Source organism: Aphis gossypii, chromosome 2, assembly GCF_020184175.1.
Source record: "Aphis gossypii isolate Hap1 chromosome 2, ASM2018417v2, whole genome shotgun sequence".
NCBI lineage: Eukaryota > Metazoa > Arthropoda > Insecta > Hemiptera > Aphididae > Aphis > Aphis gossypii.
The window spans coordinates 32,707,435-32,769,607 of NC_065531.1; the positions used below are offsets into that span (position 1 = coordinate 32,707,435).

The 62,173-nt window shown below is 24.9% G+C and overlaps 2 protein-coding genes across 2 annotated transcripts; both read right to left on the reverse strand.

Moving 5' to 3' along the window:
• Positions 1-34,175: 34,175 nt before the first annotated feature.
• Positions 34,176-45,962, reverse strand: LOC114127043 (uncharacterized). Its single transcript, XM_027991139.2, has 2 exons — positions 45,677-45,962; positions 34,176-35,933 (listed from the first exon to the last, which is right to left on the reverse strand). The coding sequence occupies exons 1-2, from the start codon at positions 45,725-45,727 to the stop codon at positions 34,335-34,337; spliced, it is 1,650 nt and encodes a 549-aa protein (XP_027846940.2). The 5' UTR covers positions 45,728-45,962; the 3' UTR covers positions 34,176-34,334.
• Positions 45,963-49,919: 3,957 nt separating this feature from the next.
• LOC114127045 (protein DVR-1 homolog) lies at positions 49,920-60,558 on the reverse strand. Its single transcript, XM_027991141.2, has 3 exons — positions 60,078-60,558; positions 53,401-53,888; positions 49,920-51,564 (listed from the first exon to the last, which is right to left on the reverse strand). The coding sequence occupies exons 1-3, from the start codon at positions 60,295-60,297 to the stop codon at positions 51,208-51,210; spliced, it is 1,065 nt and encodes a 354-aa protein (XP_027846942.1). The 5' UTR covers positions 60,298-60,558; the 3' UTR covers positions 49,920-51,207.
• Positions 60,559-62,173: the final 1,615 nt, after the last annotated feature.

Genomic DNA, 62,173 nt, shown 5'->3' on the forward strand with positions numbered 1-62,173 from the left:
AAGTCATATTATAATATATTAATAAACACAGAAGACGTCATAACATCACCTATAGGGATTCTCTACTGACCTTACATATTTTATTTTTATTGGTATAGCAGTACATAAAATAATAAACAATTATTTTACATTTTATTGTTACTATTTTTCAATCATTTTAACATTAGCTGTGTGAAGTGACACTAGTTTTTACCAAACACCAACTGCCAACACCTCGCTGTCTTCAATATTCGGTAGGTTGTGTTAAATAAAATAGTATCTATTGTTTGTATTATTATTTATTATACTACTTTATACTACTTTTTCAATTCTTAAAAAAAACATTTTTTTCATAAAATTTTACTATTTTTCCGAAAAATCCCGATTTTTTTCGTCAAAATCAATTTTTCCAAAAATTTTAAATGAAACCAAATTTTCCCAATCGTTCAAAAAAAAAAACTTGAAAAACACTGGGTTTTTTCAGAAAACAAATTTTTTTCCGAAATTTTTATCCCCACTCTCGATTATCAGCAGATTAGGGTGGCTTGGCATCCACGAATAAACGAATTCCGCGGATAATCCGCAAAATTAAAATTCAAACGAAAATGTTATAATTACCTACATATCATATGTATAATTGAAAAAAATCAAATCATGTAATTTTAAATAGTTTTTAAGGAAAATAAAATTACAGTATGTTTTATTTTTATTTTGACATACATAATATAATTATATAATATTACGAATATATTTTAAATTTTATTATTATTTTAATAATATTTTTATACATATATGTATGTAGATCATTCTGCAGAAAATACGGATAATCCACCCACGGACAATTTAGAACAGGTACACTGTATAATATTGATAAAATTATTAAATTAAAATAGTTTTATATAGAAGCTATAGATGGTCAAAGCTAACCTATAAATTTAATTTATAAGGTATGCAATCATGATGTTATGTTAATTTATCTATTGCAGAATTTTAGCTCTTTAGTATCAAACACTATTGTGTCTGTAGTATTTTCAACAAAACCCAAATCGAATATAATCGGATTTTGCGTTTTCTGTTAAATGAGTACATACATCTATTTACAAGTATGTTATTGTATATGATTTATGAAAAACTAAAATTTACGTTTAAATAATAATGAGTTTATTAAATCATAAACGTTAATAATTTAGAAACAAAATCCATAATAAAAAATAAAATAAAAAAGTGTATTATTCTTACTTAAAAATCATCGTGATTGACAGTTATAATACATTGTTAAATTATAATTACACTGGAAGTGTTAAAAACTGACGGTATAAAACTTAATGGATAAGTGGTAAATACTTTTGTGATAAGTGAAGGATGAGAAATTGTATTGCAACCCTTTTCAAAAACTATATAATTGAACGTTGTTGAAAAGTAATTGGAAAGACAGGTCCGACAATAGCAACATTGGCAATTTATATAGTAGCACCCTAACAAAACGTTTTGCTAATGACAACCTATTTGATTTACAATGAGTGAGTTCATCGCGGGGACGCTTATTAATAATAATTATATACTGACATTATTGTCATGTCCACTTATATAGTATGTATAAATAGGTAGGCAGTCACTGTTTACGATAGCACATTTACCCATGTTTAATAATTTATTATCAAATATTATTGTACATGCAAATTTATTGAAATATATTATAAAATATAGGTCAAAATCAAAAATTAGGTACAATAATAAATAACTAAAAATATAGGTACTGTGACAAATATTTCGATGTATAGTTATGGTGATAGATATTTTCACAGAATGAAAGTTACATATTTTTGGATTACCCAACTCTAACAAAATATTGAAAATACGAGGGAACTAAGTAAAAAAAAAAAAAATTATAATTTAAATAGTTTGGCAAAAATTCCATGTTTATAATTATCTTTTCTCATACATTTACCTATTATTGTTGTGGTTGGTAAGTATTATGAAAACATAGTAAACCTAATTATGTATCATAAAAAAAAATCGTGTGGATGGTTTTAGTTGTAAACTCTCCAGCTTTTAATCATAGTTTAATCGTTTATCATTTCAATATTTGTTTCTGTAAAATAAAAATAATAATTGATTGATAGAATAATAATTTATCAGTTTCATTATCAAGACGTGTGGGCTACTGTAGCAATGGTTAAATATTTTTTTTCTATTATAATATAACGTATACAATTTTGATAAGTATCATTAAGGAAATAAGTATATGCACTTAAATATAATTTTTTCTTTTTTATGTTTAAAAATGTAAGAAATTAAATTTAAGAATTTAAGGATACATACTCATCATTCAAGCGTTGAAGTAACAAAAAAAAAAAAAAAAAAAAATAACAAACAAACCATCATAAATCTTTAATTTGACAATTTAATCATGAATTATTAACTCAATGAAATTTTTGAAGTTTTTTGATACCAAGTGTAATGTTATATAGGTAAATGTCAGCATCTTAAGTTTTAAAAAATCGTTTACATTAATTGATACCAATAGGATTTTTGGGGAAATAATTCTTATGGTGTTTTTATTATTGTATTAGGTTAAAATCGATTTAAAAGAATGTCTCCCGTATAAATCGAGCAATTGAAAAACGAAAAATAGATTTTTGATTTTAAATCACTCACTGAGATTATTTTCAATATTTCTACAAATCAACTGGTAGGTATACTTTGTAGTACAGTAGACTTTCGATAATACAATTGAATCCATACTAAAGAAATCTAAATTAACAAAACAACAGATTATTTATTTTATTAAAATATATAAATAATATTAATTTATTTCTATTGAATTAAATTAATCCTCTGATGGAATAAGCCTAAAAAATTATCAATTTTTTTTTTTTTTTTTGATATTATGCGTTTGAAACTTTTTCTTATAGTCGTTTAAGGAAAAATAGATAGTAAAAATAAAAAAGGCTTGATTACGAGACGTACGGGATAATCACATAGCCGTTTTGGATTAGTTAAATAGTCATTTAAAATTTAACTATTTAGTATTATGAATAAATTGTAAAAATCGTCTGAAAGTAAACATTTTAAATTGAATAGATAATATAAATATGATATCTAATGTGCTAATGGAAGATTTTTTAAAAATGACTAACTTGATAAATTAAGTATTCAGTATTTATTATTTAAATTTAAATATTGTTCATTGAGCTATAACTTATTATGACTTATTTTTAGAGTTTGTAAGATCGTGCATTAAAAAAAAAAAACGATTGGATTTGTTTACAACTATGTTTCTAAAAATGTTAAAATATTCACTTAATATGCTGTAAAAAACAAGTTAACTATGCGATTAAAATTTATAAATATAAATATACTCATATATTGCTATATTTAAATTTATTAAAAAAACTTAATCTTTTTATAGCTATATTTAAATTTACTAAAAAAACTTAATCTTTTTCTGTAATTTTTAATTTTAGACGTACGAATAAATAAATAATAGTTTTTTTGTATCTATTCGCTTATAACCGTTTTAATTGTTGTTTTAGGTGAAGTATTATTTATAACGACAAATTAACCACTATAACAGGTACTTATTTATTATATATTTTTAAAATTAAAATAGATAGTATTTTTTACTTAGTATTTAATACAAATTTTCAATAATGATGTATTATAAATACATTAATAAAAATGACTAGCATTTTAATACAACCAAGCTTTCAAAAACTAAAATAAATTTAACTTATACGAGTCATCAGTACTAGTATAATATACGATTTTAATTTACAATTATAATACATTTAGTCTAGTCTTTAAAATAATATCATACCTAACAAAACATTAACGAAAAATAATAATTTTTTCTTCGTGTCTATTCTATACTTATGCTTTAACTTGAAAATTATAAATAAAAATAACAATTGTGTTAATTATAATTAAAAATTAAATAGTATACAGTATAATTTACCATTCACTATTGTCTATTAGGTAATAGAATTACTGGAATTCCTTTTTTTGTCAAATGGTTATTAATATTTAGAAGTCTCTCGTGAGTTTTAAAGTTATATACTCAATTCTTGAAATTCACTTTAAGAAAATTGTATAAATAAAATGTGTAATTCAAAATTTATGAGCTATAATAACTAAAGATAAAAAAAGAAGACTATTCTAGAATACAAGAAAAAACTTTTTATAATTTATGTTATTTTAAAAAACTAACCAATATTTTTATAATCCAATTCGATAAACTCTTGTGTAAAATATAATTTGAGGCCCTTCTATAACTGTTCTTTAAACAGCATACTTTACCGAATTTAGCAATATTGTAATAATAATGGCACTCTCAATACACATATTAACTATGATAGTTTTAGTACTATATTATAGATTAGTTTTTTAATGTATAAGTTATTACAATGTGAATAATTCATGAACTGCAAGCAATAACGCACTAATAAACAAAACTGATGACACAATAGGTACGAGTTTTTAGGCTTGCGTCATATATTATATATACATGCATTTAGGTGAAGGATGTTCATTAATATGTGTATATTTAAGATTAAGATTGAGAGTATTATCATATTAGAATTGTATATTATAATATGTATAAAGAATTGAACTATATTAGTTCGAAATTTGTTTTTAATTTATGATAATTTCAAATTATGTTTTACAATAAATATGCGCGGTTATAATTATTCTAGTACTACTTTATTGGGACAAATATAGTTGTATAGAACGCGGCAGTCACTTGTGAAAGATTTTTTAATTTGTGGTGGGGTTGGAACTGAAAAAAACGTATAAAATAGATACATTTATAGGTATAGTAAATAGTATTAATTCAATCGATAAGCGGCAAAAGTGACGAGAACACTATAGTCTGTAATAGCTGTATTCTATTACGTTATGCATTATTACAAATAAGATAACAAAATATTTAATAAAATCGATCAAAAATGAAAAACACGATGTATATAGTTTTGGTAATGGGGGAGTTAAGTCCCCCCCGCGGCCCTGGCATGGAGGCATATATTATATTATATATTTATTCTTCGTGCATTTTCATAGTTTCACTACTATGGTTTACCACTCATATCATTGACATACGTATATGAGTATTACATTACTGTGTAGACATGTGTATAATTTAACAATAAAATAAGTTACACTAAATTAGTTCGACAATTTATTTATTTGTATACATGTATGCATCTTACCACAGTAGATAACGTGTTTATAGATCACTGAATAACTAGGTGTAATTTCTATTACTAAATAATTATACGTCTTACATAATTGTTTTGAATAGTTACAGCATCTGCATATTTACGATAGATTGAATAAACCATTTAATTAAAGGCTACCTAACGAATTGGGTAACGAACGTGTAAAATATATGAACATCGATAATTCTAAGCTTTCAATATTATAATATTTTTAATTTATGAAAAAAAGGATAATTAAGATTTACATACATATGTAAAATACATAAACGTTGCAATACATTCCAATATTAACTGAAACGATTTAAATCTATTATCAACCCACAGAAACATTTCTTACTTTAAATTTTTAATTGATTAAAAATTCGTTCTATTTTAAACATTTTTAAAAGTAAATTTACATAGAAATTTGCGTTTGATGGTGGCTTTTATAAAAACTGTTTTCGGAAAATGTTTACTAAATTATTAATAAATATAAAATAAATACAATTATTGAATAACGTACTTATCAAAAATTGAATTGCATCTATTTAAATTGTTTAAACGTGTTTTTGATTTAAGTATATTTTATTGTTAACTTGTAAATAATTAAATCATGTTAAATACCATAAATAGGTACCTACCTACCTAAACAGTAGTGACGATAAACGGGACGTATGTACCTATTTATATTATTTATTGACATATTGTCATAATATTGAGTTTCATCGTATATTGCGATCCCTTATAGTAGGGTGAGATGTTACACGAATTTGAATTGCTGTACAAAAAATAACAACATAAATTGATCGATAATAATTTATGAAAACACCTATGCACATTTTTCAGATACGATGATTTCTGTCACCCTCATAAATATAATAATGCCTACCGATACATGTAGCAGATATTGAAGGAGATTCAATACACATTGCCAGAGGCAGGGCGAATTTATGTTATCGTAAGCGCGTGTTATTTTTATGTTAAGAAAACGAACAAAGGTGTTTTTAGGCAGTCACTTGAAATAATATATATCTACAAGGATGTGTGCGAGTGTGTTTTGTCATTCATGGGGGTTGTATAATAAATAAAATGAATTATTTTCGTTGTATGGCCCCCGTTCAAAGGACGATAGGATATCCCAAATCCCATGTATTCACACCGTGCACGACCTGTCAAAACAAACTAAAATACATCCACCGTGTCATTTTCTACGTTTATGAATACTTTTGGTACACAACAACATCCTCTGCCATGAGAATGAAACGAGAGTTTAGTGTTCTAAACAATTGGTAGTATGTATAACAAATCAACCTATGAAAATATAATAAATTTAAAGAAAACATTATCAAAATAAGAAAAAAAACCTGGGAAATTGTTTTGCTATACAGTACCTAGGTTTTGTTTCGAGTGTACCGCGTCATTGAATAGGGGAATGTGATAGTTGTGATGAATTTTAATTAAATGGTCAGCCGCTTCTATATCTAATTCTACATCTATTTTTCAATATAATATATTTAGGAAGGTATATTACCTACTATCACCATTGACTACAGGTATATTGTAAAACATATACTTAATGCTATTATTAAATCATTTTTATATTAGTAGCACGGTTTGTTAAACTAAATTTTATCAAAATTATTGCATATTTTATAGTAATAAATAAAAATTAATATAAAATAAATTAGTCAAATTGTTTACAACAAATACAAATTGTTATTTTTCGTTTGATTACCTATATAATTTTGTTAATAATTGAACTTTAAATTAAATCAAATTGTGCTTGTTAATTTTCGATATTTTTAAAATTCTGTAATACTTATTTATAAATAATCATATACTGATGTACTAAATTTAAAGTTTCAGCCATTAAAATTGAAAATTGCATTAAACTTTAACTACAGAAATAGTCATAAATTTTTAAATAAAACAAATACATTTATGGATTAATCTAATAAGATTAAGTTAAAAGAAATAGTGGATCAAATTTCCAAGTTTTTGACACAACTTAATACAAACATTTTCAGGTAAAACGTATGCATATTATCAAAAAAAAAAATAAAAATAACAATAAATAATACAATTGCGTATGGCTTATTCTATTATTAAATAGCTTAAAAATAGTAAAAAGTATCGTTTAATGTAGAAAATTATAATTTAAATTCAATTTAAGAGTTGAATGTTTCGAGTTTCTACGATTAAAATTTTTTTTAGTTGATATAAAATAACTAGAATTGTTTTATCACACATTTTTTAGGACAAGGTGATATTGTTATTTTGCGTAAATTAAGTAAAAATGTCAACTTAAAATACTAATAAGAAATGTAAGTGAGTTTAAGCTATTTTTTTTTAATTCTAGTAAGGATGGTTTATGAAGAACCTTGACTTAAATATTATATTAGGTATACCAATTTAAATTTTTTTAATTTTTAACTATAAATTACTTTAGTAGTTTTTGTGATTTTGATAAGAATTTTCAAAATTGCAATGCTTGTAAAAAAAAGAAAATTTGAATACATAATATATTACATATTTTTATGTTTGATAAAAAAAAAAACTTATAATGAACCTAGTATTAAATATTTAAATGTTCTGAATACAATTTTTTTAATATAAATTGAAAAAAAATGTTTATAAATGGCACAAGATATTTAAATATTATTTTTGGTTATTATAGAATGAACTGAATGAAGTCAGACACACAAAAGAAACATACTATTATTTAATTACTTAATACTTTTAGGATCTAAAAATTTATATAATTTTGGAAACAAATACAAAGAAAACGATATAATTTTAAATGTATTAAAGGCAACATATTTATATTTTATAGCTTATAGAAGTTATACAAGAATAATACTAATAAGTTTTTAATTTTTAAAATATATATTTCACGTTATTTTAATTAATTACTTAATTTATTCTAATTAAATAATTTGTACAAAAATATTGGCATATTTTATGGTTCATTTTATTTGGTCCCATTATTAAATTCTAAGAACTTTATGCTTTATTTCTTTACTATAAACACGTTGATATAAAATATGTGTATTGTATAATTAATACTATTTTAGCCAATGAATAATTTAATTCATCATATCCCTTGCTATAATAATCAAGATAATTTAATTTTAAAATATATTGATTATTTTGATTTGAAAATTTTGTATAATAGTAAATTGAGTTCTAATACATAATTTGTATTTTATAAACAACTTGTAATAGATCTAGTTTAAGTTTAATGAATAATATTATAACACATATCTATATTTCAGTATGCCTATAATAAATGTTTTTACTCCCTGTACTTAATTAAGCATTATTTTGTATTGACGATTACGTATACTTAATATTTTTAACTTCGTATATAATTCAATTTTCAAATATTACTTAAAAATTAAATTAAATTTGTAGTAGATATCTATATAATAATATAACTACTATTAAAAAATGAATTTTACTCATGTCCTAACTTCCTTACTTTAAAATCAAAAAATAATAAAATAATAAATATAAATTATTTATAATATAACTAAATCAGTTTTTAAACTTTTACAACATACATAAAAATCTAATTATTTTATTAAAATAGAAAATAAGAGTTTCGAATTAATGATTTAAAATATCGAGACAATCATGACGATAGCTAATTATTTGTTTAAAAATAAATTATTATACGTAGAATTTAATAAGAAAATATTCTGTTTTTGAATAGGATATTAAAACATTAAATAATATTTAATATTAAATTCGAAAAATGATAACAATAAAAAAATGTAGAAAATATATATTTTTAAACATTTTTGCTTCATTGTGACTCCAAATAATATTGTAAAAAATAAATATTTATAAAAGCATTAATATTTTTTGGGATGATAAAATGTTAACAGTTAAAATAATATTTTTCTGTATGTCAGGACTAGCTTGGTCACTGTTCCAGTAAAATAGTAAATTAGTGGATTTGATTATTTCACATGTAAATTAAAAATATATTCTTAATAAAAATACCATTACAAGTCTACAATCGAATATATAACATATATGAATATTGATGTATATGTATAATACTAAATTTTGTTAAATATTTTAGATAATACCTATCGGGAATTTTAACAAAAAATCTGCATAATAAATTTAAATTGAATTTTCGTACATAAAATAAATTATACGTAACTAACTTTGTATACTTTCAAAATAAATTATTATATAAGGAACACAGAAGATAGAAATAATTATTAGGTGTCTATTCTTACTATTATAGCAATGTAATATTATATATAATTAATTGTACAATATATTAAACTAAAAAATGTATGCATTTAATAAATTATTTGAAAATTTATTCTAGATAAGCATTAATTAAAAAAAAAGTTTTTTGCTTTCAATATTTTGTAAAAATATATGAAATAGCTGCTTTTTCATACGCAGTACAAAATAATACTTATTTTAATGGTTTATACGAGATTCTTTTTAATTATTTGATGTATTCTTTATTTATTAATGAAATACCCAGTATACTGGTTCTCATTTAATCCGAGGCAAATATGAAAGGACATATTTTCACATTTGCATAGCACAATCCATCCTGTGAAGGTAGAGTACAATAATCATCATTCGTCTGCTTTCCTTTTTTTTTAATGATTCTTCCGTGGCTCCGTTTATTTATTATTATATGTTTAGTATATAATTTTTTTTTTTTCATATAATTTCTAGACCGTCGGCTATGTACAAAAGCACTCGGAACAGTATATACTTTACATAAAAACCCGCAATACACTATTATAAAATATACGTAGGTATATATAATTATTTATTCCTGTACCGCCATTTGCCTAAGCATGCAAAAAAACAAAAAAAAAAAAAAAAAAAAAATGGAAAAACGCCTCCATTTCCTCCTCAGCTTGTTTATTATTATTTTACACAACAAAGCGGTTTCCCCACCCTATTTCTGGGCCGACAGAATAAAAAAAAAAAACCCTTTAAATACGAATAATGAATATATTATAATCGTTTTTGCTTCCTCTATAGTCTAACTGAAGCTGCATTGAAAAAAGGTAGAATACATAATGACGACGAGCTACCATTGGCGTAGGGCCCTCTTTTTATAATAATATCATAAGCGAATCTTGACGACGTTTTATATTCACAAAATGTGGGATGGGCAAAAAACTTAAACTTTAAGGTCTAAACATGCTGTAAAAATCCAGTAAGGGTATTTTATAATGTGGTCATAATTGGATTGTGTCGGTATTCATGGACCAAGTGGATGAGTAATTGTGCAGAAAATATGAGTCGCTACGGGATTCCGCCGTTTATGCATTAATTTATTGCTCAGTGTTCTTAACGAGTTCAGAACTTGGGAATTCAAAGTTTACTGAATTACATTAACTAGTGAAATTTTAATTAGACATTGTAAACTTATAGACGGCTTCTGCCTAGTAATTACAAACTGTCAGAAGTAAATAATATAATTTTCAATCATAAACTTAAATTTAATATTTCACATACACAATTATTTATGAAGTTTATTCCTTCATAAATATAAAAATTACATAGTACAATATTATAACAATAATATGCTAATGTTATAACTAATTTATTTGAACTAGAAGATCATATCATATCATGAATTTTAATTTAAACAATACCTATGAAATACTTTTTTTAAGTAATTGAAAATATAGAATTTTATTTATAAGAACTTTTATTTCATTGACTTAATATTCAAAACTGAAGTTTAAAACAAAACAGACATCTATAGGTTTATTTTAACATACAACTTATAATTAATAATACAACTAATATGATAGTTTGATACCTAATAGTATATATATATATAAGAAATACTAATCATCAATTAAATAACACATATATAATATTTGACTATTTTATAATAAGTAAAAACTATGACTAAATATTTACACTGTATCGTGTATTCTCATGTATTAAACCCGACGGTTGAGTAGTTAGTTTTTTAACAAAAGTGTCCAACTATTTTATAAATATAATTAAACATGTATTAAAGTAAATTAATTATAAAAGATTAATATATTAAATAAAAAATTTCTGTTTAAATTTTTTAATATTTGTATCATTTTGAGTAATCATAGTAAAAATTTTGTTGTAACAGATTACAGAATCTTTCTTATTGTTTTTAATTTTTAAATTACGTTTGAATACGCTACAAATACAAAACTAGGAATTAAATAAACATATTTTATTATATTAAATTTATTAGTTATATAAATTAATTTAATAAAGTACAAGTCGATATTTTCCATGAGTTATGTCCAAAAAGTTACTACATTTTAAATTTTTCTAATAAATTATTGATAAGTAGGTACTTGAAGTTATAAAAAAATGGAAACTTAAATATTTTTTAACAAAAATGTGTAAATAATTTATTTGAAAGTTTTGTAAAATAGTTATTTTAGATTTCAAGTGGAGAGAAAAATGTATTGATTTACGACGATTTTTTTTTGTGTATGAATGCATGATAAGTTGTCAAAAATTCTTCGATTTTCAACTATGAGATTGGTTTTGAAAAGAAAATTGGGTCTGGTGTGTACTATAAAAAAATCAAAATTAAAAATTCATAGTGATTATTTTTATAATTCAGAAAAATACTGTACTTGTTATATAAATTTTAAAATATTTTAACTTTTTTAAACTCTTAATAGATTATAAAATTTTTCAATTTCTCAATTTTTTTTTTTATAAATTTTAATAAAAAAAAAAATTGTGAATTGCTAAAATGTATTAATGAGTGGTTTATTTTTTTAATGAAAAAACATCAAAAATCTATTGTTTATATATTTTTTTATTAATATTTAAATCTAAATTTGACAAAAATCAAATGTATTTCGAAAACAGTAAATTATTTTATAGTTAGAAATTCATGAATATTTTTCTAGTTATATTTAAAATTTGAAAATTTAATAAAAAATTCTTCATATCTTTTTCAATCTTTATATATAAAAAAGAAATCTAACTATAAATAAAATTAATTTGTAGTGATGTTTGAATTTAAAATTTTTATAATAATGGATACTCACTCTAATAATAACTATTTCTTCCGAAATAATAATTTTTTTAATTCAAAAACAAATAACCGTAAATATTTAAACTAACCCTAGATATTTTAAATTTTCAAAAGTTGCTTATGTTATCACATATATAGTTTAACTTTTTTAAAAAAAATGATTAAAAGTTTAATACAAATTGAGCATTTTTATTTCAAATTTACTTATTTAAACGAAAAATAACATTAAACATTATTCGTGTAATTTACAACTTTTACATATATTATATTATTATATTTGAAATTTATTATACAAAATAACATTTCAAAATATTATTTATTTAGACTACGAATTTATCTTTACTATTCTACGCTCTTTAAAGATAGATTTTATTATATTTTGAGTTATGAATATAAATTAATATAATATTATGATATAGATATATATTATTATAACAATCAAATATTTATTATATTAATTAAGGAATTCCTATACACTTAATGAAATATTTATAATCAAAAAAGAAATATGGCAAATTAATTTTTACCTCCCTTGATATTCGAGTTATTAAGACTCGACTATATTATAATAAATTCAATATTTTTAGGAAAATTGTCAATCACATAAAAAGTTATCAATATATTATATTACCTTAATATTAAAAGTAAAATAAATTACTTTAATAGCTTATATATATAAAAATATATATATATATCTATGTATATATATATATCATAAAAATATAACTGTTTATATAGGCTGATAGACCGATCATGACACATCATTAAATTCAAATTTAACACTCCTATAATAGTATCCTATTCGACACCTAATACACAATTATTGATATTCACTTATTTAACTTTTTTAATATGATGTCCTGAAAGAACATTATGTAATATAAAAATTAGATATCTTATTTTAAAATTAAATATAAACGTAAGTTTTCTTTTTACGGTTAACTTTGATACAATAAATCTATTAAGACAATATTTATAAAAACTTTAATATTAATTCAAGTAAGCATTTCCAAAAACTCTGAAATATCATCAACGCTCATTACAACTGATTTTACTCCGCTAAAATTTTTGTTATTGGATATTGTTATCTAATATTTACTAAAATATTAAATTATTCCATTATTAAAAAAAAAAAAAAAAAAATTATATTTTGGAATGTCAACATTTCCATATCAAAATAGCGATCGCCCTATGAACGTAATTGAGTTGTTTATATGTCAAACCTTAAATGTATGATTTTTTATTTACTTTAGCAATTTACCTATTTATTAACATACTCTTTATGTTATGTCTCTAACTTATCGATACATTTTACACTATTACAATATAAGCATTAGAGCCCCAGGAAAATAAATACAGTTTTATGATATTTCTTAAAAATCCCAAGAATTCTTATAGGTTTTAAAAATGAATTAATTTTTTCGAGGAATAGAGGGTTTTATAAGATAGAGTTATACGTATGTTGTAGGCCAGTTTCCGAACACTGAACTATAGAGTATATGAAATATTGTGCTTTGAATAGCTTTTAACTTTAAATAACTTAATTTTCTATTATACATGATCAATAAAATAATAACAATGATTCAAATGTTATACAATAATTTATAAATAGGTAATTAATAACGTGATAAATTTATCTATCTCAATTTACTTATAATTTATATACCTATAGGTTATAATTATTATAGAACTAATATCCAATTATCATCACTTTAAATATATAACTTATTTTATGTAGGATTAAAATCGTAATAATATGATCACTTATTAGTCGTAGAATTCCAATCTAAAATGATACTTACTGAGGAAATAAATTTACAAGTATTATATACAAATATACCAAATGTAATGACATCATCATTTATAAATAAATATTTGACAAATAATTCAGAAATAAACTTCTACAAAACTGTATAACCAATGTAAAGATTACATTTTCAAATATCACTGGGAATAAACGGGTTCCGGGGTCCCTTAATTTGCATCTGAATATTAAAACGTGGTTTGTAGGGGAGATTTTTTTGCCAATCCAAATCCAAATTTCAAAACTCGTAACTGTGAGTTAGTTTTTTTTTTGTCCACAGGGTCCCGAGGGTGTTTAAAAGAGATTGGAAATCGAATTCTATTACGCCCTCTCGTATACATTAGAAAAAAAAAACATAAATTAATCTATGATTGGTATTTGAGCCATTTGCTTGTGACATATACATATAACTTAAAATTACATAATTATTTGTTTGTATTTTACTAAAGAATATAAATACATTGCATTCAATGTATTAAATACAGTTTTTTATGTATAGTATATAAGTATAATATATTTAAAATAACACTGTAATCATATTGTTTTTAAAATTAAAAAAAACACACACTAAATTTAATGTTAAATTCATGTTCGTTTTAATAATATGGTTCATTCATAATCATAGTAGTTTATCATTTTATAATGGTATTATTTCAATAATATATAAATAGTTATTTTAAAACTGAAATATTTTCCACTTTGCAAACATTATATGTAATTAACCATTTTAAAACAAGTTTTAAAAAAAAAAATTTTAATAGTTGTTTATTGTAATAAGTTATTATTGAAATTTAAAATATGCACATCGGTTTTTAATGATGGAAACTGATTTACCTATTCATTTTACTGTTTGAATGAAATTTACCAAAGTAGATCAAATCGATGATCCATTTACGTCTGTAGATTATCTATAGGTGGTTTATACTCGTATTATTAAAATATTTCATGCATTTTCACCCCAATATTAAACCCTCTGAAAGAGCACGGTTCTATAACAAAAATTATGACAAAAACTTTTGATTAATACTATGACTTCTACAAGATCCACAATTCACACATTTCAATTTTATGTGGTAATCGTAGAGTCGAAAAACTGATTTCATAATTTGCTCATAAAAAGTAACATATTATGTAATATGTATATTATATATATTAGGCAAGCCTGGGCATAAACGAGTTAAAAAGTTAAAGTTAAGTTAATTTTAACTTTTTAACTTAACTTTTTTGAGTTTAATTTTCATTAACTTAATTTTTAACTTAATTGATGTTTATTGATATTAACTTAATAAATAACGAGTTATTTTCAATAAAATCTAAGTTACGTTATTTTATAAATAATTAAACTATAAATAAACCTAACCTAACGCTAACATATAAAAAAATAACTTTTTCTTAACTTTTTAATAAGTTAAAAAAATATATGTATAAACTTTTAACTTAACTAAGTTAACCAAAAATGTTATTAACTTTTTCTTATTGATACATATTAACTTAACTTAACTAAATTAAAAAAAAATCATTAACTTGCCCAGCCTTGATATTAGGTATACCTACATAGTACACAAATGTCACAAAATGTATAGTACATTATATTGAATACAATATGTTCTGAACCAATAAGTAATATTGTTTAAAAACGAACGTTAGAACGTTAGCTATTATTTTTATTCCATTTATACAATATTTATGTTCGTTCGATTTCATTTCAAGTTTTATTGATGAGTACATTATCTTTTATAACTATACAGTATACACTATAAAACAGGAGTGACCAGCTAGAAGAGACTCGCAAGCCACCAAATATATTAATAAAATATATGGAAGAGCAAAAATGTAAAAAAAAGAAAGTCTTATTATTATAAAATATATAAATTCATATTAAAAATTTTTTTTGTAAAAATGTTACGATTAGATCCGAGCCGCAAAAGTCTATGTGACGAGTCACATGCGGTTCGCAAGACGTGGTTTGGTCACCCCTGCTATAAAATATAGATAAATAACTGAAACATTGTAGGTATATAGAGTTATAATAATTAATGTAATATTTAAATATTTTTTATATACGTTCATAACTAACATACTATCTACTAACAACTAGCTAACTATTTAAGTGTATATGCTTTGAATGCATATATTATAATAATATATTTCGAGTTATTAATAAGACGAAAATTCTATCAATATAATATAAAATTGGGAATTTCTAGCTTTTATTTTTAGAGGGCTTAGGAGTAAATTTCATCAATTTTCAAGAACAAATCTCACAGTATTATATAATTTTAATATTTAATATAATAAGTGAAATAGTTTGTATTTTAAGATATTTCTTTAAGGAAAACTTTTGAGAATCTTTTGTATTACACTTTTATGTATTAGGTATTGAAATTGCAAATTTATAACTTTTCTTAACTACACAATTTATAAATTTTCGTAATTTTGTCAAAATTTGATAATTATAATAAAATAGTTTGAAACTTTAACTTCAGCAGTAACTATAGTAACTTATTTAGGTAATTATATAACTCGCTCATAAAGTAAAACTATTCTATTTGATTTAAAAATGTTCGAAAATCGTTAACTATTTTAGAAACATATCAATTTTAATACAATTTTAGTACATTAAATATTATCATTCGATAAACCAAATGATTGTACTTGTGCAATTTTAACATTATATATTATATTAATACAAATAGCTATTAACTATAATATACGCTTCAGAAAAATGAACAACACACAATTGTTAGATCGTTATGGCTGTATTAAATTGTATAAACCTTAGAAAATATGTTCAGGGGGAGGAGTATATAATAGTATATTTTATTTATAGGTATTAAGTACGAATAGTATATTGTTCTTTATAAAAAGATAATGAACCTACCTAAAAATTAATAATTGATAAACCAGGAATTTATTCATATTGTTATTTAGATAAACTAAATTTTTCAAAATACGTATCATCAGTTTAATAACTTACAGTAAAAAAATTGATTCTTTTTAAAAAATATATATATATATCACCCGAAGCATACTGCTTAAAACAAATTATGTGAAAAATCTAAGTATTTTATAATAATACTATCCTTTTAAAGTAACTAGAATTACTAAGTATTCGGTAATCAAATAACACCAGGCAAAAATGATATTGGTTTAATATTAATAAATAGACATTTGTTTGTTTAAAATATCTTTTGGCATTTTTTATGTAAAAATAAATTAATAAATATTTGAAGTATGCCTACTTAAATAGTATAAATATAAAAATAATAATAATTACTGGCTGTATTGATTATATATTGAATGATTACCTATATATAATTATATAAACATTTATGATAATTTATTATAATAATTTGTTTACGTACTAATTATAAATTTAGATGATATTTTAATTAAATTATAATGATCCAAATATGATAGAAACCAAGTGTCTCTAAACTCAATCAAATTTGATGAGGACTTAATGAATATTTAGTCCTATACTAATGCCAAATACAAATATTCTATTATAAAACTATGTATTTCATATAAGCTATCAAAAATGATTCTATAATTGTATGCATGCAATTTTTATTATATAACGGTTGTATAATTGGTACTTATTGTAGATAGTATAAATTTTATTTTTATTTTTATTTTTATTGTGTTAAATAATTTAAATTAAGATTCTTAGCGTTATTATGAATGTACATTGATTTTAAAATGGTGTGTGTATGATTTTTTTTATATTTACGTCTATTATCGACTTTTAGGGTAGTAAAAATGTTTTGATTATTAACTTTAGAGGTGATTTTTATCTAATTGGTAATTTGAGTGAAGAAGGAGAGTCAAAAGTCAAAAGTTACCAGTACTTTTTATAATCATACAAATATGAAATAGATATTACACTGAACCTGATATTTATTTTATTTGGAACATTGTTATAAATTTTAAATATTTCCTAATAGATTAATAAATATTATGGTATCTATAATTGTCCTAATATACTTTTTTTGAATGTGAGATATAAGCGAATGTGTTTAGTTACCATCGAATATGTCTGATCATATTTTTCAACAAACATACCTAAATATATTCAGAAAAATTAAGTAATTTGCATTATTCAACATTTAAAAAAAAAAAAAATCCCAAAGTATTATATTTTTCTTATTAATACAACGTTATATTAGTTTCGTTAATTTGAATGAAAATTGTAAAACTTTGCCAAATTTTGTAAATTTGTTGATATTATACATACATACAATAATATGACTTTCATATTGGTTTATTATCAGTTAGGTAATGGTATAAATATGGATGAAATTATGAAAATAATGTCACAAAGAAATGCAAAAAAAAATATTTTTCATAAGAACTCTTAATACATAATAATTATTTTATACATTTATTATAATATTTTATTTATTTTTATTTTTACAGTGTAACTTTATTCATAGTTGTTTTATTTTATAAAGATATTCTGTAATAAAATTCAAATTAATGATGTATGTAAATAAATTATAATTTTCCATTTTTTTTCCTTTGATATGTAGAAACTTTAATGATTTGAAATTTGTTTGTATCTCACACATTTGAGATATTGAGATTGACTGTATAATACAATCATTATATTTATAATATGTTAAGGTATTGAATGTACTCAATTACTATTACAACACGCTCAGATTGAATTAGCTCATGAATTTATTGAGATGACGAGTTGTATGCTTACAAAATACAATATCTTTTATTTATGTTGCTTCTGAAATAAATACATTTTAATTAAATAAAAATACATTCTTTACTTTTAAAAATGTAAATATTCTTCATTATTAAATGATATATTTGTGTATAAGTATTTTACCACGTTAAATGTTTAAAATTTTCTTATATTTCTATTAAATAAAATGTAATTTATAATACATTTTTATTAAGTTATATTCAGTAATACGTTTAACTGTTTATTATATATATATATATATAATGTATATAATTGTGATTCTAATGTTAAGAGTTGTTAATGTTATATTGGAGATATTATATTGCTATAATAATGGTTACGATTGTAGCTTAATTAAATTTGCAATTTGATTGGTTTCTGATAGATAATCGATTTTATTGGTAGTTTAAGGAAGCCAAAATTAGGGAAATCTCGACGAGTAAAAATTAACATAAAAAAATCAAAAATTGTAATATTTACGCAAAACTAGTTTTTATCAAAATTAATTTTGATTTTTATATTATCAATTGCTAGACATAATACAATTTTTTTTTTTGTTCTCATAATACAATAAAATTTACAGAATTAAAATTAAACTTATTTTAAGCACTTTAAACTACGAATATAATCAACCATTGTTTGGTAAATCGGAATTGTCTTGGTTAATAACAAGATTATAATATTATTATTGTTATATTATATGTGATGTTTTTGAAAAAACATAGTTTAATCTGCAATTGTATAATGTTTTACCAGTATATAATAACTGTGATTCGATATTAAATCAAATGTTAGGTTCAGAAGTGTACCTATAATATAAACGACACATAATTTTTTTATTTTTAATTTAGTAAATTATTTAAATTCATTAATTAACTATAAACATTTATTATAATGTACTTATTTTATACAAACATTTTAAAATTTTAAATTATGTACGTATATATTAAAATTAATAATTAAAAAGTACAAAATACAATAAATATAAATATAAATTGTATATAATAATATATAGTAACATATTCTGAATCTGGTCGGTAACAAGTCACATTAGAAAAATGTATTGTTGGGAAAATATCTAATCAGAATGTATATAATTGCATATCGATCCCATAAAATCGTTTTTACTTAAATATCTTTTTTGAAAATAAAAAAATTACAATCTATGCCAAAATTTTTTAAAATTATTACAATTATTATAAATTAATTAAAAAAAAAAAAAAAAAATAGATTAAAAAAATTATAATGATTTTCTTGAGTTGAAGTTAAAGTCAAATATGGAAACTTAAAACGAATTATTTATACATTTCTTTCAGTCATTTTGTATTATTTGATTTAAATTTTAAAATGTAGTTAGTCATTATTTAATGTACCTATTCCCTTATATACCATGGGCATAAAATTAATGGTACTATGTGTTATATAATTGTGTTTTCACTAACTGTAAGTATTAAAATTGAATGACAGTACTTATGAAATATTACACATTTAACTGTCATATTATTGATGTTGAAGAAACTTTTACGCGTAAATAGGTTTTCGGCGTTTGAGCTTGAATAACGTAGTAAGGAAATAAATTAAGTCATAGTAGCTGAACTTTGAAAACATGACACGTTGCGTTTGTTTATGACGTACTGTCAAGAAATATTTAGGTGCAATATTTCACTTGTACAATGAACTAATCAGTACTTATTATTTACTTAATATAACTATATACTAATTTATGAAATATACAACGTTATGTTTGTTCATTTATATTGAGATAGAATGAAACGAATAAATTATTTGCACTAATCTGTGTCTATTAGCAGCTGCTTATACATCATTGCACGCAGATGGATTTATGTTTAGACCATGTCCACCAGAATAAAATATATATTTCGGTCACCGAATGGGAAGTACTAATATTTCCCTCCATTTCCTGGCCACCCGTCTTCCTGTCACTGGGCTTTTCAAAAATATAATTATCCGTTCATAAGTGACGGGGAGGTACGTCAGCCATTTGCATTTATAACCAACCCCTCAAATTCCGTTTAAGAATAATTCCCTTTGGCGATCCATTCATCCGGGCGAATAATACAAATATACACATAGGGGACAAAAGAAATTCACGCCAAGAGTAATATGGTTGCCAAGTTATGAACGCTGCGGGTGACAAAAAAGACGCCATTAAAATACTAAAAAAAAAAAAAAAATTATGTATATTACAATGAATGAATAGAAGGGACGCAATTTTTGGTTTCCCCCCATTCTATCGAGAGATCGCTCCCTAATGTCACACGATTCGCTGACAGGTAAGTTTGTTGACAGTCTGCTTACTATGTAGGGTAAACAAAACAGAAGGACTTCACTCTTTCGCCAATGGTTATTACTTATTATTATTATTATTATTATTTGTTCGTAAATATTCGCAACTATTGCAATATTTTAATGTTCTTAGCAAAAGCACAAATCACATTAAAATGTATAGTATAACAAAATTACTGTCAATTGACCAATTTTATTATAATTTATTTTAAATATTTTAAGCTACCCATCTATTACAACTTTTAAGTAATTAAAAATAATTATTATTTAGATTATAGACTCCACTTATTATAAGATATACATGCATACAATTAATTTCACAAATGAAAACACTAATCAATAAATAAATTGTAATTTAGTTAATGATAAGTGAAATCATTCTTATACAAAGAGAAAAAATTCAAAATGTTGAGAAAAATTTAAATGAATTTAAAACCAAGGTATAATATAAAAGATTTTTTACATTTTATTTTTAAGAATACAAGCAAATAAAAACCTCATTTAGTTAATTATTTAATAATTTATATCTTGTATGTAATATATAATTAATTAATATGAAATAGTGATTGCTAAAAACTACTATAAACATACAAATTATAATTTTTTACACAGCCATTCGAAATTAAAAGCCTAAATACTTATAAGTATCATTTAAACTATGACATTTTTAAATACTATGGAATACTCTCTAAAATCTAAAAATGTATACTTTTTTAGTTTTTCAAGAGAATGTTTAACTGTCCTATTTAATGATATGGCCGTGTTGCATTATTATATATTAATACACCCACAAACTATGATTGAAATACCATTAAACTCTAAATGCTGATTTTTTTTTTTTTTTGTATATAATGTAAAAATACCAAAAATGACTATAAAAGAGCGAAAATAGATGCAATTTCTATACAATATTTATAAGGAAAAAAATGTATAAATTACAATATAAATATCTATTGATAACATTCAAATAACGATTATTATAGCTAAAACTTAACATATTTATTAATTCAATATTGTAACAAATAAATACTTATACAATTATTTTTCTAACACATTTCATAAACTATCAGTTAATCACATTTAATAATTATTATATAATGTTTTCCATTATTCTAGGAATCTAAAATCATTTTATTTTGGAGCATACAAGAAAGGCCTAGGATCAACACATTAGAATTTAGAATACCTATCTCATTTAGTTAATTATTTAATTAGGTATATCTTGTGTATAATATATAACTAATTAATAATATGAAATAGCTAGTGCTTGCTAAAACTACTATTAATATCAAAATGTTTATGGTAGGACTAAACGTTGATTTTAAAATTCTAATGACTTAATTATTGTTTACATTTATGTAATATACCTGTAAAGTTCTTACGTTCCGCGTGATTAAAAATCGAATTTTAGTCAATACCAATAGACCTAAATTCTAACATTGATCATAAATAAATAAAAAATATAAATCTATAAAATATATAAAAATGAATGTTTGTCTGAGTGTCCATTATGCATTCCTAAACCGTTCATCTGATTGCAATGAAATTTAGTACAGAAATAGATTAGACTTCTGGCGAGAAGATAGGCTAATTTAAAAAGGGAGTAGTCCAACCAGAAAAGGTGCTCAACCAGGAATTTTGAAATTTACTACTGAAATTTTTATTTGTAAATATCTGTTATTGGTTTTAATTTTGTAGTTCTTAAAACGATGATAATTAGTTATTAAATAACTAAACAATAATTTCTCAAGATTTTTTCAATGGATATGTTTGGATTCGTCTTTTTTTTTAGCATAACTGCTGATTTGATAACATAAATTGTTGAATAAAAAAAATTAAAAAAAAATTATGTATCTAAATTGCACTTCAATATAGCATTCAATTGAATGCTAAATAGTAAATAGTAGTAAATTATTAGGTAGTTATTAACTAAACTAATGTATTGATTTGAAAATTGCGTGAATAATAATTAATTATTTAATTGTATTATTAACATTAAAATATATTAATTATATTTAAGTTCTATAATATTGAATACTACGTACTTGTAATTTTTTAGTATGTGAAATAACTAATTTCAGGTTTTGAGCAGAGTGAAAAATGCATTAGACATATGTATATATATGTGTGTGTGTGTGTGTGTTGTGTGTGTGTGTGTGTGTGTGTGTGTGTGTAAGGTATATAATGAAGTATATAATAACATTTAATACAAATTTACTCAACGATGAGTCTGTATAAAGTTATGAGTTATACATAATATATTTGAAAACATAAGTTTGACCTACTGAATCAAGAAAATACTCATACGATAAACTATTTTCTGAAACAGATACCGTTCTTATTGTCTTTTTTCTCAGGATCGTTTTTTTGCATAAACAACGATTTTTCAATAAATTTAAATTTAACGCATTTATTATTTTTACTTAATATTGAGCAATACTCAAAATCTTATATAAGTCAAATCTTTTTTTTTAAGTTTGTGAAAAAGAAATCAATAAGCATTTTTTTAGGTATCTCGATTCATAAATGTACAATTATTATTGTAAACGCAATAAATAATAATTAGGTATAATGGTATGTGCTTTTGGAAGTTAAGTCGACTATGACTTATGTGTACTATTTCGTAGTATCATAGTTTTGTTCTAAATAACAATTAGATACTGTTACTATCTCAATAAAAATCATCATGTACTACACATATTACATATATTTTAACATCTAAAGAATATCTTCTTCTTCTTTTTTTTTTTTTAATGTTATTGAACAACCAATAGAACTTATTTTTAAAACGTGTCAATATACTTTACATTAATATGACAAGCGGTTTTTCTTTCCATTCTTTGTCGTTTTCATACGGTCGCATCGATACGTTTATCTTGTTTCATCCATTAAATCGGTTACCTACCATTGAAACTCACGATAAAGAGATGATATACAGGCTATCAAAACAAGAACCCACCAGTGGCAGTAAATAAATATTAGTGTCAAACAATATGTCAACACCTGGTAATCGAATACATTTGACGGTGTTCGGTAGTATAAATATGATCATTTCTATTATATTATTACGATATATCTGTAGATACCTATACGATTTATTTATAAAATATGTAAATCTCGCAGAGATGACACGTCTGTACAAAAATGGGATGACAGCAGACGGCGTGTGACATCTTCAACGCGATTGTGTTACCCCCTCGTTGGCATAAACTCCCAAGACCTTTCGACAGATTTTTATTTTATTTGTTCGGGTCGCTATATGTAGCTATATATTATGTATAGTGTCTGACAACAATCGTTATCGTGTATTTTTTTCAAATTGTTATTATTATTATTTGATTATTGTAATATTATGGTTCAACAAGCGTACACACCAACACAAAAGTATTGGCAAACATCGACATTCGACAGACTTTACATCAATAATAAACGTTACAAAAATAAAAGAAAACGCAGTGAGTAATATAATATTTGTAAAATCTCGGGCGTATTAACGAGTGTACGTGTGAGTGTTCGTAAAAAATTTGTAACATGGGAGGAGCTCCACTCGGAACGAATACAGAAAAATAATGTATCGATCCAATGCCTATCTACGCGTAGTATAATCGAAAGCACACAACACTGAAAGGCGACAAGTATCATCGTCGTCGTCGTCGTATCTCATCGAATGGCAGCGCGCTTTTTAAAGTCATGGCGTAATAACTGTAAACACCATCATATATTATAATAATTTCATATTTATATAGCTCACATCATAAAGCTGCGTACGTACGCAATAGTCGTGCAAACATTATAATGTAAAATTATTATAATATATTATATCGAAAGACTTCTCTGCCTGTACGTGCGCGTCGTAATGTGAATATCGCGTAATGAATAATGCAGAATCCGATGATACACGTCATATTATCTCATCGGCAAATATAATATAATATATTATATATTATGATAATATATCCGTTCGCTTGTTCTCAAAACGACGCATTGATATTGCAGCCAAACACTCGAAACTCATCCAATATGAGTCTATACAGACAATTTATGGATTTTTAATTGTACTATTTTTTTTCTTTCATCAGTTACCTATAGATTTATTCCCACTCACCAGCCATCCGATTTCGTGATTCATCATTATACAACGATCCGTGTAAAAATTGCATTAAACACGTTTCAAAAACATTTTAATCGTACGCTTAATGGAATTTTCTATATGCTATGTTCGACCATACGATACATAATATATGTATTTTACAGATATTGTAATATACCTACACTCACTCCATCGTCATTCGTTAAAGAGTTTTAAACATAGGTTTGATTATATTAATATTAATACATATTAATTCAAAGAATACATTATACTGCTAGAAAAATGGTGGAAAAATATCTCGATATTTCTGATTCATAGTTCCTAACATTACAATGTTATAAGCAAGGAAATTTGTTATATAAAAATAATGTTTTCAATTTAATACTAATTTATTTTATTAAAAGTAAATAATAAAAAATATGTTTGATAAGAAAATCAGAAATTATTAATAGTTTATCCATTAAAATATCTGTAAAGTAGAGTTAAACACCGTGCCTAAGCATAACAAAAAAAAAATCTCTTTATAGAATCAGTGTTAAGTTATCCAATATGGAATTGATAATATGTATAATGTACTATAAATAATGTTACTTAATAAAGATTTTTATTTTTTACGTCTGGTAAAATATATTCTTTAGGATACATTTTATGTTGGATTTAATATTTACTATTCAATCTGATGATATTATTTGTAATTTATAATTTATAACAAATTTATTTTTTAAAAATATAAACTTCAACGACTTATTTTAATTATTTACATTTTTTTATTTGGAAGAAATCTGATTAATGGTGTTAAGATTAACAAAGTTCTTTAGATTAATAATACTTTGTAAATTAAGTATAAAAACCAATATTTTGTTATATATTATGTATATCGAATACAGAAATAATATTACAAAAATAAATTTATTATTTGTATGTTAAGTATATTGATGAGAGTCTTCAATGAGCAGTTATTTCACTCAAGATATCAGAAAAATTATTTAAAATTATTATTTAATACCTAAGCTTATTCGTGAATAACATTTGTATATTCTGTTAATCAAATAAAAATATATAAGTACGTTCAAATTATTTCATTAATTATAATTTTAAAAATATTTTATTATGCACATTATACATAAAAAAAATTATAATATATAAATAAAAAAAATATTATTAAATAATATAAATATAATATTTATCTATTATTAGTACAATATATTTATGACGTGTGTGTGTGTTTGTGTGGGTGGGTGCTTGTATAATTTATTATTTAAATGCAATTTTCTTCTTTTTGCGAAAAATATATCACATACTTTTATATTATGTTAATACTTTATAATCATCTTAAAAAAATATACCACTCTTGTAATAGATTTTCTATCAACTGTTTATAGTTGAGACTATATTTTTAAATTTTCTAAAATTACAAAATATTCACTTATCAAAATACAATTTATGTATTAATTCAATTTTATTAACAAATATTACTTTTAAATGATTTACGTTAAATTTATACAGAAATTACTAAGTCATAACTATTATATAGGTACCAAAATAAAATGTTGTCGTTGAAACATGTATTTATTGCAGTAATCTTTTAATTGTTACGATTGTGATATTTGCATATAGCTGCATACAGGTAGGTAATTTTTAACTGAAAAAATGTATAATATATTTGTACCTCAAGTGCTTACTAACATTTTCAATAACCAATAATATTGCAAGTTGCAACCAGTGGAGGATAAATAGACCAAGTTTAAAATTAAAAATATATCGTTAAATGGTATTCTTAGATCAAATAAATATTTTATGGGTTTTGATAAAAAAAATAACAATTCATTTCAAAAGATTTATTAGATTAATTTTTTTTTTGTTTTATCTTACATTATTTATTAGCTATAAATTACCATAACCATTAAAAAAGTATTACAGAATCCACGTCATAATTTCCTTTTTCATATTTGACCGTTACTGTCGTGCAGTAATGAATAAACTGACGAGTGTACCAGGTTTTAATGACTTGTTGGGTTGAGACATGTCTAATTAGTTATTATCTTGTCTGATAAGTTTCAATCTTTTACTGATATTATACATTTTAATTTTGAGTTTTGACATTTTATTTAAATTGACCACGGCGAGGAACTTTTTTTAGTGAGGAGCTATTAGTAGTTAGAGACTACATGATTTCTCTGGAACATTGCACAGTAAATATCGATGTTTGAGTATAACGCGTAAATGTGTGTAATTATTGCGAAAAAAAATGAAAATGGAGCCAGTACCTACATAATATTATCTCTTGAACATTGTCCAGCTAATTATACATCCATGGTATGGTAACAAAAATATACTTAGGTATAAATAAAATATGAGATTTTAGTAACTTTGTGGAATTATGTTAAAAAATGTTAGTTACATTATCTTTGCCTAATGATCGAATTATATTGCGCGTATAGAACTATATACAAACCGTTAAACGGGAGCTGATGCTGATACTGATATTTCCATATAATAATATGTAAAAACTTAAAACTAATGATTATAATTTATAATGATAATATTAATTGTCTTAATCAATTGTCAATGGTATTTCAATTTTTTACGTTACTCGGACGTGTCTATACTCGCAGGTTAGTTGAAGTATATTATAATTTTTATAAGATCTTTGAAATCTATATATTCAATGATAATGTAAGTGGTGTTAATGTTTTGTCATATTGATCTGGAAGTAAAAAAAAAAACACACCGGTAGTGAAGTTCCTTTACAGCTTGTACAATTAGATGGGGTTGCTTGTAAATAAGAATAAAAAAATAAAAAAATGTTTTTGCATCCGATCAAGTTTCCATGTTTATACACACGTACCGGTAATAAAGAATACTGACAAACAAGGAAAATAATATCACAATAATATGTATATAAGAAAAAACCCGAGGCATTTTTTCTTTGCTCGATATGTATACATACATACTTTTATTTTTTGTTCTTAAGACCACTGATTGTTTATTTGCGGGATGTACGGTTTTTTTTTTCACAGTTCGCTAAGCTTCTTTCACTATTCCCAACAATCCTTTCTATACTGCTGTCACGGTATCCTACGTACAATATCTCACAACACCTCTCGCAGCATCGCCCCCGACCGACCACGGTGTAAATATATATATATATGTGGGTAAATAATTATAACAATACACTAGGATATAAAAATTATGAAAAGAAAAAGGCCATTGTGTTGTTGTATATATGTGACTTTTGTTGTGTGCACGACAAGGGCTAAACAAAACTCCACAAATCGAGATGGGTTTCCGGGACAATGAGTTGTACGGTCTGATAAGCCTTTGCTCTGCTTTCCACGTATATAAGTTGGATATTGTTCTTCAAATAATGATATCGTATATAGCGGACGTCTTGTACGGGGGAAGGGCGGGACAGTTCAATTCAATACAATAATTAAACGGTGAAATTTTACATTGATTTTTTTTTTTTTTTACATAAGTAATCATCTAAAATACATAGGAATTTACAAAAAAATATACATTTTATTTTATTTTCACACATATTTTTTTAATTTATTGTAGTATTGGAACTATATGATTTATAAATATTTGTATTGAAAATATTTTTTTTCCGTGATATACTATGAATTTAAATATATATATTAGAACATTATTATAATGAAAACAATAATTATTTTTCTGATAAACACAAATTAAATATACTTTATTTTTTCGATCATTTACTAATAAAATAAAATGTCAGTAAAAATATTATCATGCAGAAATAATAATCTAGAGATGATTTAATATGAATATTGTATATAATATATTAATTATGCGTATTATAATAATACATTACATTATCATACATAGTAATTAAGCTCAATGTAGCTAAATCTGTAGTGTATTTGATGAATAAAAATAAAAATTGATATTTACCAATTATTATATTTTATAGTTACTTTTTTTCACTTACTAAATAAATAGTACATCGTCAAAACGTCCATTGCCTTTTTGTCCATTTTTTATACGCACTTTTATAAAAATCATCTTATTGAGCAATCAAAAAGTATATTGTAAAATGGCAAAAAGGGGACACAAGCAATGTCATTGGAAGTTGACATTTGAAAAGGTGAAGAATAAAGTTAAACGAAGTATGAAAGCAAATTTGTTATGAATAACGTTCATTTAGATTTTTCATTTTTATCCAACTCCAAAATTCGACTATATAAATAAATAAATAAAACGAAAAAAGAAACAGACGCTTTACTGAAAGAGTTTGTTGGTTTAAATGTCTAAAAACGGTTTTTAAAATTAAATATTTCATCATAAATTATTTACCCTAATATTTTAATCCTTATTAATATAAATATATTTATTTAGGTATTACACTATATGTAAAATTGTGTAAAATGTGTAAATTGTATATAAAAACAGATTATTGTAATGGTTTACATTTTTAGCTGAGATCAATTCACATATTGTGTATTTGTATATTATATTAATCAATATTTTATTTTAAAAATAATTTTTATATGTTGATTTTATGAAGAAAATATTTGTTTTAAATAAAATAAATAATTTTTTTTTATTTATTTTATTCATTGTGTGATAGTATACAAGTACTCAGTACCTATTCTAATATTGAAAAATATATTTAATGTACTTTTAATTTAATTTTAGACTTGTAATAAAACTTGTTTATAAAAATAATAAATAATTCTCTACATACGCATAATATCGTATAATAGTAGGTACAAGCTGTCAATTATATTAACAAATCAATAATTCTAAGGATTGGTTGAAAAATGTAAACAATTCTATTTGATTTCAAGAAGAATGAAAATAACGTCAACTTCGCTAAAAATAAAAAAATAATAATAATAATTCTTGAAAACATTTCAAATGCATCCTTAACTTAAAATTACATAATGTTGGTGGCAGATGATGTCTGAATGGTTTTATTCAATTGTAGGAATATCACACTAATGGCACTCCGATTGTGATGAAGGGTTTTGAAATTGTTCATCTTTTATTCCCTTTTTTTATACACAGTTTTCTTTCTTACTTCACATTTTCAGAGGAGTATTGAAAAACCATTGGAATAATTCATAAAAGCTTTTTGGTTGTAGTCCAGTGTAGCTTTTTTTTTTTTTTTACCAAAATAAATTCTCTTCTTTTATACGACACATCGGAGACAGCACTTAAACCTATTACCTAAGCTTTTACATACAATTGGTAATATAATAAACAATTGGTAATATGTATTATAAACTATACGTTATACGTTTTAAATATTTAAGCAAAGCTGTTAAAATTTATTAAAAATAAATTAAATTTTAGCTAAGCATATTAATTAATATCTATAAAAAAATTACCTTTCATTTTCTTGTTAAGATAAATTAGATTTTAAAATTTAAAGTATGCAGTATGCTTGTGTTATATTATTAAACATTTGAATTGTTCAATTCTCATGGCTTTGCTTATATTTCAACTTGATTCGAGTATCTTGGCGTAGAATCCTATATCTTTGTTCAGGGTATAAATATAATCTAATTCACTAACATTTTATTAAAATCGCTTGAATAAAGTAACCTGAAACTTAAATTGCATTTAATATCAAAATTAAAGTATGCAAAAATTCCCGTATAAGGCAAAATGATTCGTTAATTCTCCAAAAAACTCAAATATTTATCCTTTCGCTTATTTTGTACAGTATTTTAAATTTAAATTTCAAATAATGGACTAGAAAATTAGAGAATATTAATATACCTAATACTAATGTATAGATGCGCATTATATATGTGTATACTAGGTGCCCTAGTTATAAACAATCCTTATATATTATACTCATGATTTTCTCTATGATAAATAGTTAATTTTTTTAAATATTATAACATTATAGCAAGCTATGCATTTATAAATATAGCGACAAACATGTACAATGAAACAGCGTTTTTTTACTACTAAGGCACTAACGTATTTTATAACATAGACATAATCATAAGATGCTAGTTGACGTAATTTCCCATAATAAAAAAATAACTTCACAATAATTTTTTTAATTTATTGTAAAGCTTCAAATTATTAAACTTATTTACTGTAGACCAGATTATTTAACTTTAATACCAGTTATACATAATATGTGTGTTTTTTTGGTGTACATGCTATTTAAAAATATAAAAAATTATTATTATATATTATCAAAATTAATTTTCATTCCCATTTTTACATAGAATATTTATAAAATGTTTACTAAATTTAGGTTAAATATGTTATTTTACAGTTTTTGTTTTAATTTTTTTTTTTCTATAAATTCGAATTCTATAGGGATGTGGTTAACCGAAGGAATTTCGTTTTGTAAATGGAAATCTAATATGTTTTTGTGCATTCATCTATATGTGGTTCCCATTGGTTCTATAAAATAAAATAATTATGCATATATACTGGCAATTATACTGTATTATATTATGCTATTTTGTGATAATAAACAATACATATCTTATAAAATAGGTATATAACAATAAATTTTATTTAATAACTACTTATAGCTCCACCGCACTCTTGTTTACGGACACACCTAGTAAATATTATGAAAATAGATACACCTTAAAATGATAAATATTTAATAAGTCAAAACTTAAGTGGTAACACAAAAAAACTCAGGCAGTAATTAAAATTAGAAAATAATTATTTTTTTGTAGTTATTTTTGATACATATTTAGTATACAACTGAAATTTTACTTATGACGCTTACTAGTCACTTTACATATTTCAATTTAATTTCACAAATATTGTACTAATAAATGTTAACAAACATAACGTATAGTAAAAATTACACGTCATAATAATTAGTATTAGATACTCTTAAAGTGCTTCAAGTCCTCAAATAAAAGCGCTCTTTTACAGAACTCGAAATTTGACGCACGAAGCCTCTGAGCACTAAATACGCTACTGAAAACGACAGCACACAATAGAAAATTTAAATTTACTAATCTTTAATCTTCAAGTATTTCAAATTGATTACACCTTAAATCAAGTAAGAATGCTTTTGGTCTTATAATAAAGCGTTACATATTTCTTATAAAAAATCACATTTCGAAGAAGTTTATTCCAAAAATATTTAATTATATTTTTAAATATAACAGGTACGATTTAAATAATATCTATATATAATTTTTGAATAAAAGTTTTTATAAACCTCAATTTATGTAAAATATAAGTAGAATATTACTATATATATATATGTGTGTGTGTGTGTGTGTGTGTGTGTGTGTGTGTGTGTGTGTATATTAATGGATGATAATGCTGTTGATACTAACAAATATACACAAATTATAATGGAATTGCAATTACAAATTATTGTTATAAAGAGTAAAATATAATGAATACTAGTGCCTACATTACATGATAATTGTGTATTTATATATAAATTTAAGTTTTTTCTTAGAATTGTTTTTTTTTTTTTTTTTATTATAATGGAAAAAAAACTCATAATATATAGTGTAAAATCAGATGAAATAATAATTAATGATACATTATGCAGTGTACTTTATATTTTATATGCTTATTAAATTATAATTTTCAATTTTCATATAAAAATATGCAATCCATACCTTGAGGTAATAGGTAAATAGGTTAGGTAACCTAACCTAACCTATAGTAACAAAGAAATAGAAATATACCTAATCTATTTTGAAAACGAAGTAACCCACTGATTATACCGATCACAACTGTGATTTAAATAAATAATTTTTTTTTATATAATATTTTATTAATATATCTACTTAACTTAAATTTGTTTATAATGCTTTAGATTAATACTTTAATGTATAACGATACCTGCAGATCGCTCGAGTTATATTGGAGAGTTTCTAAAATGTTTTTATTAGATGATTAAAGTGAGAGTGGTTAACCTGTTGTGAAAACGTTTATAAAATGGTTTCGCTTCTTAATGTACATATTTAAATTATTTTAAATCAAAAAAATATTCCATTACTATTTTAAAACCTATGTTATTAATATTTAAATTTGAATATCACAGTTAATTTTTTGTTTTAAATCCTTAGTGTGTGTAGTTTTGAGTATTGAACTTAAAATGTTTACGTAATTATTATAAGTATCTATCTACTTAAAGAAATCAAATAAGTATAGAAAATATTAAATTAAAATTTATATTTTAATGATATTTTGAAATTGTTATAATAATAATAAGTAGGTACTAAACTATATTATATAGGAAAACTTGAAATTATTTCACAACTGTAGTTATTTCTGTTTTTATTTTTTTCACACTGTGTATTATTATGATTAACGAAATAATTTTAGTAATAATAATACGCTGGTAATAGTATCAAGATAAACGATAAATGCGTTCCTTGTACTGCAAGTTTTTTTAGTTTTTATATAACACAACTTTTCAGATGCATGTTAAAATGTTATGTATAAGACATATAATCAATAGTATTATTTTGTATGTATAAATATAATATTTTAATATGGTAATATATTATATTATAATAATGATAGATATTCACTAACACTCAGTATAATAGGTATGAATACTACTTTTAAATAATAATGTTCATGTTATATGCATTGCAGTGATTGCAACGCGCAATATTACGTGTTGTAGGTACCTATATAGGCTATAGGTAAGCAGTATTTCCTCTCGATCTCATTAGTGGCATTATTAATGCTGATAATTATTCTGGGCATACAGAACAGAAAAAAAAGTCGTTACTCGGTACTAACATGGGCGGGGCTTTAAACCTAGGGGCGAATTGAAGAAATATTTTAATGGAGGGTTAGCACTTATTACGCGAACGGGCAATGCATTCGTTTGTTGGCACTTGCGTGGTATTTTTATTCACTATATGTTTGTAGCTGGTAAAATTTCAAAAGGAAATTTCGAGTGGTGTCTGGGGGTCGAGAATTTTTATGGGCACCACTCAAATATACATATATTCTTATACTTTTTTATTTATAAAATTCAAATAATTATTATATATAAAAAAAAAAAATGATATGAACATAATAAAGGCATAGGTTTTTTTTCAACGACATACTATTATAGCTAAGGTAAAAAACATGTTTTTTATTTTTAAAACTATATTTACAATGATATTATAATAAATAGTACAACTGTACAACATATTTAGTAAACGGCATCTCTAAAAGAGCCAACATAGTAAGTATTATTTAGATTAATAATTTAATAACGTCTAGAATATTGATTATGGTACGGTGACTCTGATAAAATGATTTGGGTTCCCGGCTTTCGGCGCAAACCTCAGGTTAACTTGATTTTTTTGGCCTCCGTTGACTGTCAAAAACGAGTTCCAGTCCACATAGAAGTACAAACCATTCTTAGGTCGGTCGGGTCCAGGTGTAATTATTTCATCGATTACGGGTGGATTACTGGCAGTCTCGCCTCCACCAAACGATTCGGCCAATTGAGATAGACTTGGATTTGTATCAGCTACCGTAGAAGAATCTCTTGCCGCATTAGCGCCTGCAGATGTTACTTCTACCGAAGTTGCTTCCGAAGATGAATCGACGGATGCAGATGTCACCACGGCTTCGGAGGACGTTGCGACAGACATTGATTCTTCGGTAGAAGTTGTGATATTCACTGTGGGCTCATCGCTCGTTGGCTGTTGACGTTTCACGTCATTTTTGTTCTTTTCCAACAGCATTTGAAGTTCATCGGTGGACAGAGGATCAGGTGGATTCGGTGCTTTATTCAAGGTCTGAGTCTCTGGAACAACAGGCGAATCTAGCAGATCAGAATCGACCTCTTTGGAGTTATCGTCGAAGAACACTTCATATCCGTTAAAGCCGTTGTTATCGGTAGGCTGATCAATAGCAGATATGGCTTCCGTTATGTTTTCTAATTTCTTTTGAATGGCATCCTGTGACAATGAAATAGTATTGTTATCGTCGGCCAGCAGTCGTATATTTGCCACTATTTTTGCTATCCGGTTAATATCTACAGTTTTGACGTTGGAGTCGGACGGATTGAACACATGGTCCCCCCGGTTTGATGCACTTTCGAGCAGCGGTTGAAATTGCGATATGTTTACTTCACTATTGCCGGTTTCAGCTAGAATTGATTTCAATAATTTTTCATCCACGGTTTCTGTAGCTGTGACATCGTCGTTTCTCCTCTGTGATTCGTTAGAATTTGTATTAATCGATTTACCCGATTTCGGATTATCTAATAGTCCGAAATTGTTTAGAAAATCTTTCATATCATCGTCGATTTTCATATTTCTGGCTTCGGGGATTTTCTTGAACTTAGTATACGCATTTAAATCGACAGAAGGGCCGATATTTTTTTTTTGTGCATTCCTTCCTTGCATTGCTTGCAACATAATCTCAGTTCTTTTATCATTTGTTAAATTGCTGTCTGGCGCTGTTACAAATATAGTTGGTGTGGACGACGGCGGTGACGGGTCTGTTTGCTTGTTTACGCTCATTGGATATCCATAGTTAAGTGGTGATTCACCATTAGGGATTTTTGGTACAGAAGTTTTACTGTCCGTGACACCGTTATTCATTTGTGGCATTGGCGTTTTTGAATATTCAGAATCGGGTTGTGGTGTAACGTAGTTAATATCTTTCTTCACGTTTAATGCATTATTATCTGAACGACTTACTCGAGAGTTTTTTGAAAAATCGTTCAAAAAATCTAGGACTTCACCACGAGTCATTTTTGGAAAACCAGATGATTCCAAATATTTTTGTACGCCTTCCACTGCAGAATCGAGTTGTTGTCCGTTTAACGGGAAACCACGTACCAGTGAAACAACGACTAGCAACAGTGTAAAAACCTAAAACAAGAAATAAAAATATTATTAGATTTGTTAATAAATTAATATATTTAAGCGGGAATCGTAAAAACAAATAAAACGAAGGTTGAAAGCGGATAAAAGTAGTTAATATAATTATAATATAAATAAGTATAATTATAACAAATCGAACGACCTTGAAGTATATTTTGATCACATTGACCATGTTAAGTCGTTTATTTGAAGTGTGATTAATTAATATTGTAGTAGGTATGTATGTATGTGTTGATGAGAGTATATTATTAATAAGTACCTGACACAAAATTAACTTGACAGTTGATAAGTCTATATATATATATATATATATATATAATATATATTATAATATAATATACGAGTATAGTTAGGTACTGATATTCTTAAATAATTATATAATATATATTTTAAAATATTTAATGAAAACAAAAAGTTACAATAAGTTACTCTCAATATTTAAGAATTATGCATTATAACTCAAGTAATTTAAAATGAAAACAGAAGTTTTTATTGTAGGCTTTAAACATTAATTTATCAAAATCCTTAAACTCATATCAATTTCATAAATATTGAAAACTAATATCTTTAAGTAATAACCTTGTTTAGTTGTTATTAATAATACAAAGCAAATTACTTTAAGAAAAACATAAAAGTTGTATATTGTATATACATAGACAATATTTTTTATTTGTACGCGAATGTATATTAAACTGTAACTATCTAGCACTTACCAATAATATTAAATAAAATACTAATATAATTTGATATTCAATATTCATTCATTGATGTACACTTATTTTAATAAATTACATTAAAAAACGTGTCTGTTTACGTAATTTGTTAAATATGTTTAAAAATATTAATTTGAATCAAAGTCTTATTTGGTTATACTTTACATGTCTGAATACAAACATTGTAGCACCATCTACACATTAAAAAAGAAGTTCAATAAAATAATATTATAAAACAACGAGATGAATATAGTAACGCCATCTCGTGGTAAACTGCTTGCTATTGTTGCTTGTAAATGTCATTCCTAGATGTCAGTAATATTATAATATTTTAATTAAAATAACATTATTTTAACCCTTCTTAAATTATTACGATAATATTACGTATTTAGTTAAGACAAATATTACATCAGTAAACATAGTAAAGCTTAAATCTTGCTATGTAATAAAATAGATATTTACAACATTAAAAAAATAATACTTGTATAATAATTATGAGTTATAATTATACTATTAATTTTGTATTATGTATGTAGGCACTTTTAATGAAGATAAAAAAAAAATCCAATAGAAAGGAAGTGAAAAACTTCGTTAAGTGGATAACCGCTCTGCTATATAATAGGACATGTCAAGTGTACATCGGCATTGAGTAGGTCATTGTAATAGAAACGTAAATTCAAAATAGTTTTTTATGAGCGTTTGAAGATAAAAATATGTTGACAAATAAGAAAAAAAGATTTTTTTGTCAACTTGTTTTACGTTAATAATCCCGTATTTCTTAATTGTTTTTCCATTCCATTAGAAAAACGATAAGAAAAAAATTATAAATCTATTAAAGTAACTACCAGCTTCCGTAATATGCTAATAATAAAATAAATTATTATAATATTACATAACAATATCTAAAAATGTACAATATGAAATATATTTATAATAATATAGGGTGATAGACAAGGCCGTAGCCAGGAGTGGTCAGAGTTCAACCCCTCCCCACCGATTTTTTTTTTTTGAAATAAGACTGAATAGTTAGAATTTCATATTTTATTACATAATATAACATATTTATACATTAACACCTCCCAAAATATTTTTCTGGCTACGGCCTTGGTGATAGATTGTCATAGCAAAGAATATTTTAACGTATTAACAATAATTTATCATTGACTTGAAATTTAATATATAAGTATATTACACTATTGTCTACTTAAGTAACTTTTTCCAATGAAAATAATACGTACTATATAGCAGTGATTATCTAATTTCTCCTGATTATTTAGATTGTAGAACGATATAATATATTGTATTAATGATTGACTGATGTGTGTGTGTGTGTACAGTGTACAGTGCTATGATAAATAGTTGATAAAATGCTACTAGTCTCATATTTGAGAGTGGTTTTTGATTAAACGTTTAGCTAGTTTATACTTAGGAGAGGTCAAAATTAAAAATGCACAGTATTTTTTAAAACACATTAAAAAAACAAAAAAAAAAAATTAAAGAAAAACGGAAATTTTTATGGAGAACAAGTTTTTGACAAAGTTGATTTTGTTTTTTGGTTGTAATTCGAAAAACAAATATTCGTAGATTTTTTTTATTTTCACTTAAATTTTATATTATTATTTTCTATTGATGATATAATTTTCAAAATATTCTGATTCCTTTTGAGTGTTTATAATGATAAGAAATTTCGATTTTTTTTTTTTTTTTTTGAAAAAAAATTCTATAAATATCGTACAACATTAACCTCCCCATAAATTTAAATTAAAAATTAGTTTTGTCAAATAGTTATTAGTCAATTGGTTATTAGTATATTGAATATTGGATATAAGATGCTCTTGTATCTGTATAATTATTATAAAAATACTTGGACGATAGGCACAATTTTTTTTTTGTATATATATTTAAAGTTTTAATGTTTACAATATTCTTCAAAATTACAAAAATGTACTATTTATATTTTTTTTATAATATATAAATTTAAATAAATAGTAAATAATATAAGTACTAAGTAATATATGTATATTGATTTTCAATTCAAATATTAATGGAACGTGAATAAAAAATTTACAATTTTAGACATTTTAAAAAAAATGATAGAGAAGCCATACTAGATTCATTTGTAAAAAAAAATAGAAAACTATATTATTTTAAAATACATATTTTTTAGTCTCATTATAAAGAGTTTTCACTATTTATCTTTTTTTATATATTTAAATTTAAAATTTAAGTATACGTATGAGTAAATCAGTATATGCATATTATAGAAACCTATGTCTAAAAATCACGCTTACTTTTTGTATAGTATTTTGGGTAATTTTATATTTTCAATTGCAAAGTTTTTTTGATATGCAATAAAATATTTTTAAATATCAACCCCCTCTAATATTATGGAAAATTTCCGCGTATGGGTATGGTATAAACATCGTATATTATTATAGGTAATTAAATTGATTCTGTTAATATAATACAAACAATGTTTTTGGAAAAATTAAATCAATGAAAATAAAGTAAATTACAGTAGCTATATCAAAACACCTATACATATATATATATGTAATATATATTATTATTTATTAATAATATAGCCCTTCAGACTGTCCCTTCTCAAAAACGTTTTTTGTATACAACATTGATATATTATTGAATTGAAATATAATGCGCTCATTACAGTGGCTCATAGAGTGGTATCCAATTGCTAATTTTTTTTTTACGATTACTTTAACAAGTAATATTTCCCTATGTAAAAACCATATCATATTAATTACCTGAAACTTCTCTCAAATTTGGAGCATTTTTTTACTTAAAATTGTAGTTAAACACATAACAATGTATAGAGTAAAAATAAAAACAACACTACACTATTGCACTAATACATTTACATTTACATTTATTGCTCTACTCAAAATCTAAAATGTTTTAGTAAATACAACTTTCACAATGTTATATTTAATACCTATATTAACCTATACATTAGTATATATATTATATATTCTTAAATATTTCTTGAGAAATGAAACATAAAAAGAGAAATTTTAGAATAACCTTCTCTGCCAACAAGTTAGCTGACGAAAGTTATTCTGCAAGAGAACTTAAATAAGAAAAAAGTATATTTACATATTATTATATGTTATATATAAATTATAACGTCAAAGATAAATGTAAAAATTGAAATGAAAAATGTAACATTAAATAAATATATTTTTCATTAATCATAAGGCTCATTAATATCAATTTTATATCAATATGGTTTACGTTTATTTTAAAAAATTAATTCTTTATTTTTAAGAAATGTATTTGTACGTTAGAGTTAGAACAACAAACTAATAAATTTTCTAAGAATATAGTCATAGTGCATGTTAAACGGTGTCCTGGGGTGTTCTGATTTTTTTTTTTAAATAGTTTGAACATTGAAACTCCATTATCTTGTTCACTTTTTAGTTATAATATACTATAGAGTATATTATTTATATTATGTTTTCCTATATAAATATAATATGTACATTTTTAGATTCATATAATACTTCAATTTTATCGTTTTATTATAAACCTACAACATTTTTACTTAACTATAGTAAACAGAAAAATTCGTAGTACATATAACTCGTCTAATCTTAAAACAATCAAACTTTATAAGATGTTTTATTTTATTTTAAAATCTTTAACTATCTACTAATAGTTATTGTAATTGTATTGAGACTTTAATTGTAAGAAATTTTATAATTTTAAAATTCCATTAATTTGATACTTAAGAGAAAAATGCCATTTACTTTTTTATATAATCAGGAAAAAAATTAAAAAGAAAAAGTAGACAACCAAATATCTAGTTCAAACTTTGGTTTAAAATGCAAAACATATTATATGTAAGAACTTCTAAGAAGCCTTCACATACATTAATTTATATTAAAATTAAAATTGAACATTTCAAAAATCCATTTCACCTATCATGGCTATACTCAATGACGAGTAACATTCGATATCTGTCTGTCACCTACTATATAACAGCTGAGCAAGTTTTACAGTTTTGTTTGATTTAATTAATTGAAGCGATAATTAGAACTTGCCGACCTTCTTTTAAAATTATGTTAAGGAGATTTATATATAATATTATATTATTCTATAAATGTTTATTAATGATTTACTTTAACTAAAGAGTACATATTTGAAATAAAATGTCATAATAATTCGTTTTAAATTTTTTTCCAATAATATTTTATATTGAAAATAATCGTTTGTATTATTTTAAATAACAAACTTATTATGAATCATACTAAGCATTAAATAAAAAAAAAATGTTCCAATTATTTTCTTTCATTAATCAAAATGTAAAAAAAAAATTGTATAGCAGCCTATAATATTGTTTGAACAATTAATAAATCAGTTGTTTTGTTATATATTTTAGACAAAATAGCATAGAAAAATATTTTGTAACAGCCAGGGAACGTTAAATTTTATAAATGCAAATAGTGTCAATAAGCTGGCAATAAAGTAGTATTGGTAAGTACAGAGCTATTATACGTCATAATATGTATAATAGTGTCATTTTAATGACGGTCATAATAGTTTAGACCAGACATATTATTGCGATAAAACACACAAAGATACGTTATGTATATAATACTATAATAGTATGTTGTTTGGAAAACGGATTTTTAACGGTTTCATCAAACTCGATCGTCAATGTTGCAGTTGTTGCATTTGTTGTATGTTATTATAGATATCATGCGACTACACAAATAGTATTATTTATTCATGTTAGAAAGTGAAATGAGTGAAAGTGTTGTGTGAGTAATTTTGATGTATTATTCAATTCCCAAGGATAATGTTATGTTACTACTTACTGTCCACCATTAAAGGTAGAACGATGCAGACATAACGTCTTTAAATGAATCATTGAATACCTATATTATTAATTGCGTTATTAGTTAGTATATATAATATATATATATGTATATATGTATTCACTATAAATTATATCAAATCACTACACTAATTAAAATATATTATGTATAGGTACCTATATAGCTAGAAAAATTAGAATATTATAATTGCACGTGGCGATTGATGTAGGTATTTAACAAAGTAATATGCGGGAAACGCGAAGTTCGATGCACTTTTATAAGACTTAAGGTCACGTATACGGTGAAAGTGTATGATGTAGATAATGAAAACATAGATTTAAAAAAGCGGCTTTACTCGTTATGTGAACGAGGTGTACTAGACGTTGGTATGTTAAACACACAACCGCATTATGGTGCATAGGTATTAAATTATAATATAGTATTTGTAATTTGTATCCTAGTTAAATGAATCACAGCTAGAATTCATCGATCGCAACATTACGAGTGTTTCGAAAAACTGTAAAAAAAAAAAATAATAATAATAAAAATAATAAACCACCGTCTTGCGTAATCGCACTTTATTTAGTTGACCCGATGTCCTTGAAGTGATCAAACATTAAATAGGTACTTATTTAAAAGAAAAAAATGCGTCTGGTAAACACGAGGGTATCTCATGCGTTCGCTATAGCTGCGGTATTTAATAATAATAAGAAAAAAAATTAATTATGCCAGACGACGGATTCCAGTATAATATAATAATAATATATTTTAATGACTACGGCGGAAAAGAGTCGTCAGTCAACCGCGATGATATCAACACAACGGCTTTTTACCCGACTTAAAGAATATGGTATTGTGATATTATGTAATAACAGCGATGATGACGATGATGATAGTAATTGTAATAACCATAATAACTATACACGGTACGATATGCGCGAAGGAGCGTGGAGAAAGTAGTAAGTATTGAGCAATGATTATGATGCGTAAATACCTATTGTTTGTTCTTATTACATACCCACTGTGAGAAAACAAACCATTCTGTTGTTTTAATTTTAATTATGATTATTAATGAATATATAGTAGATCTTAAAACAGTTAAAGCTGCACACTATTATAAATTATATAGATCTCTCGCGTGATACTATACTTGTTACGGCTAGTGCAATAATATCGAAACAATGTTACGTGCTAATTTATAATGTTATTATAATCTTGTGACAACATTTTTTATAAACATCATATTTGATGAGATAGAGACCAGTTTACTGTTATAAGCACTTCAAAACAAACTCACACTCGATTAGATCTATCTGTTTATGTTCGATGAGTTACAATGATCTACAAGCTAGGTATTATCATTATTACAAAGGTCATAAAATAATACTTATAATATGACTTACTTTATATTATTATCATTATAAACATAGTCATAGGATGATTAATCAAAATTTTATTCGGATTTTTCGTGGATTTGAATCTTGTTTACGTTAAATTGATTGTATGTACAATAAAAGTAAACTATTTCCAAATAATGAAGTCATACCATTAGGTAATACCTAGTTTTGATGACGAATTTTCAAAATATTAGTAATACTTGTTAAAATAAATGTATAATATCTCAATCTTTACAATACGTATTTGTAAATAACTCTACACTGATATCAATTTTCCAAAACAAAAACTACGTTTTATAACGATTATGTATGTTTGTATAATATACACCTATAAGCTATAATATAAATATATACTTAGTCATAATTATAACTTATCATTGTAAAATAAGTTAATGATATCAGAAATGTGAAAATGTGAAAAATGTTGAAAATATTTGTTTTTCAAACATTCGATAATACGGGTCATTGAGCACAATCAAAGAATCTAAAGTTATATCTATTATTGTCTTAGAAAAAGATTAGATTAAATTAAAAGTATCTGCTAAATTTTTTTACACTATAATTATAAAATATAAATAAAGGCAATTTGAACACTGCGGTTTTAACATCGTCATTTATAGTAAAATTGTATATGTAAAATGGGTTATTCCCAAGACTTTTTTAAATTATGACTAATATTCCAAACCATATTTATTTAATAGTACTTTAGTAAAATTATATACATTTTTTTTTTTTAAAAAAAATTAACTTTTATTCAAGTATCAAATACAATCTTACGTTCATCTTATATATCACAGAAACTCAGAGTTTAAATTATAAAAGTCAGTTTTCCAATTTCATAAATGCCATAGTGAAGTCCCCTATTTCGTATCCCATCCCTTGAGAAACATTTATCATCGTTTTTTCCTTTTTGAAATGACATTACTGAAAACGTTTATGATTTCAAAATTCTTGTTTTTATTTATTTGAAACATCATTAAGTAGCAATATATTTAATATTTATATATTATAATGTATTAATAATTATTAATATTAATAACTAAGAATAAATATATTTATTTACAATATTTACATTTATTAATTAATTAATTAGCATAAGTAAAACCTAATAACATTAAATATGTATGTAAATTCATTTAATATTCTATTTTTTCAAACCAAATCAAAATAATATTTTATTATTGTATACTAACAATAACTTGAATTTAAAAAATATTTATAATATTTACATCAAATTAACTATCTAACCTTAATTCTTAAGTAATGTTATCATTTTATCAAACATTATATGTTATTTTTAATATTATAATTTATACTGAACAAAATATTACATAATAAAATATATTTGATAATGTACTAATAGTTGTATCCATAGATACATAGTAGGAACCTATATCCTATATATATAATATATATTAACACTAAATCCTGTCCATTTTTCTTAGTACTTATATTATAGTCAGGAAATCGGAAAATCAATCATATTACTTGCATAAACTAAATTTACAACGTTTACGTATTATAATTATTCGTAATGTAATCATCAGAAAACTCTGCAGTAGGTGCCGAGCATAACTCGTTATGGGGTAAATTACTGTAAATTGTAATGTATAAGTTAAATTTGAATTCAATGATAAATCATTGAATACGAAAAATGATAGTGAGCGAAGATAACGGTTTGTCAGTCAATAATATTTCAAAACGTATTTGTATTGCTATTATAAAGGAATTTATACTTTACTATTAGTATACACTATACCTATATGGTAAGTTAAATACATTTTCACCAAATACATTGTATTTATATTATCATTAATATTTAGTTATTAAAATTGTATACATCAATTATATAATTTACCTATTATTATATTTTTATTGAGACATATTAATAAATAGCTCGAGAAGATTCAAAATATTTTTTAAATTATACAACGAATAAAGAAAGTTTAACATAAACATTAAAAAAAAATATTTATCAAGTACTTACAGTAGGTAATTCATTATTTAATTATAACAAAATCCGAAAGTCAACTTTATCAAAAACTGGTTTTGTGTAAAAATTCCAGTTTATCCTATTTTTTTTTCTAAGTTATTAACAAAAAGATTGACAAATTTTCACTTTTGACATAGCTTAATTTATATTATATATATTTCATATATAGATATAATAAGAAATTCATAAGTAATAAATAAAAATTATTGATGCAATGTAATTTAAAATAATAAAATTATATATTATGCATATTTAATAACTTCACCTAATTAAAATTCCAAATAGCAATGTAAGAATATTTAAAAATTTAAGTACCTAACCTATGTACAATATTATTGAATGCAGTGATGGTGCAATGTAGAATTCTACATGGATAAATGCAGAGTAAAGAGATAAGTTAATTTTAGCAATCCTTACACATGGTAATATAATATGTGCTTGAATAATTAATAATAACCAATGTTCACATAAAACAAAATATTTATATAGCTGCACCACTAAGTTTACAAATGTAATAATATTTAGTGTAAATTGTCGTGCTAAAATACATATTATATGACGTATAATCGGCTTAGTTTCTATTCGCTACAATAATCTCAGGTCATAATATAGAATCTCACTCTCGTAAAGTCGCATCAAAACCACGACTGGTTATATTAAGAGTATACTATTAACTAAGTGAAAGTGTTCAATAAAATTGTTAAGTAAAAAATATTTAAATATTTTTAATATGATTCTATTTTAGATATCTTATTCCAAGAAAAAATTGTTAGGAAAAAAATGTACTTACCGTATTCAGTCTACGGGGGTGCAAAGGACTCGGCGTTCGCGTAAGAATCATTTTAGTCTAAAAATCACACGTATTGTGTGCACTTGTATCTCGAAAAAAAATAAAACACACCACTGTTATATTGTAAACCAGTCGAGTATTAATAATTCTAATGGTAAACGAACGAAACGGTTTTTTATCATTTATCTTGAATGCCCACGACCAAAATGTATCAGTCACTAAAATACGACTGGCCGGTAACAGTATAAGACGTACACATACTCAACAGTCCACCCAATCCATTAATACGTAATACGACTCCAGTGTAATATTATTATACGACGAGTTATCCCACTTCTACACGACGCTATATTATTACCACTACTACGCCGCCTCTCACCAAGTTCCGTTGAAAACTATCAGTTTCATTAACGTAAACGTAAATTTAAAACTGTTAACCGAACGTCATTACTTTTTCCCTTTATGCAAGTCATAGTATTTATTTCTACTATATTATGTTATAATTTAATGACCGAAAAGTTTTTAAAAAACTTACATTGTTAATGTGTTTCTATAAAATATATACAGATTAATATATACGAGTATATTAAGTATATGAATTTATTTTAAAATGCCATTGAAATTTAAAAATAAAATAATTTAAAATAAATTAAATAAAATATTTTTAAATCGATTGCTCAGAGAAGTTTCGTATTTTATTTAAAGTGAACTATCTGACGTGTACGGCTTGATTAAATAGTTACATTTGTATAACAACTCGTAAATAAAAATTAAATTACTAAATAATTCAGCTACAAAAATGCTTTAGTTTTCAACTTTGAGGGTTCCTTTTGGTAAAAAATCTGATATAGTTGTACTTTTGAACAAATAGGTATAAAAAAATATCAGTTTTTTTTAAAACAATAATCGGGAAAATGGTAATTTTAACGCAAAATCACTTTTCGAAAAAAAATTATTTTTATTTCTTTGTAACTCGATAACAATAATATCTGTATATACTTGAAAATTTACTTGGAAATTTTATATAAGCATTTTCTACATAATGCTTTATCATTCAATTCAAATTAGCTCATACATTACAGTAATTCGCTCAATGACGAAGTACACTCGACGCCTACTGTAGCAGTTACATACTCTCCTACTTTTTGTTGTTAAATAATTGTTGGTTATTCAATCATGCATGAAATTGTACGATAACATAACTATTATTTTATTACACATTGTATATAGGTATTCATTTGAGGTAAATTTTATTGGTTATGTGTACTTATATAAATTGCATCAAATACCACAGGTAAAAGAAATAATTATGGGAATCAAAAAGGTTATACATTAATGTTGCACAGATCGATATTGAGATACATGATGACGTTTATATAGATTGCGCCATCACACAGTATACGTTTACTATTTATACGTGATAAAATTAGAAAATTATCAAAATTGAATATTCATCAACTAATGCCAAAAAAAGATAGTAATATTATTTAGAGATTAAACGAATTTACATTTTTTAAATGATCAGTATGCAGCACAGATGTACAACAACAGTATTTTATATTTCTGTGATACGCAGTACTGCGTATTCATTTATACTCGTAAAATCGTCTGTAAAATAAAATATCAAAAAAAAAAAAAAATTGGTACATACGAGTATTTATTGTACATTTTAGTAAAATATATAAATCATGAATATAACATCTGACATATTTTGAAACAATTTTAAAATATATTTTGCTTATACTAACTAAATTTTAGCTGATAAATTAAATTGAAAAACAAATGTTACCTATATCCAATATTTTATAATATATCAAAATATTAACCAGTGAATAATGAATATTTTCAACTTGTATGAGTCTACATAAAACCCGTTCGTGTTTTCATAATGATAATTCCATGGTGCAATAATTATTATTAATGTATTGATGAATTTAATGTGTAATATATTTATTGGCACAAAAAAGGTATTTAATTCAGAATAGATAGTCTTAAAATTAGTTTTCTAAAAAAACATGTATCTACAGAGCTATTCACAAAGTATACTTATCCCTTTTTTTTATTCAATAATACAGTTGTTTAAAAGGTAATTATTGGAATTTTTAAGTATACCTACAGAGCCATGTAAGTTCTAAGAGTGTTCTGTCGAGATACATACTTCTAATTTTCGATTAATAAAAACTTCTCTTTTATATTGTAAATTATTTAACAAAAAATTTTTCTGAAAATATTGAAGTATTAAAATAGTAATTGCTGTATTAATCTAAAACATTTATAATTTAAAATATAAATTATAAATTAAGTGTAGTGACTGCTATGTGATAGATCGATATCACAATTATTATTTAGATGACACACGTTCGTTGAAATCTTGAGAAGTGCCGAAAGAAGATGGGTGAGAAATAAGTTAAAAACTTTTACTCGTTTTCTTTACAATAACGTTTGGTTATTCGTACAAATTAAAAACATTTTAATTAAAGTACAGTTGTAATCTCACTAAACTTCGACTGATGGTAACTATCTTTTTCTGAAAATTCCAAATGCTCTATTCGTATTTATATTAGTTCTATCGATGGAATATGGTGGCGTGATAGTTTATATTCTAATTTTATTCCCCTTTATTGTTTAATTTCATTATTATGAGAATAAGTGAAAACAATAAGTTGTTTTCACCTTTGATCTAGGCTTTCCGCTGTTTTTGTTTTACACGTATACCATAATATATTAATGATATTAATACCTACATTGAATATATCATAAATTAATTATACTAACTGTATAATTTATTGTACATTGAAATTCATAAAATGACTTTACTGGGTTTAGTTAACTACACAATTATAATAAATATTATTATATCTATTTTCTATTTATATAAGACTATTTTATGGACTAGTTATTATCCTTAGTATAAACATTTTGATAATTGAGAAACTTCTCATTTGAATTTTGAATTATTCACATTGAAATTTTCAATAAAATTATCCACTAAATAATTTACAATATAAAAAGGGGTTCTCATTTGTAAAATAGAAGTTTGTATCACCGCAGGACACTCCATAAATTTATTATCATCTTGGTGCAAGAACTGGAAAATATCAATTAACCCTTCAAAAACTGTAAGTGTATTATTCAGTTTACACCGTACTCCAACTCCACTATCCCTAACATTTAACAACGAACAAATCCCCAGGAAGCCTACTGCCAAGTACCTTGGTAACGCTGGACAAAAAATTAATCTAGTTAGTTAGTGGCTACACCTCTCATCTAAACTCCAACAAGCCTATCAACATCTAAGAATGCTCTTCCCTATCTTAAATAGGAAGTCCTCGCTACAAAAAAAAACTTTCCTTACTTATTTACAAGCAAGTACTGCGTCCATTAATCACTTATTCCTGCCCTATTTGGAGTTAATGTGCACAAACTCACCTAAAAATTTGCAAACATTTCAAAATAAAGTATTAAGAACGATAATAAACGCGCCATGGTTTGTAAGAAACCTAAACATACATAAATACCTCACAATTCCATATCTCCTAGACCACATCAAATACTTGGCTGTGGGCTTCTTCAAATCTATCCACAAGTCAACAGGCTCAATGCACTATCACCTCAACATCGGACCAACTCTACAACTCCGATTTCAACGTAGATACCCGCATGGCCTAGTTTCTCAAGAAATATTCTAGTTTAATCTTAAGTCTCTAACTATTAATTATTATCACTTAACCTAAAATTTTAATTAAATTTAGTTATCACACTTAACAAGTCAACAGTTTGTATTATTATCTTTAATACCACTTGGTATAGATAGGGCAAGCTAGGAATAACTTACTGTAAAAAAAAAAAAAAAATTAAAAATGACATTCCTTGTTTAGTACGAGAAATATTTAAATAATTTAATTATATGATATTTGAGTATATTTAAAAATTTTGAAAACCAGAATTTAAATAAATAATAATTAACATAAAAATGGGTACCTATGATTACGTTAGATGAAATACCCTATTTAATAAAATTCTGTAAAAATGATCGTTGGCAGATTCATTATAATTATATTATGTGATGTAAAAAATTTAATTTACTTATCTATATTTCAATAGAACTATCGTGTATCCTATGAAGATATTAGATACGAAACGCATAGGTAAAAGTTTACAAACATAATAATATGATGTAAGATTTGTATTGTAAATTTAAGTAGTATATAAAATAAAACAACACTTTTTAAACATATAAAAATAGATTTAAACATTGTATTGTTAGGTATTAACATTTTACATTTATTATTCAATTTGTTTTGATAAAATAATTACCTAAACATACTAAAATTAGGTGGCTTAAAAATAGTATACTACAACTTATCTTAAACTTTATGTAATAATGTAACATATTATAATATATAAAAACATGGTATTATAAGACAAAATATCTGTATGATAATAATACAACCTTTGCATATCATCATCAAACATTGCGACGTCACATTCATAATTCATTTAACATAAACAATTTAAAAACGAAGTAACATTATTATTGTAAGCATACTTTGCTGAGATAGATAATAACCAAAAAAAATTGTGTACCACAGTCACTTAAGTCTGAAACAACAAAATAAATATAAAACGGACGCTTTTCCGATAACGAGATGTCGCACATCCAACGTTTCGCCGTTTTAAGAGAGCAAACTTAGATTATCTAAATATCATGTAATTTATTTATTACTTATGTATGTGACGTAGCAGAATATTTATTATTTTATTATTATTCTTATGCACTCATCGAGAAAACAATAAGAATAATAATAGATAATTAAACATTACAGTTTTTCAATAAATATCATTTATAATATAATAACAGTTCATAGATATTGGCGCAATGGACAATTATTTATTTATATTATACCTACTATGCACTAACTTAAACTGTACAAATCACCACATGGTTTGGTAACATTGATTTTTTCTTTTTATCATTCACCGTAATGAATTTATTATTATTTCGATGTATTGTGCAGAGCATGTATAGATGAATTACTAAAATACGATATTGTATATAATATACATAGGTATTACATATTATAATATACATATTGTATAAAGTGATCCATTTAACGATGTCCACGCCAATTTTCCAATTCAATATTTGTGAGTAAGAATATATTTTTACAAGGAAACCTTGTAAATTTCTTTGACTCTGAATTTTTTTTAGATTTTTAATTATTAGTGTACGTTTGAATAAATTTCAAACTACATAGGTACTTATAAATTTATAATAGATTTTTCGATATCACAAAGTTTGACTCAGAAAAATAATGAACGTAGAACGTGCCACGGTAGATAATAACTGATCACCGCCGCGGTACTATATATGTATGTATATAATATATACATGGAATATCTGACACGATCACATTATAGTTAAATTTGAGTGTGTCGGATCATCGAAGGAATATGCCTAACATAAAGATAGTATACAGAGGTACATCATGTCATGCGACATTGTTAACCGTGGTCGTGGTATAGTCGAATCACTTGCACGAGCACGTGAGCACCCTCATGTCGGGGTAGCTTTTGAGCAGCACGTGGTTTGACCGGTCCATGTAGAGCAAAGTGAGCGGAGCGAGCGTGTCGGGCACGCACGACGGTTCTGGCAGGTCCCACAACCGACCGAACGATCTGGCCAGGCTCTGCACGGTAGCGTGGTTGGTGGGCTTAGATCCCTTGCCCAGCGGGAACAGGCAACTGCCCGCGCAGTAGTTGGTCTCGAACCCTTTAGGGTAGATCACCCAGTCTTCCCAGCCGATGTCTGCGAAGTTGAGCACCAGTTTCTCCATTCGGCACTGGTCCACGCTGGTAAACGTGATCGTGTCGCCCGTGTCCACGGCCTGCACAATACACAATATGATATTATACAACGGGACCGATAATCGTGACTGACGAGTTTAAAAATAAATAAATATTATAAGACGGATATTATAATATTATCCAGAGACATGTTATATTATAATACATATAGTATCAACCGAAGGATTATAGGTTAGGATAAAGTTTTATTTTTCGTTGATTATTATTATTTTTTTTTTTTTTAAGTATACTCGATCGCACATACGGCAATATTATTTTCAAAAGCGTAATAAAATAATAATAAAATCGCCAAGACCGAACATCTAACAAAACGCATACTCTGTTACTCGTTTGCGTTACACATTACAGGGAAAGATTAGGTACTTTTTTAACTCACCAATAATGGCGCTATATAGGTAGTATATCCCTGTGGAATTACCATAAATGTAATTAAATCGTGGATTCTGTGAAATATGTTAGTTGATTGATAAAGACATTTTGAGAACAAATACAAATTGAACATTTATACAACACACCTACGCAAATTAGTACAAAAACCAATTATTCTCAATTAGGTTTGACACCAAGTCGTGATTAAAATTTCAATGTCACTTCAGAATTTACTGAATTAGAAAATGTTGATTAATCAAATCTAATTAGATAATTTAATGAATTATTTGATACATTTCTATGTTTAATTTAAAAAAACGCAATTTATCAGACAAAACATTAAGACGGTTTTTGTGCACAACAAATCTTCCAGTAATATGAATTGTATACTGGGTCAAAAATTATAACATCAACTTCTTCTCAATCAGTTACAATGACTTAGTTTAACATTGAATTTACTAAAAGTAAGTAATTTATACCTAAATAATTAAATATTTTATTCAATTAAAATATCAATTGTTTAATTATACGCTTCAATGAATACATTGAAAATATTTTTATTCAAACTATTTTAAAGCATTACATTCCAACTGATTATTGCTTTAACGCCTAAAAAAAAACTTTCACATAATTATAAAAATTCCAAAAAATATATTACAAAAATTAACAAAAAAATTCAGCAACTTTTTATACTTTCAACTGTTTTTTTTTTATTAGCTTTTTAATCGCTTTTTAATAGGTTTTATTCTGAGCTTGAGTGACGAGAAAAAATGTGTTTTATTTATGAATATTATACTTTCTTTAATTACTTACTAAAAACTAATTAAATATTATAGAATTAAATTTTTTCTTATCAGTTCAATTAGAATTTATAAATAAATTGACTAATTCAAATTTTATATTATTAAAAATTATTATACGTACACTACTGAACAAGCATAGGTATCTAAATTTTTAATTTTATACGAAATCGATTACATTTGATTGGCTTTGTAATTATGGGTTTCAGAAAAAAATTTACACTAAAAGTGGCTTAAAATATTCATAATGAAACCTTCAAAACCTATAGATTAAAATCAAAATTGTATATTGTACTTTAGATTATAATAAACCATAAAAAGTATAATACACTACAAAATTGTTAGGTACTATAATACTATTACATAAAAAAAATATTTTTACTCTTTTTTTTTATTATTATTATATTTATGCATAATTCATATTACACAGTTCAAAACTTTAACAATTTTAAATTCAATAGCCTTATTTTAATAGTTTAGTAAAATTAAAAAAAAATTAGAAAAATATAATATTTTTATACCAAACGAAAAATATATATTTTAATACTTATATTTGCAAAATATTAGATAGGTAGGTAGGTATATTGTAGTTTATTATAATAATTCTAATGAAAAATCAGTAGAATAATTTATTTATAAATTGTTTAGGTATATTTTTATTTAAGTGTAAATATTCCATACAATTACCTGTAGTTTATTGGGTCGTGATAGTTTTTGCTTCTTCTTCTTTCGTTTTGGTTCATCCGTGAATTTATTTCGCTTAATTTCTATTTCATTATCAGCAATAGACCTTTTACGTCTTTTAACGGTAGTTTCAAATAGTAAGTTCGCCAATTCGTTGCCTTTTGCATATTGACTAGCATTGGTTATCGAATACAACACGAGTCCAATTGACAATTTTACCGCACCTTCCATTTGGACGACTAACTGGTCGAAGTCGTTTAATGTTTGTGAACCCAAAATGTTGACCAAATTTAAAGTGCCATGTATAGTTCCTGACCCTAAATACGTTTTAGATACGGTTTGTTTAGGCAAAGCGAAAAATGATACATTTATGGCTCTGCTAAATTGATGATGCGTGTTAGGTTCAAGCTGAAGGACTGCTTTTTGGACTATTTCAGAGGGTTCAAGTGTACTCAGGTCATAAACAAGCTGACTATACGAGCCCAACAATTCTGAAAAAAATAAAATACAAGCATATTACCATAATGAAACAAAACTACCAAACTACCTACTTAGGAAGTTTTAAAAAAAAAATGTTTTAAAATAAATGCCATTAAGATTTTAACAAAGTGACTAATGGAAATTATTTCCATTAGTGTAATTGTAGTAGGTACCTATTATAATATAATACATTATTATATTATTAAGTTCTTTATACATTGCTATAATATAATAGTATTATAGTATCATTATAAAAACGTATAATACTGTTAAATTGTAATTATTGGTGATAAAATATCAATATAGATATAGTAAATAGTTGGATTTTTTTATGTTATTTAAATGTTTTATTCTTTAAAAACTCTTTTATTTTTCAATTTAATTTATTGTTTGTAAATTAGTAATACAATAAAACCTCATTAGCCTGGACTTCGCTAAATTCGGACATCCATTTATAATACATAAATTATGTCAATTTACTTTTAAAATACAAAATAAAATAATTTAAAATATTTAATAAATAATTTAAATCAAATTTGTCAAATCAAATCAAATGCAGTTTGCTAAATAGACAAAAAATGTAATTGTAAAAATATGTGAAAATATTGTGAAATGCCTATTAATACCTAATTATAGTCCTAATTATGATGAAAAAATCATATTGAGAGAAGTTATTAAACAGTAATTATGAAGATTAATATCATTATCAAGTATTTATTTTATTCAAATATTTTACCACTAGGGGTCTACTAAATAATTGTTTAGATTGATTTTGATCAAACGTAGTGTTTTTCGACAACCAATAATCACGTTTTACAACCATAATAAACTAGGGTGTTAATATCGTTATTGCGAACACGCGAATCTGTCAGTGCTGTCGTTACCTCCTCCCGCGTGTCATTCCATCGACCACCGTAGACATACATATTTATAATACACGCATGTACTGCATACCCACGTACTTTATAACATTGATAATCCGTTTATCTTTTTCTTGTATCGTGAAAGTCGCAGATAACGACCCTTTAAATCCGATTTGTCGGGGGCCAGACTGACAAGGCAAAATCCAACCAAAATCCTGTTTTAAAAAAAATATATCTAATGTAGTCCCGAATTCCTCATATATTCCCGTGTACCTATATATAATAATCGTATAGGTATGTGATTGGGAGGTGGGGTGTAGATTGGAAGAGGAGTTACAAAGGATTAAAAACGTGTGTCGCCCCAGAGAGACACGTCTGCTTAAGTACGGGACGTACGGCGGTCTCGACGGCGACGGCGACGGCGGCGGTGGCGGCGACGAACCAATTGACAAGCCATTAGATTAGACACTCGTATTGACCCTAAGGACGCGACGACGACAACGAGCACCTGCATTTATGTATATTTTACCTTGGACAAAAGTCTTTTGTCCCTGGCGCCACGACCATTTCCTACGGCCCACCGCTGGGTCACATTTTGTGTCTTCTTCGTTTACACACACGCACACACGCACACGCTATATATATATTTATATATATATTTTTTTTTTCACTTTGTTCGTTCGTTCCAAATATATTTATAAAATACTGCACACGATATTAAACGAAAATTGTCTCCCAAACGGTCCAAATATTCAATAAGACTAAAATTGTAAAAACAATTACAATCGGTTTTACAAAAATGTAACGCTCCGGTCTGCAGACAACAAGATGATAGATACTTATGGAGCGTAGTTAAATTAATATTTAACATTTGTGTATGTGTGTGTGTTTCCATAACGACGATGTTCCTAAATGTTATCCAGACGGCGTCGCTACGCAAATTAAACGGAAGTAGAGTAGGCAAGGCGCCAAATTTGAAACTCCGAAACGACCCTTTTTTCCCCAGAATACGCTTTGTATGTATATACACCCCCCGAATACCAGAATTTATGTCTTTTTCTACTGTTTGTATGACGTGTCGTCGACACACCCGTACATTTTGATATAAACCAAATTCCAAGTTACTATAAAACATCAAACATAATAATAATATATAGGTAGACTTTAGTATGTTTGATTTATTCCAATATATTTATATATATTTATACATTGGAATAAATCAAACATCAACATAAACTGATGTATTTTAATAAATAAATAACTTATAATCAACCTTTCGTTCAATATAAACACATTTATACTTTTGAATTGCGTACATATAAACTTCTTTACTAAAATTTGATATCAAAAATTTTAATTAAAACATACTTGTATGCTATATTTATTATGAATAATAAATCATATAGCTATGTGTAAACGCAAAATAAATCATTGTCTTAACTCGGTAGGTCTAACATACCATTGATATAAATATATAGCACACCAGTAGGTTACCTTACGTTGTATTAAATAAAAATTCATTTTTTAAATTAATTAATACAAAATATTTAAATGTTCTGAAGATATATTTGTCATTAAAATTTAAGCGTTTAAATTTTAAATTGCATTAATATAATTTTGAACTATAACGTATTAGAAATAATTTTTAATCACACGTACTATTTCCATTACTTTAAATACACAACTTAAAATATGTTTATAAAAAAAAAATTAATTGAAATGTACTAGAAATGCAATAACTTATCATTTAAAACCGAAATTATGATTTAAGTACGAGTTTCAATATTATTAATCTTTCAATGGATAGACACTATGGCTTTGTAATTAAGTTATAAGAAGTTCTAAAAACAATCAATCCAGCTGAAAGTTTTCAGTTGTTATTCGAGTCAACTCTTTACACCAAACTTTGACAATAATTGGATTTCTGCGACCAACCAACCAGGGCTTAATGAAGTTTTATTTTCACATACCGACCTGACTTGACAATTACATCCAAGTCGAAAAGTAATTTATAGAAATGAGTCACCGACCAAATCAAGCGCTCAAAACAATACTTTTCCGGTATATCATACAAACTTATGAGCTAAGAAATATTTATGAATACCAAATCTAACAAATAACTATAAAAGTGCTTTATTCATTGAATATGAACAATTCACGAATAGGTATACTATACTAATATAATACGAGACCTTGTCTCGTATTTTAAATGCTGTTTATTTTGAATGATGTCTGAATTTGGTAGGTATAATGTTTCATTTAAGTGCAATAAATCACATCTAGATAAAGTATATCAATATAATAAAATCTGTCCCATGAAAATAAATAACAAAAGATCAACAAAATACTACTTTAAAGTATTACTCTAATACGCAACACAATACTTTTGTTACAGTATTTTAAAGACATATTTTTAGGTCACCTGGTTTGACGCCACTGGGTTTTTTTTTGGCGCCTATACAAGAAAGGTAAATGTAATGAATTGTGTACTATGCTGTTTATACAAGCATACGAAGTTAATATACATTTTATATGATAATAAGTGACTATCTAGCAGTTAGGTACATAATAATATACCTATATACAATACTGAAATCAACAAATCTCTTTAAATCGTTTTTTTATTTATTTAAACAATTTAATTTATAGTAAAAATATTAAATGATAGTCGTTTATTGTCTCTATAAAACGCAATATATTTATATCAAACGTTGATTTATTTATTATTTTCACATAATTTTAATAGTTTATACCAATTCTAACTTAAAACAAATATTATAGATATACTGCATTACATTTATGAATTACCATGAATAATTCAGGTTGTTGTTAAAATAAGTAAAATATATTTTTACTACCATATTATAATAAATGTAAAATATTAATGTATTAATGTTAAATCAAATATAGTTGATACTTTAATTAAATATTATCAAAAGTTAAAATGTTATATATTTGTTATAATTAGGGGTGCGATGTACCCGTCATTGTACTGTAAACGAGATGGTTTTATTTTGAATCCAAAATTAATAATAAATTTTAAAAAATAAAACAAAACTGATTTATATTAATATTATAGATCGTTATTACTTACTAGTTATATTATAAATATAATAAATATTTCATACTACCAAACAGCAAAAATATGTTACAGGTGTAATATTGATTTTATTTAGTTGAGTATATTATAGTTAGTACTTAGGAACTATTTACTTAATCTTTAAATAATTCTTAATGTCATTAAGGTGGTATAAAATAAACACATTATTCATATTATATATAACAAATTTTAAAATAAAAATATCTCAAAATAATATAAGCCACTGCATTATATTAATGTGGTAAATCAAACATTTAAGTATTTGATAAACAAATTTTCTTATTTTCAGTTTATTATGAATAGATATTTATCAAATATTTCTTTATAATATTTTTTTATATCCCATAAATATTAATCTTACATTACGGTATGCAATTGCATTTTGAAGTCATCTGTATCAATGTATCATATACATATTGAAAATAAAATATAATATGAATAAAATAATAATAATAATAAAATAAATACACTGCTTTTTATAGTTTCATTTTAAATGTATTATTGATTTTATGCAATACGATAGTATATAAGTAATATATTATTTAGTATATTTAAATAATATATATATTGTCACTATTTTAAATTACTAATTTTTACACTGAAACTTTGGAGTATTTCCGTTGATAGGCTCCATTATTCTATTATTTATTTATTTTATCAATGAAGCATGTTGTCCTAATCTATAAAAGATAGTTTAATGAAAAACTATGTTAAAAATAGTTGTTTTATTTTATTACTGCTTAAAAACATTTAAAAAAAATGGGGATATAACGTTTAACACATTAACGTTGAATTATATTTTCTATAATACTATTCAATATGTTTAATACAATCAATTAAATTCAGTGGTGTAGCCAGGATTTAATTTTGAGGAGGGGGCTGATAATTCGTTTTATAGTCATATGGGTAGGCTTAACTGGGATCCCTCATAAGTTTGCTATACTAATGTCGTAGGTATATGACGATTTATACTTTGCAACTACTTCCACACAAATTAAAATTTTAATACATTGTTATTTCTTACACAATACATTCACTATATTTTAAATATATTTCCTACAATTTCTAGAAAAGCTAGAATCATCGGACCCTATATCTCCTGATTATTTGAATAAGAACCTAATAATTAACACTATAAAACAATTAAAAATATACGTTAGCTCATAACTCATTTTACTGTAGATAAGCATTGCTTATTAAAATATCATTGGCTTTTAATAATTTAAATAATTAAATAATTTTTTTAATGGAAAATATTGAATATTAAATACAATGCATTATAATTTATAAGCAATAACTAAAAAAAAAAAAAATAAAATTTCAACTTAAAACAATGTAACTAGGAATACAAGAATAAAAATACATTACGAAAATTAATAAATAGGTAAATTGATTTTAAGGTTAATAAATAAAACTGATAGGTATACAAAATAAGTTAGTATAATAAACAAATTTAAAACGAAATTAAATATTTATTTATTATTTGTTAGATGATTTGTATTTTTCTTTCTTATCGTTTTATGTATTTTGGATAATTGTGGATAATCAAATTTAAATATTGTTAAAAGTTTTAATTTTAAAACGATAACTTAAATTATGCATGTACTATTGTACTGCTATTTAAATGAACGGCTTTTATTATATTAAATTGTAAAATCGGAGTTTTACATTAAACTAAATCTACAAAAATTATAGGTGTATCACATTTTTGAATGATCTATTGGTCTTCTATTTCTGAACTTGGAAGTCACCTTAGCGTATTATAAGTACTACACATAATAACATCAATAGGTAATAATAAAAATATGACCTTTTTGGCTACCCACAACCATTAGGTACTAATTATTTGATAATTTAAGCTTTTTAATACAAAATTAAACATACATTTTATACTATGATATAATACTATATGATCTACATGCAATTGTAAACACGATAATAATTTATCAATTGAACCGTGTATTTTTATTATTCTTGTATTATACAACTATGAAAATGTACTTAATATCTATTCTATTGGGTTAACTTAATTTAAAACTATTCTCAAACAAAAGACACAAAAAAAGACAATAATATTATGCAGAATTTTTTTTGTATAACGTGGTCGAATTTTCGTTTTGAATTCGTTAAATATTTACCAAAATAGTGTTGCAATACAAAAATATAGCGTTAATTCTATATATATATATAAAGGATAATATTAGTATATAATAATATTCAAAGCAATATTGTATTACCCGTCGTCGGAGAAATGCTCCTTATCACGTCGTATTGCCTGTTTCCGGTGTCTTCGTACAACTCGTACATATAGCTGGGTATCTGGACGTCGGTGTGGTTTTCGATCGTTTGTATGCGGAACATCTTCAGCAGCGTGTCGCCCACGTCTTTCGCCGCACAGCAACAGTGCGGTACGGCGAACAACGCCGCAACAACGACGATCGCGTAAATACGACACATGGCCGGGATTACACACTATATCGGTCGATCGGGAGAAATGCGCGCGGACGGATACTAAACACGGCAATGTGTTCTCGTCGACTGTGTGACACTTGCAAGGGATCAGAGACGACTGGAGCCACTTTGGTCTTGGTCGTCCTCAGGTAGATGACGATGGTGGTGATGATGATGATGGGTGTATACCTGACCTACGCACGCAGAGAGACCATTATTATTATATATCGGTACCTGTCCGAGACCTCAAATACCCGTACATGTCGCGTTTGCGTAAGCGTGTCGAGCAGTGAACCTTTTTTTTTTTTCTCCCCCTTCGTTTCATCCACTCGCGCACACTGCCCCGCGCGGTATCGACAATTAAATATGGACCGGAACGTATCAAAGGGAAACGGGTCCACATTTCGGCCATTAGAATAATATTCGTAGAAAGGCACGTCAATAAACGGAAAAACGTGTTTAACGTATTTGTTTTGTTTTGATTCTTTTTTTTTTTTTTTCCCACTTCTTTTTCCTTCATATTCCTCGACGGACGACGTCTCGTTCAATGGACCGGCCGCCGAAGTAAACTGTTAAAATATAATCACGTTCCCAAAACATCAGAGTTAAATGCATTGTAAATATTTAAAAAGGATTACATTTATATAATAATATATTTTCGATATTTTTGCAGATGGTTCTAACACAACAATATTTTCCACGGAATGCCACGTTTGTAGTACGGTAAATAATCAAAAACACCACCCAAAAACGTTTTCAGATATTTACAATGAATGTACGACTGTTGTACGTTAAATCAAAATTGTATTCCCTATAACAACACTGAAACGATAAATTTGATTTTTAGTTTGATAGAATACTTAACTTAATATCTGGTAAGTGTTTAAATTTAAACTAAAATGCACCTAATAATTATTTCAGTTTATTTCTACAGGCTATAGGAATAGGATATTCAAAAATGTGTTCAGGTCTTCTGGGAGCTGTAAAAAAACTGTCTGTAAAATTATGGCATAAATTTTGGCGCGTATATTATACGTGAATACATTAGTGATAATTAATACGATTTTTATGAAATTAAAATGATTTTTGTAACTTATCCATCTGATATCCTGGTCCTTTTACAACGTATTTAATAAACTTGAATTTTTCAACCAGAAGTTCAAAATTATGTATAACATATATTTTTAAATACCTACATTTCATTTAAACTACTTTAGTTTTTTCAAATTAAACCACAATATGTATATAAGAACATCGTTCAAATGTTATCTGTATAATATTATGTTGAGTAAAAACTAAACATTATTTTCCTATTATAGGTCAACCGTATTATAGCTAAATTTAGGCGTACAGGTTTTGAAAATTTAAAAATTGAATGTACTTATTTTCTATTAATTGTATCTCTCCATGGTCAAATTTTTGTTATAAATAGAATCCTAAAAAAAAATATTTTGAAAACAACAAAACTGTAGTTTCTTATTACTTTACGCGTATTGCTACATTTGTCACTTTAAAATCGAAAATAAAACATGGTAAATAATTGTGTATCTACATAAAATAAAGATTGAACAATTTTACTCGTATATACAACACATTTACTATAATTTTTGTGAAAATCAAAGTAGCAATGTACTGTTATTTTTAATAATTTAGAAATAGGTAGGTATGTAATACTTCATTAAACATTGATTAATAAAATTTTAAGATAAAAAAACATAACATACCTATTTAATACATTACTACAATATTAACGATAATATTTATGAACAAAAGAACAACCACTAACTTTTAATTTAACTATACGATATTATCAAAATTTTTATTTTAAAATATATATTAATTATATAAATTAATAAACGACACATTAAATAATTAAATAATT

Excerpts from the sequence above, each read along its gene's own strand:
- LOC114127043 (XM_027991139.2), bottom strand. The coding sequence starts at position 45,727 with ATGATTCTTACGCGAACGCCGAGTCCTTTGCACCCCCGTAGACTGAAT. Across the intron at positions 35,934-45,676 it reads ACCCCCGTAGACTGAATACG|GTTTTTACACTGTTGCTAGT; the intron begins GTAAGTACATTT and ends TTCTTGTTTTAG.
- LOC114127045 (XM_027991141.2), bottom strand. The coding sequence starts at position 60,297 with ATGTGTCGTATTTACGCGATCGTCGTTGTTGCGGCGTTGTTCGCCGTA. Across the intron at positions 53,889-60,077 it reads GAGCATTTCTCCGACGACGG|AATTGTTGGGCTCGTATAGT; the intron begins GTAATACAATAT and ends TATTTTTTTCAG. Across the intron at positions 51,565-53,400 it reads CACGACCCAATAAACTACAG|GCCGTGGACACGGGCGACAC; the intron begins GTAATTGTATGG and ends TGTATTGTGCAG.